This window comes from Haemaphysalis longicornis, unplaced genomic scaffold, assembly GCF_048455015.1.
Source record: "Haemaphysalis longicornis isolate Haplotype H1 unplaced genomic scaffold, Haemaphysalis longicornis Haplotype H1 scaffold_2, whole genome shotgun sequence".
Classification (NCBI taxonomy): Eukaryota; Metazoa; Arthropoda; class Arachnida; order Ixodida; family Ixodidae; genus Haemaphysalis; species Haemaphysalis longicornis.
Genome location: NW_027526295.1, coordinates 188,366,263 through 188,434,501, shown reverse-complemented (window position 1 = coordinate 188,434,501; position 68,239 = coordinate 188,366,263). Strand labels below are relative to the sequence as shown.

The 68,239-nt window shown below is 46.4% G+C and overlaps 1 protein-coding gene across 4 annotated transcripts; it reads left to right on the top strand.

Moving 5' to 3' along the window:
- Positions 1-8,396: 8,396 nt before the first annotated feature.
- On the top strand, positions 8,397-50,268 carry LOC144169656 (luciferin 4-monooxygenase-like). Of its 4 annotated transcripts, none has more exons than XM_077698920.1 (10): positions 8,405-8,750; positions 19,796-19,947; positions 24,437-24,638; positions 38,157-38,260; positions 39,077-39,273; positions 41,398-41,566; positions 44,063-44,335; positions 46,042-46,186; positions 47,188-47,448; positions 49,875-50,268. In XM_077698920.1, exons 1-10 carry the CDS (start codon positions 8,687-8,689, stop codon positions 50,000-50,002), a joined length of 1,695 nt encoding a protein of 564 aa, XP_077555046.1. In that variant the 5' UTR covers positions 8,405-8,686; the 3' UTR covers positions 50,003-50,268. The 4 variants fall into 4 exon arrangements, with proteins under 4 accessions (XP_077555048.1, XP_077555046.1, XP_077555049.1 ...); XM_077698921.1 differs by lacking the exon at positions 8,405-8,750 and adding an exon at positions 19,520-19,667; XM_077698922.1 differs by lacking the exon at positions 44,063-44,335 and having other exon boundaries at positions 8,397-8,750.
- The last annotated feature ends 17,971 nt before the right edge of the window (positions 50,269-68,239 follow it).

The window sequence follows — 68,239 nt, the reverse complement described above, 5'->3', positions numbered from 1 at the left end:
AAAATGTCTAGTCTTTTCAAATCTTTTTTCAACCATCCTATCGCGTGTCCCCGTTTTATGAAGTGCGCATTCTGGCCGGCCAACATGTTTTTGCAAGAGAAGTGTCTTTAAGGCAAGCTTTATTCCGTCGCCGGCAAATATTCGTCGCTCTCCCATTTGTCGACACCGCGTTTCCCGAGAAAAGGTGACATTTTTGGAATTTCGGACGAATGAAGTCCCACCAAATACCGGCTGCTTGAACTGTAACTAATCAACTTGCGGCTTCAAACTGTGCAACGCGGTATACATGCTGTGTGTGAGATGTTGTCAGACAAAGCTAACCGGTGGTTACTGTCTTTTTGTTGAATATTATCTTTTTTAACAATGTTGTCGAATATGGAGCATCTTTTCAGATTTGTTATATTGAAAATGTGTTGCCTATATCTCATTCAAGAATTTTTTTAACTTCTGGCTGCTTCAGTCACGGCCGGGTGGCTGAATCGAGCGACAGACTGAGATATACATACATACGGACAGACAGTTTCGGCGGTTGAGTAGCCCAGGAAGGACAACATCTTTAAAACCCGTGCGCTGGCTGTGTCTCTTAGTCGGCGCAAGCGCTCGCCTACGGGGACAGCCCCGCTCCGTTCCGAAACCAGTCCCGAACGCTAGCACCGCGAGGGAGTCAAGCGGCGACAAACGTAAACACCGCCACTCACGCCCTCGCCCGTTGAATTCCGGGCGACGCGGCAGGCCGCACCTTGCGTGCGCTCTCATCCAGCGGCCGTGATCAAGGATTATTTCAACTTTTGGCCGAGCGGCTGAATCGCGGGGCAGTTGGCCAGTTCTAGAGAGGGCACATTATGTACATAAAGCTACTTAACGGCGACCGCAGTATCTCCCATGTATACAGCGGGGCGTGATATTAAGTTGAAATAATAAATTATCTTTATGACGGACACAGACAGACAGACTGACAGGCCAACATTGTCGCGCTCAAGTGGCCAAAGAAAGGCTATCGTCTTTAAAACCAGCTGGAAAGAGACGCTGCCGCATTGCGCAGCCGTACCACTCGCAACCGCCGCCAGCCCGCAAAGTAAGAGATAAACAGAAAGACGAAAACCGGCTACCGCGCGAAAAGCCAAAGAGGGATGGCCTGCCGCGAGAAAGGGACAGGACAGGGGCGCTACGCGTCGTTGTGTCTATTTTCGTTCACAGCACGGTCAAAACCCACACGGGTATGACCTTAATCACTAATTTTTGTATGCGTGCGTGCGCGGTTAACCGGAGCGCCCGACACAAATTTGCTGCACCTGGCGACGCGCGGACGGTGGGCCCGATTCGCGCCTCGGTCAAACAGCCCGCGGAAGACGTGCCGCAACTTGGCGGCACGCGGCGCCGCGGAGTCTACTCTTTTTTTCCCATCGAGACGGCCGCACCAAATCATGCCTGGGACGACCGGCCCAAAAAAAGACACGCAGCGAGTAGATCCTGGAGACGGCGCCGCTGAGTCGCCTTCCCTTTCCTGTCGTGGCTCGGCTGACGCAATCACTTCGCCTTCAAACTGCGGCCAGTGATAGTCCTGATAGACAGTCTGTCTCTCGCGTCTCCGCGTGGGCTCTCTCCGCGTGATACCTAGCCCTTCGGTGAGCAACATTAGGTTGGGGTTTGTTACCGACATCTGCATCATGACTGCAGATAACAAAAGTTCCGCTCTTAGATGTACTACTTATATCTAGCAAAGTCAAAAATCCTCGACTACCAAGCAAATTGCGTCAGTGCTCACAAGAAGTCAAACAAGCCGTGCTCTCACCAAATCCGACGCCAAGACCAACGCGATCGTTGCCACCGCTGCCACCACCAGTTGCCCACGTCGTTCCAGCAGCACAATGCCCGTCGTTCCTTCAGCGACGCCTATTTTGTGCGCTACCTAGCCAATCAGAGGGTGGCAAAATAAAAAAAATTGGCCGCGTATCTGCTCCTTTCGTTGCAAATGACGTCAAAGACGATAGTCTTTATCGGCTTTTGCGAAGTAAATGCCTCCCTTCGCTTTACCATCTTTCTTCGCATAGTGCTAAGTGTAGCCAATGCAAACCTAACTTTCCTGCCACTAACATTTTATTTTGGCACCGTAATCAAACAACCCGCGAAATCATGGAAGCATTCCACATAGCAGAACGAGGTCATAAGTTTGTAAGCCAAACAAGCGTGTGTCTCCATCCTAAAAAGATTGCATATCTGCGTGTGCCTTGACTGTAACGTGTATATCTACTTGTGGTATCACCGTGACCTTTGCAAACTTGTTTCGACCATGCGCACTGTCCTTTTATTATTTTATTGTTTGTGTTCAGTATTTATGTTCACCCTTTCTGATATTAAAATTTAGTTAAACCTGCGGCTGTCCTTGTGTTGCACTTCCTTCTTCTTCGTTTGAGTTCGCGCTGGTTTTATCCAAGATTGCCTGTGTACCCTGATAATAAAATGTGTTGCCATGTTTCATTGCTTTGTTCGAACTTGCCACTGGTTCTGATAGAACTAGTACACACTGGCAGACCTATCACAATACAATCTGATAGACCTACCAACCTTTTCTTTCCTCCATGCCTACCAGACTAATACACACTGATAGACCTAATAGACTAATGCAGACTGATAGATCTAATAGACTAATACATACTGATGGGCCTAATAGACTAATACAGACTGATAGGTCTATTAGTGGCCATAAGCATATACGTGTATTAGAATTTGCATCAGAATTTCGGCAATAAAAGAAAAACAGTGAAGAAAAAAAAATTTTCAAAATTAGCCAAATCCACTTTGGGTGGAATCGAGAAAAACGTCGTTTTTTGCCACCAAAATACCGGTGGCAAGTGCTGAAATAATTTTTTGCCATGGTGTAGAAGGGAGGAAAGGATCTTATTTGAGCACTGAAATAGAAATGTAGCTGCATTACTTCCCTCAATGGTAAGTACTTGTAAAGTCCGGATCTGGCACACATTGATGTGAGACGCAGAATTTGACCCATTTTGGATAAAAAGTGGTTTATTGCACAGGTCCTTGCTAGTGAAAAACGGCTGGAAAAGTATCACTTAAGGACTTTTTAAAATAACCTGCATAAAAGTAGTAATATGACTGTCATTTTTCAGCTGCAATCCCTTGCTGCGCTGGGACGTCACTGGGTGCAGAGAGCACGACTAGATGCGGACAGAAGTGTCTTCTTCGCAACATCCGTACTCTTCCTGTTCGACAGCTGCCATTTCTATATCTTTGAATCTACTCAAAAAGTCAGAAAAGCACTTCAACTCTTCATGCAGCTGCCATAATTCTCCAAAGCTTTTAGAGAGAAGTCCCGTGACGCCTTTCACCTTCAGGAGGTTTACGTTGTGCTCGTACAAGCCACGCATCTCGGGAGCACCTGAAAGATTCTTCCCTTTGCGTGAAACTGAAACAAAATTTGACACCGAGAACTGGTAATGTGGTCCTGCTCGAACTTCCACGATTCGTCGGTTGGGGTTCAGCTAGCATATATACTCCGCTTTAGTTTTCTTAGGTTACCCGTGCCGTCTTCTCAGATGCAGTGTTTTCGCCACCCTTCCTCGCACGGCTTCCCCAGTTTCTACTGTAATCATTTAGGACGTGCCTGATTTCTGTAGTGAGGCCTGTTGAATTAGCTTGTAGGTAACTTCAGCCTTAGAAAAACGAACATTAGTTTTTGTCCTGGAAGTGTACGAAAATTTCCAGCGGCATCATTTTGACGACGTCCTGAGGATGTACGCTGGACGGACAAACGGACCCTGATTGGACTGGCTGAGGATAAGATCTGGACAACCTGAGGATGCTGAAATGTCCAGAGCCGGACATCCTGAGGATTTACCCAGGTTTGTTTGGCGTTGACTGGGGCGTATCCTTCGTAGTTTCAAAGAAATCAAATTGTTGCGCGGGTAAAGCTAACCCAAAATCCTTGAGATTTAGATTGTATGTTTTCTAGTTATATTGTGTTAGCATTAAGAATTTTTATTTTTGTTCATTTGTCTGTTTTGTTTCAATATTTTTTTAGCATGAGGCTACATTCCGTCCTCCTCTTGTACATTTTGTAAAGGGCATAAGCATGTGCCTCATGCACGACGCATGTGCCCAGCCTCCTCACAAGCATCACTGCTAAAGTGGGCTGGAAAATCCCGTACAGCCGACTGCGAGTTAAGCCAGTCGGCAGCGCACCAAGCCCAGCACAAGAAAGAAAACACAGCACGTTGACGGAGTCACGAAATGCTTTCACCCGCGGCCGCACTGTTCAATAGCATCTCAAACCGACTACACTGAAAACGGCAAGTTTCTCGTGCAAGGGCAAAGACAAACGCAAGCGAAAAGAAGAAACTTGAAGGGCAGACACGCAACTACACCGCGGCCGCAACTTTGCGCCCGCGGACCGGCCGCGCACGCCGTCAACGCTGCCGCCGGAGCCGCCGCCGCAGCCGCCGACACAGCGCAACTCGCGACGGGAGCGCCCTCTCAGCGCCTAGGGTAAAGTCGCGCCCGCTTTGGAAGGCGCAGTTCCGAAACTGAAAAAGAATGGAAGAATCAAATATTCTGGCCTCGACAGCTGTCTTCCGATGCGGAATTTCCCACATTTGTCACTCAACAAGCACTCAATTCCCGTGTTTTGCCAGTCCTCTCAACAACTGATGGACGCAAAAGCACATAACAGCAATAACAGTCACGAAACCAGTGCTCCGCGCACATAGAAACGGTGGGCCGTTGCAGCGGTTTCAATTTGAATTGCCGGCTTTGTGGTTGCGAATTCAGAAACGAGGTGGTGCACCAGTCGGCTGTTCGTAAAAAGTTGCGTACATTTTTGCTCAACGGATGTTTGATGCGGAACTTGTTAATAATATTTTTAAACAACACATTGTAAGCGAACTGTGTTGGCTCTTTGAGTCACAGAATGAATGTTTTGTATTCTATACCAAAAGTAACATTTCGCTTGCGCCGTCTGGTGGACTTGATGGTCGAAAAGTGCCCTGTAGGTTGGTCACGTGGGGCGTCGATTTTTACGCCGCCTATAGGGAAACCAGGGAACGTCCAAGCTTGCGAGCCCTGGCTCGACTAATACCCTCCCGCGCCACGCGGCCGCTACACGAGCGCCCTCACGCGTCGGAATGCGGAGCGCCCGCTACGCGACCGAGAGCTCTCCCGCCCGAAGTGGAGAGGAGGCGCCCAACACCCGCAGTCACTGAGCGGAGAGAGGAGGAGGAGAGTAGCGCGCGCCCATCTCCCCCCGTTGCTAGGGAAGACGAGGAGCGCGCGCACCCGCAGCTGTTGCTATGCGGACGACGGCGGTGGACGATTCAGGCTCGCTTAAGAAGTGCATTCGCACTTAAAACGCCCATCTGTACGAGATTTTGGCGTACGTTAAAGATACCCCGGTGGTTAAAATTAATCCGGAGCCCTCCACTACGGCGCGCCTCATCGCGTGCGTTGCGTCGGCGAGTTAAACCGTACAATCAATCAATCAATCAATCAATCAATCAATCGAACAAACAAACAATCAATCAATCAATCAAAGAATCAATCAACCAAAGAAGCAATCAATCAATCAATCAATGTTTCCTCGAAGGATTGAGCCACCGAAGTCAACGCGATGGCTAGCGCAACACATCCATTCCCGTACTAGGGTACCGCTCGAACTTTCGATTTCATTAAAGTATTATCTCTCTCTCTCTCTCTCTTTCTCTCTCTCTCTCTCTCTGTCTCTCTCACTCTCTCTCGCTGTCTCTCTCGCTCTCTTTCTCACCTGAGGGAAAAAGGTTCTCTCTGAGGACGAGTTTCATTCGTAAAATTTATTCGCTCTCTGCCTATCTCTCTCTGTGTGAGAACTCGGTCAGGAAGTTCCCCATTGGTTTACTCCAGGCCACAGCAAGGGAGGTGAAAAAGGGGATGGAACCGAACGATTTTATTTATCCCCGTGCACCCAGCAACGTAAGTCGCGTTCACAAGGACTCAAACCATGTAAAACACAATATAATTCCCTTCGTTTTATTGATTGCTTGATTTTCTTTGTTATTTTTCTCTTGAATTCGATCATGCGACCCACCACCAGCTTAAAAGGAGCAGTGTGGACAAATTCCATGCGTTGGGTTCCTTGTAACGAAGGGGCTTGTAGTTCCCTCTTATGTTACCGTTACGCTAAACAAATACGAGGTGTTATTTCATGCGCCGTCATCGTTGAGTTGGACACAGTTAAAACTATTATTTGTTTCCCTAGAAAATAGTCTTAAACCGCACGTCATTTGAAACTGCGGCTGGGGCACTATTCTCGACTGCACGATCTGACAGTGAACTGTGGATTTGGTGGATGTTGCTTTCCCATTGGCTATTAATTTAGGTCACGTACGTTCGGTTGACAAAGCGGTTGTGTGTTCTGTCGTCATTTTGACGTTTCATGACGTTTACTGGAACCAGTTTTAAAGTTTACCTTAGTTGTCTTGGCTGAAAGCTCATAATTCGTGGCCGGCAATGAAAAACTAGACTAAATGCAGTGGACATGACAACGCAGTCCTGTCGTTGCTATTCAACAAAAATACAGCTCGTATGCCACACCCTCTGTGTGATTGGCTGAGAACGTGTGACGTAATTTAAGCATTTGAGGGAATGAACACGTCCCACATCGGCAACTTCAGGCTGCGCAGAAGTGACGTAATGCCACGTAACAGCTTCAAAATGGCGGTTGCTATCACCATAAAACATGAAACTCTATGCCATGAAATAGGGAAAAAAATTCATGTACCTTCGGCGCTGTAAAATCTCCGTAAATTTGTAGCAGGCGCAGTTTCGCATGACACGCAGTTTAAAGCTGTTTTCTACTGAAAGAAACAATAGTTTCGATTGTTTCCAAGTCAGCGATTACGCAGCATACAAATAACGCGCCGAATTTTGTTTCTATGTTTGGCAATAAAATAAAAATTATTGGTTTGGCGTAACAGCAACATAAGAGCGCAGTACAAGCCTCTCCATGACAAAGAGAACCCAAGGCAGGGCACTTGTCCACACTCCTCCTAGTAAGCTGCTGGGTGACATTATCTAACTCAAGAGAAAAATAACAGAGAAAACTGTTTTATTCATTACTGCGTGATTGAAGTCGAGCTTGACGAATAAGTGAATCGGCGATATCGGTACGCGCAGCGATTATCAGGCGTAGCGCTTCGCTGCCCTTAAGCGTCATACAACTGATGGTCACGGTCGTCTTTTCCTGTGATCACACCATAAATTTGTAACATAACAGCAGATGATAGTGTAGGGGTGGTGGCGGTCGGGTAGGTGATAACGCAACAAAGCTTGCATTGAGGCAGAGCTCAACGATGTTAGTAAAAGCCAGTGAAAGAAATAAATAGATACAGTAGAAAAGATTGTGATATGTTCTTTGACGCAATACCCGCCCTTCGCTCGCTTTTGCAACAAGGTTACTTGATCGCCTTAGGGTGTGGGCGTCAATTTGAACCCGAATTCATTTGTTTTCTTTGTCTACTAAGCTGCCGTCCTAATTTTTATAATACATGCCAAGTGTCTTTATATCTTTCATGAGCAATATTTATAGCTGGGTTGTGAGCTTTATAAGCAAAGCGCCAAATTACACTGCAAGTCGTCATAGCTATGCATGCATCACGTCACTAATTGCTTACGCAAAAAACATGGCGAATTCACTGTGAATTTGGGCAGTCGGGAATAAGGCTCCTTGTGCAAATCCACGGGGATTCACGGCGCCGAAGGTTTGTGAAATTCTTTGCCCCATGTGACGGTGAGAGCCGCCGCCATTTTCAAGCTGTTATGGTCCATGACGTCAATTTTAGGCAGCATGAAGTTGGAAATGTGTGACGTAGGCGTTCCCGCCAACTGTTTAAATTACGTCACGTCTTCTTAGCCAATCACGGGGAGGGCGTTACATACAAGCTGTATTGTTGTTGAATAGCACAGACAGGCCTGCGTTGTCATGCCCGCGGCTTTTCGTCTAGTATTTCAGTGCAGACCAAGAATTCTGCGCTTTCAGTAGAGATAATAAAGGCAAGCTTTAGAACTGGCGCGAGTAAACGTCACGAAACGTCAAAATGACGAAAGCACACACAACCGCTTTGTCAACCGGGACCCCGTAGATGGTCACGTCCACTAAGTATGCCTGTTATCAAATAAATAGTACTCATAGCTATTTTTCTTTCACAAGCTGCGCACTAAGCTTAAACGCAGCTTTCATGTTGAATTTCACAACGGCGATTAGCCGCTTGGCAATGCCCCTAACAAAAAAAGTTGGCAAAGCAATAAAAAAGTTACCCTCGAAAATGATCACAGAATTTACCATTTTGTTTATTTCCACGTGTTTTCGTTTGATTGGTTCTTCAATTTTTGTAGTTTCTTACGTTTTTCTTCGTTACTGCTCTCCCTCTCTTTTTTGGATCCGCCCCAAGCCATCCCTGCAATGAAGTCCTGTTTCCTTCACTGCTTTCTGGCTATATTCGTCTGAGGAAAGAATACATCACTCATCAGCTCGGAACTCTGGGCATGACGTTACGCGAAGGTCGCTTTTTGTAAGGAGCAGGATTCCCAGCCACGTCGGGTCGTCGCCAATGCAGTAACAGCAAGCAACTTTCATTGAATTGCTGGAAAACGTCGTCGGCTATTCAGGGGAGTAACTGTTTCAGCAGCGCACATACGCCACATGGGTTCCGCCATGGCTTCCTCCAAATCTACCCAGGAGGGACACTCTCGGGATCATCCTGCGGGTAAGCTTGACGGATTGATTTTGATGGAACATGGTGATCTTTTGCGAAATCCCCTGTTTTAAAAGCTTTGTATGTAGTTTTAGAGATAGGCGAGGTTGAGACTGTTGCCGTAGCTGTCGTAATAACTTAAAAAAAAAATGACGCCATTTTACGTCTCAGCCAACCGAACTGCGTGACACGCCGTTGTTTAACGTCCATAGCTCACGATAACGCTGTTACGTCGGTAGTGTGAACATAGCCTTAAAAACAGCAACTTAGAGCCATAGTGGTTCCTTGATGATGCGTGGTAGCCACACTTCAATGCTTATATCTGAACTTTACGCGCCAAAGTTGTGCCCTACCAGGCCTGCCGCAGTGGACGGCTATGAATTTTTTCGCACGACAACTCTTCACATTCTCGAACCTGCTCGAAATATACTGCTGATGGGTGTTCCTACCTCGTTCGCCTCTGTTGTGGGTTACAGTGCATTTTATTCTTAATCTCCCGCAAACCAAGCAACGTCCATAATTATCATAGCGCATAGGCAAACCACCCAAAGTACGATGCACTGAATTCCACATTCTAATGAGCTTTGCTAATGTGCCAGAAAACTATAGTCGACCTTGCAAGATACGTGTAGGGGTCGAAGATAAGATACGTCCCGAAGTGGTTTTATCTGCCCAGAGGGGGTGGAAAGCTCTTCGAAGGCCTATCATGAATTGCTGTTTTCGCATCCACATCCCACAAAAAGTGCTTAGTTGCCCTTGGACGTTTTGTTCCGTGAATGTGAAACTAAATGAAACCACATAGCTCTGCTGGGTAGTACGGGACCAGATGAATGGTCCGGCCCTAGAATTCTACAGCCAAACTGTATACCTCTAGTCCCCAACGGTTTCATCACCGTGGATAAAAAGGATCTCCGCTGGCAAAACGCCAAGACCTAAGACGCCGAGCACATGAGTCAGCCTTATCAGGCATACAGCATAGACCTCAGAATTCGTTTAAGAACCCCGCAAACCAAGCATCCAAATCGCTTTATGGGTGACAAGGCACCCGTGAACAATAGTACTCCTCATGTGTTCCTGGTTAAGATTATATTTGCAGATTCTCTTTGAAGACTAGGCAGGACTGGTGTCTCTAAAAAGTGCAGTTCTTGCCCAAGACGCAGAGCGCATGCGTCAGGCTAGGCAGGACACAGAACTTGCCGTTTGAGAAGCCGAGCGTATTGTCAGTAGATAAGCTGTTATATTACCCCCACTGAGGCACGCAAGTGAGCAACTCGGCCATTTTGTCGTCCATCAGTGTGGCGAGATTGCCGCATTATGGCCTCGCCGTTCACTTCGACCGGGTCGCTCGTAAACAAGCGAAGATGCAGCAAAACGGCATCTTTAGGCGCACTTCTGCTGTTGAAACGCGTTATCTTTGGTTCGCATCCGAAACGACGTCTATCGCGCGCAGCCGAAGAGCGGTAATGATAAGCTAAGCCTACCAGAGTTGACCGACTAAAATTACAAACAACAAAATTGCGGTGACCATGAACAATTGCAGTGTAAACAAATCTCACGCAATTCGAACTGAACAATGGTCATGGCGGTGGCACGGAACAATAGGAGGAGCAGGAGGAGGAATAAACTTTTACTGAGCCCAAAAAGAAATCGGTGGTGCACGCTTGGGAAATGAGGGCCGATATTGTGTACCCCCATGTAGTGACCCTGGGCGAGCGCAAGCGAAAAGTCCGCCGAGACGACGAGAAACCTTTCATACCCTCCTCAATCACCAGTTGCGGTGGTTTACAACAGCTTCGCTGGTCATCCACTTTCGCAGGGCAGGATGGCGACCAATTTCTTTTTTTTTTTTTTGCTACAGCCCGACAGCTTTACAAAAAGGGGCGAGTTCCCTTGAGGGTGTCAGACGGAATCACTGATAGCGTGCTGGCATTCGGACAAACGCTTCATTTTCTTGCTGCTGCCAAAAAACTGCCAGAATTTGGAATAACGTACTACAACGTTGCATAGTAAAACTACGAAAAAAGATGTCTTGTCATTGATTAAAACTTCATTTTGTCGGCGCTAAACGTGTTAATTTTAGATATTTTTTATTAAAACGCTGTTATGCTGTATGAACTTGTAGTGTTGAAAAAATATTTAATTGGACATTGCAGATATATTGAAGGGGTGCTGGGTTAAGAGGGTGGGATTTTTCTGGGCTAATTGTAATGTGTGAGCAAGTTCCTAGCGTAGTTCACCCAAAATCTGTGTCCGCATACGCCTGGTACAACTCGTTCCATGGGCATACAGAGGTTATTCGGGGCGCACAAGTAGCCGTTTCTTTAGCACCGTTCTGGGTTTATAAAGAAAGCTGCAGAGTAAGAGAAACGGTGGGCCTCTGCTTCCTCGTATTGGTGGAGGCATTGAAGACTATTGATGCAGTTACAATGGGACTCCGGCCTCAGGATATGATTTTAAAACAGACTATGCGTTTATGTTCCCCTTTTGATGTCCACGCTCTGTCTTAAAACAGGCTCCTCCTACTAAGCATGAACCCAAATCACGGGCGTGCTGTTACGCAGGTCGTACGCTGTAACAACATCTATCCTGTTATAGCTCAAAATAATATTGTTTGACCCAACGTGATAATGCATGGCGTGGTACCTGACCACACAAAAAAGCCTTTCACCGTCACCACCAGCACATTTTATTTCACACGGCACAACCTATTGTGGTGAGTTGACAACCTTGTGAGTCGTTGTGACTACCCGAGTTTGAGAACAGCCCTGTCTTTACCCCCATGTTGTGGTGCTGTACGCTGGTAATGTGCAGTTTGCCCTTGTAATCGAAATACTTTTGAGAGGGGGCATATGTTCCCGTCGAGAAAGAACGTAGCGATTGCGAAATAGACAACAATTAAAATAGATCTAATTATTTATCGCGCACTGAAGAACACGAAAAACAAACGCGAAGCAGACAGGGGTCACAGGACAGGCACCAATCTTCATCTTTCTTTCACATTATATACGCGCTTATTTTTCAGGCTATCCTGTAAAAATAAGCAAAAAAAAGTAAGGTGTAGCAAATACGCAGTGTTAACACAAATTATTTTTAGAGCCCTTCTTAGGGGAAGCCTCGGCTAGTGTGTAGTGAAATTTCGGTGTCGGTTACACACTAGATTACATTCTAACAGCGGACCTATTGCACGCCGAGCCTTTTGCCCATCTGCTGAATGTCGTGTGCCACGCAAAGGCAGGATCAGGTTCCCAGAATCGCCGGTGGCCTCGCAGAAACCGGTTCCCTGGTCCACCGGTAGAGGGCGCAGTGGCTTGGCAGTAACGGGTTCCTTTCCTTCCCGCTATGTGAAGAAAGGAGGAAGCTTCCCGCCGCTTTCGTTTGGCTTACGATTCCTTAGCGTAGGATTTGCAATGGGGCGAGGGGGGGGGGGGGGGGGGGATCTAGCCGTTCTCGCGCGAGCGCCTGTTGACGTTCGAGCCCACATAAGAGACTCGCAACTCGCTGTTTCACATTTAACACTGGAACTGGGTTTAATTTTGTCATATGGCACTAATTCCTTTGCAGCAGTGTTCTTGCTTCTGCTCAGTATTTTGATTTGTTTGAACCCTGGGATACAAGCCCAGGCATGAGAATGAGCAAGGAACTGTGCGCCCGACTATTTTTTAAGGAGCCATGAAGACAAAACACAACTTTGGTTCATTCAAAAGATTGCCTCGTTAGAATCGTACTGACACCACTTTTAACGTAAACTTTTCTCAAATGAGCTGTATAATTAGGAAAACAGGTAATAGCCATGCGACGCACTCGCTCATTTCCTGCAACAAAACGATGATGCCATACCAGCCTGCTCTGCGATTGGCAAAGGCGGGCAAAAGCAAATGCCAATTAGTCAGGGCTTGTAAGCTTGCAGAACGAGCTATTTGTGCTTACATTTAGGGCATATTCTTTTTAGCGCAATAATAATGGTGGGACAAACAGTCGAAGTTACGAAAGCACATGCAAATATAGAAGTACTGATGCGTACTGATATTGGTACTGTTCGCCCTAAGCTTGGTATAGCAGCACAGCACTGAGGGGCATTGGGGTTGTCTTAGACGGCACTGCCTGATTGACGCAGACAACTGTGTTTTACATATTTGTCGAGCGCGCACTGTTTCACGAAACGAATATTTTCTCCCAGAACAATAACAAGCCAGGATAAAAAATACGGTCAAAAACAAACCAAAGGCAGAAAACGGCTTGCCACGGTATGGTGGCGCCATCTAGGTTCAGTAACGTAAGCAAACACGCGAACGCCGCCGCTTTAGCCCGGCCCTGCGCTATCGGCTGCAGAGCGGTCGGTTCCTGTGATGCCATTGCAGACCACGAAAACACAAACTTTTGATTTTCCCGCTAAATTAACTTAAATTGATTAATTTCTCAGTGAATAAAGCATCGTTTGCATCCGGACAAGCACTGGGGCCACTATAAAACGCGAAATCTTTCGAATAAAGCAAACTTGTAATTTGTCTTCATGGCGCCTTTAACTATAACTCATGCTCCCACCCTGCTCCATTCAGATGAAGCAAAGCTGTTAGCGACAGAGCACTCCACCAGCCCGGGCTGACCCGAAAGCCCGGACCCGGTCTGGCCCGCGGGCTGGGCCGTGCTCGGGCTTGAATTTATGGGCCTGACCATGATTATTTCCGACGTGTAGTGTAGAAAAGAGCACTAAAAGGAGCATTTTGGTTTTATTTTCAGGGGGTTATTGACGTCTTATTGGTATTACTTCTGTGCATTGTTTCAAAAACGTGTTTTGCTAGGTCTGATAGTAAATGTACCGTAATTTTAATGGCAGTTTATTTACTGCATCAAGATTTTAAATTTTGGGTGTAATATACCAAAGATACCATTACAATGAATGTCGTAGCGGAGAAGTGATTAATTCAGACAACCTGAAGCTATGTACCTATGTCTATGTACACGTGTTTTACATATGGCATCTAACTGCGGATGCCGTGGCGAGGAATCGAACTCGCGTGCTAGAGAAGCAGCACCGGTGAGCAACCAATGCAGGTAAAACGTTTCAATGCACGTACTACCGCGCTCACTATGACCCACACCGCCCATTAGTATTTACCGCTTTGTAGAACCTTTCTCTGCTACCCGGAGTGAAAGACCAACTGCGCATTAGGAACACAACGTCCTAATGAATCAAGACTTATACTAACGTATATGCCCACAGCCATTGTTTTAACGATATAATCGTCTGAATACTATTGACCAGTGTAAGTCATAGTGAACGCGATAGTACAGGTCCGCGCAGAAGTAAACGCAGCACGGGAGCGGTGGCCGAACTGCATCGCTGCGCCGCGTGTGGGCGCCGACGGGAACCAAGGAGCGACGGCAGCGACGGTCTAAGAGTGTCTTCGCACTGCCCCCGCCGCCCCATCTGATATGTTTAATCGCCGCTCTGCTGGCGTGTAATGCTGGGCGTGACGCTTTTCAAAAGGCAGCGCTGGGCTATAGGCCTCCTGCGCTGCCCAGGGGGCGCTGCGCAAGCGGCTTCCGGGCAGTACTTCCGGGTAGTACAAAGCTGCGCGGGTCCCATAGGATCCCGTGTTGACAGAAGCAAAACGATCTCGATGTTCTCGATTGTTTTGCGACATGGTAACCAGCCCATCCCCGACGAGTCCGGTCTCTTCCGGCGATCAACTGGGCACTAGGGGGAAAAGCTTTGCAGCGCTAAATACGTTTACAGCGCCGACGAAAGTGCCGGGACGGTGACGGCGCTCTCCCACTCGCTGGTTCACTGACCATTTGAAGTGAAACTTCTAGTTTAAACTAATACTCTAGGTGACAAGGACTTTTCAACAACACCTGCGGTCAAAAAATAAGAGGGATGCAATCGGCGATGATCGCGCTTTAAAAAGCCAGCGAGTCCGGCGGGCCGCAGGCTCGCCTGCTGCGGTGCGCCGCTCTTTTGCGTACCTGCACACTATGCGTGCACTTTCATTAAACAGGGCTCGTTTGCGTCGCCGTTACGAATACATGGTGCAGCGTTAGCTTGCCGTTTTGTTGCGTGTCTCAGCGACAAAATGCCGCGACCGTCAGAAGCGTGAAATCTGTCTTGCGATTCCGAAATTAGTGACCGTAAAACAAAGTGGTCGGGCGAACTCGCTCGCTTTCCTTGTTTGCTCTCACTTTACTTTACATTCACTTTACATTACTTTACTTTACTTTACTTTACTTTACATTACACTTTACATTCCCAATTCCCAGGTCGCACTTAGAAGCCTAGAATGAGGGTCAGCAACGGCCGAGTTGCATGCAGCCGACACGGCGGAGGGCTGGATGGCAAATCGAGTGGGAGGAGGAGGGGGGCTTTGAATGCAAAGAGAAAAAAAAATTCAGCGAATTTCTAATAATATTTGACAATAATCTGGCGAAGTGTGAAGAGGGGGAGGGGGGGCAATTCAACTGGAGGACGCCAATTCTGTGTTCTTGTCTCGCTGTCTAATTCCATTTGAAGTCAAAACTGCCGTGTCGGCGTTCAGATTCGACGACCCCTGCACCAACGTTGCCCTGCACTAGAAAACAAAGTCAGTGATGATCGTATGTAAATATTCGGGGCCCCGCGCCGTGTATGCGACTGTGTTATGTGATGTTATAGAAGTACACATCTCTGCAGGCAGCGGGCGTGTGATTTGGTGCATGTTTTGCGTCCTTTAATAGCGCTTAATTTGTTTATTTGGAGCTATTGCCCCACCTACTGGCTAGTATATGTACCCTGCCGTTCGTAAATCGTGCGGCGTAAAACGTTACGCAAGAATCATTTAGTTTGGGAAAATACGTAACAAAATTTCCACTCGTTTCAAAGGCGGTGCCAGGCCAGCAGTGTCAGCTGAGTCGGCTGCACAATTCTTGCGTTCGCTTGCATGCTCCCGCTGAAGCAACCTTTTGCAGTTACCTCAGGATATAGGATGAGCAGCGTTCCGTGTTTATGCTACTCGTGAACTTTCCTTTGTCGACCGCATGCAAGAAGAAAAAACTGTAACTGTCGTCACAGTTAAACCACCCGTCCTGGCGATACTGTCCCACGCCGCGACCACCGCGACAACTCGCTCAAAAGAAAGCCGACGAATCGGTTCTTATAGCGGATATTATTTTGTTTAGCCTCTGCAACTACTTTAAGGGCTATTTCATACAGTATGCAGTCATTTAAACACGCCACAAAGCGCTACAACCAACTTTCACTCTGGTTTTGATTGAAAACACATGGAGGGCGGCGAGGGTCGTCTGCTTTTGTACTACCCAGAGGCGTCGGCCGCTAGGGGCGCTGCATGTCGCCAAAACTCCAGCGCAGGAGGCCTATACAGGCATAGAGATAATATACTGTATAGAGGGGCGCTGGTTGCATTGCCGCTCGCAGGCATCAGCGGCGACGGAATCCGCCGCTATTCAGCTGGACAAAGCTGCGCGCGCTCGGAAACGTGCCTTGTTGCGCGCTGTAAAGGGCGGCGTAAAATTGTAGGCCGCTGCGGTTTTCCATAGCACATCTTTGCGATATAATTTGCCTTGGACAATATAGAAAGCACATTCACAAAAATGTTTGTTATTCGGAAAAAAAAATCTCGCTTTCCAATTCTTTTAAATGTTGGGTTTCTCCCAAATTCCTGCTTCCACTCAGTTCAGGTCTCTTCTGAAGAAAGGAAAATACAAATTGCCCATGCGATGGAAATTTCCTGTGTTAAAGAACACTGTATAAAGAATAGACACAATCGTTGTCTTCTATTACAGCGGGCCTCATAGGGCGCATATTTTGTTGTCGCACTAACTATTTTGCTCCCGTTGACAAGTATAGTCGTCATAAGATTTTGTACCAAAATGACCGATAACGAGTATGGTCGACATCGGTCATTTTGGAGGCCTGACGGCGTTTTCTTGCAAGACAGTGCGGCCATGCGGTGAAGTCATGTGGTGAAGCCATCGAAATATTGGCGCCGTGTGAAGCCATCTGGGCAATCTTTTTTACACGGAGAAATAAAGGAATATTATTTCATCGAAATAATATTGCCATTTTATTCAGAACAAAGTGCTCTACATATTGAGAGAAAAGCATTTTTTGGTAAATTTGGTACATCTTTCTTTCTCACGGTACGGACACGACGTTATTTTTAACGAGCAGCTTGTATTCGTTAAGAAAATGTTACACCTTTTAAACCCTAGGGGGCCGTTATGTTGATGGTAATTAGAAAAAATTGGCTGATACTTCGATACGCGCCTTTAGCAAAATTCTGTGCCCTTCCACTTTGTGAAAAAGGATGGCCAGCGGAGCTGCGGTGCGTAATTATAGTCGTCTTAGCGGATAATTGTAATATAATTTATTTACCCATAGTTCCCGTAAAACAAGTTACCGTCGTTTTCTGTAAACGCACTCGCTGCGTAGATGGCCATTTGACAGCAGACAGTAACTCTGTATCGTTTACAACTTCATTGTTAACTCAATAACACCAAATCTGGAGCCGTTTTCAGTAATTATACTCCCCCGAGGCGTCCTACCACTGTGATCGGTCGGCCCGCGGTAGACTGCTCTCGTTCCATGAAGTCACGGTGCATCACCGTCTCGACCGCCGCCGCTATCCCGCTTGACCACACATGCCTTAGCAACGCTCAGGAGCACCTAAGGGGACCCCTCCAGACCAACTCCCGCGTCAGTCGTTTCCTCCTCCACAAATCCACCCCTCTCAGTTCCCTTCCAATAACTGTCCCCTCTGTTACTCCCTTGACAATCACTCACACCATGTGGTCAGTCCCCTCAACCCATGCCCACAAGCTGCAGCATCGAGCCGTGGGAGGACACGCTGGGCAGCTCGCAACCAGGGGTGCAGCTACAAATGGTTGACCGAGCTGCCAGTATCGCCGCCAGCCTTCTGCCGGCGGCCACTCTGCGTTTCTAAGCCAATTTGCTTGGAAAATAAAGTTATTTCTCTCTGGCCATGCTCCACGGCGCAAAAAATAATGTGAAAAAGCCTTCTTACAAAAAACCAAACTTACACATATCCTTTGAAAGTCGGTTCCCCTCAAAGCACAAATGCATTGTTAGAAGACATTTTCTTTTATGGGAACTATCAGTCGTCTTCTATTATATATGAAGGCTGTAGGACCGCTTTTCTGTTTTTAAGAAGTTTTTCCACACAGGAATCCGTTTTTTTTTTCGCGCGGAAAAACGTGCTCCGGAAGCAGCGTGACACGATACCACAACCTACAGTCGTAAAGCCCAGCACTACAGCAGCTTTGCTGTGAAAAACACCTTTCCTTGCTCAGTAGCAGCGCTAAAGTTATTGCAATTAGACCCATATTTCTGAGGGGCCTGAACAGAAGTAGACAACGTCACAAGTCTCGACGGTTCTGCATAACATTAGTTTGGATATTTAATTAAGGCTACATGATGAAGGTTTCCATGGCGTTCTCGTAACTAATTTTTAGGGCTTTCATTTCCTTTTTATTATATTTTTGGGAGTTCTTTATATATTTTTGTTCTGAACATTTTTGATCAATATTTTTCAGCCCCGTAACAGTAGTTTTACTGAAACTTTCGGGAAATAGATTATACGACAATTAGCCGCGAAGCACCGCAGCTCCGCTGTTCACCCTTCTTCACTGAGCGGAAGGCCATTGAATTCTTTTAACGGCGCGTGCCGAAGCATCAGCTAATTACTATTTTCTTCACCTTACCATAGACATAACAGCTTACGCATGTTCGATTTCCGGCCGCGGCAGCCGCTTTTCTGATGAAGGGGAAATGCGAAAACGCCTGTGTGCTCGAGATTTCTGTACCGGTTAAAGATCCCCAGGTGGTCAAAATGAATCCGGAGCCCTCCACTACGGCACACCTAATCGCCTGTGTAGCGTCGGTGTGTTAAACCCACAATCAATCAATCAATCAATCAATCAATCAATCAATCAATCAATCAATCAATCAATCAATCAATCAATCAATCAATCAATCAATCAATCAATCAATCAATCAATCAATCAATCAATCAATCAATCAATCAATCAATCAATCAATCAATCAATCAATCAATCAATCAATCAATCAATCAATCAATCAATCAACATAACCGCGCCAAAGGGTTAATTCAAAGCTGCAACATTTTCGTAACTAATAGAACATGCTCGTTAAAAACAGCAACGTCTGTTTTAATGCGACAACAAAATATCCGCCCTATGAGGCCCGCTGTAATAGAAGACAACAATTGTGTCTATTTATACAGTGTTCTCTAACACAGAATATTTCCATCGCATGAGCAATTTGTATTTTCCTTTCTTCAGAAGAGACCTGAACTAAGTGGCAGCAGTAATTTGGGAGGAACCCAAAATTTAAAAGAAAATTTGAAAGCTAGATTTTTTTTTTTCCGAATAACAAACATTTCTGGGAATGTGCTTTCTATATTGTCCAAGGCAATTTTTTTGTCGGCTTACAATAAATTATATCGCAAAGACGTGCTATGGAAAACCGCAGCGGCCTACAATTTTACGCCGCCCTTTACAGCGCGCAACAAGGCACGTTTCCGGGCGCGCGCAGCTTTGTCCAGCTGAATAGCGGCGGATTCCGTCGCCGCTGATGCGTGCGAGCGGCAGCGCAACCAGCGCCCCTTTATGGCCTAGCGCTGCCTTTTGAAAAGCGTCACGCCCAGCATGACACGCCAGCAGAGCGGCGATTAAACATATCAGATAGGGCGGCGGGGGCAGTGCGAACACACTTAGACCAGCGCTCCTTGGTTCCCGTCGGCGCCCACTCGCGACGCAGCGATGCAGTTCGGCCACCGCTCCCGTGCTCCGTTTACTTCTGCGTGGACCTGTACTACTGCACCTGCGGGCCTCTTGTATGAACCTCATTTGCTGACGGCGGCACCAGCGGATCTACCTTGAGGAAGAAGGGCAAAAGTAAACTTTAGTGTCGACCTTTTCTTAATCCACAAAAGACGCTCATTATTTGCAGCAGTTTTTTGTTACTAAATATCGTAAAACTAGTCATACCAAAGACGAAAATGTTTTTGCATATGATCTGTCAGATTCGTCAACGAGTGTGGGTGGCCCCACCATGACGGCTCGCATCGTGGACGGCGTTGTGCAGTCGCCTTTCACCGACTGCGACTTCGACGATGTTTCAGCTCCGGAGATCATTCGAAGCCGCCTGAAGCAGCATGGTGACAAGGTTGTCGCAGTGAGTACCGACAGTTGTCAAGACAAAAGCCCCAAGTGCCCCATTCCGCGATAATTTGGGTTGTAGTTGTTTTCGGCGCAAAGAAAGGCCACCGCTGTGAAGACTAAATAAAATCCCGGCCCATCTCCACTAACATGAAACCTGGGGGTGGGGAAGCATACAGTGTATAAGTGTATTCTAGGCGTCTTGGCGTTCTTATCTACGGAGAGAAAACCCTTGTGGGGTAGAGGTATACAGCTTTGCTGGGTGTCTCGTCTTTGAAGCACGAAGCGATCTAGCCCGAGGCGTTGGAAGTCGAGTGTCCCGGTGTTGTTTTAGTACGCCTTACATTCTAGCACGAGGCATTCCAAAATGAGTGCCCCGGTGTTTTAGTAACGTACGTTACTACACGAGATGACGACGACGTGAGACGCCGACCGCCCGAGCCCCTATGTAGCTTCGCCCCTAAAACATCTGAGTTCGCAAAGAATTTCAGCCCCATTCTCCACAGCATGAGCAGAGTTCTTTACCACCACGCTATCGGTTTTCTTTACTCCATGTAAAACTTGCAACAAGTACTACAAAAAGATATTACGACTTTTAACAGCGAAGCTGTTTAGAAAGTCGTAATTTTTCGCGGCCGCCGTTAAAAATAACAGGAAAATGCCAAGCGCTCATGTGTGCGTGCCTCGCGACGCCCGCCCAGCGTCAACGGGGCACGTTTGTCAAGCCAAGCATACCCGCTTAGGGAGGTTGGCCAAAGTTGGGAAAAAAAAAAAAAAAAAAAACAGCGTTTGCCGTAATAGTGGCCACACTTGCTCGGAACGAGAAAGAAACGTCATAGACTACGTTTTTCCCAGGCGATGTTCAATGATCACTTCCAAGCAAAAATGAAAGGAGCTCGCACTGATAGCAGCAATGAAGCAGTAAAGGTCGTTTCAGCAGCGAATAAGCAAATCGGCTGCAATCGAGGACTTCAACCTTCGTGATGGTCGTAAAAGTTGCGTACTGCTTTCCTACCTTCATGTCTTAGTGTTATTATTTGTCAGGGGGTCCCAACGGGGACCTATGCGCAATGATAATATTCTTCTACTAGTGCCCGAGGGTGCTGCGCTAACGCACTTGTTTGCCCAGAAAATTGCGTCTGGTTTTTAAGTTGGCCAATCATCCAATTCTACTTAACGTTATTCAACAGCGAATACGTTTTCCGTTACCTTTTCTAGTAAAAAAACAGTAGAAGAAAGGAGAAAAAAGACAGTAATATGTAAAGGCATTGGATAAAGCGTGGACCACCTGCATTAAGGGGTACTGTAATGTCTCAGCGACGCCAATATCTCCAAGGTAACCAAATAATGCGCCCAGGACTTTCCATTGGCAGGAGGGACGATGTCATGGTCCAAGTATCAGGCTTAGCGGAACTGGCCTAGGGTGTAGACATTCCATCTTCTGCTGTAAGCGGCTATTTGTGTCTTCGTAGGCAAAACGCTCTATGGGGACAGGTTAGATGGTTTCCGGGGAGCCGCAGTTGTAGCAGGATGGGCTTGGACTCTGGCCGATTGCAATGTAAGTAGGCCCTAATGAACGGCATTGAGTCGCAGTCTATGAAACGTTTGCGGTCGGCACGTTAGTCGTTCTGGCTGCCTCAGTGTTGTATGGATCAATGGAGAGTAGAATAGAAAATCGTGATGATGCTCCGGAAGGGTCCACTAGCGGTTCCTTTCTGCTATTCGCTCTTTCCAGCGACGCTAGTGACGCCGCGCGGAATTAGTCCGAACCCGGGAGACGGTGATTGGCTGACCGGTCACCGGTCGCTATGTCGGAGGCGGCCGGCGGCGTCCGTGCGGCCTTGCAGAAGCGAAAGGAAAATAGTAATCGCAAGTACAGTAATCGACAATGCCGCAAAATAATCGGAAAATATATGCTGAACGAGTGTTCATATTCCCTCAACTTTCTTGAAGCTATAGAAGCTGAAAGTAAATAATTTTTGGGCCTCATCGGTGTCTGCTGCAAAGAAAAACGGAAGTCCTTGAGACCCACCCGTGCCTACGTGGTGCCTGAATGATTCCTTACTGAATTACGGCTGCCACATTTAATAGGGCTTTGCTGTGAGGGCACCGATTTTGTAAGCTTTTTGTATAACCCCTTGATCGTCTTTTCCGGATACTATTTATTCACTGCCGCATAATATGTCAACCGATCTTCGCTTATCTGTTGTTAAATCTTCTCAATTACACAGCTTTCAAACATATAAGCAGCAGAGGCTGTCCAATCCGCTCACTTTTATTTTCAATAAAGAAACGAATGAAAAATTTTTGCCCGCGAAGGCGAGAAGCAATTGTGGGGATGCGCGTATTGGTTAATGACTGAATGCATAAATAATTATGTCGAAGCAAGATGTTTTAGCAATGACAATATTGTAACTGGGTCTGGTTGTTCAAATTCGAGCTCTTAAAGCATTTGGTAGCCCCCAGTTTGTTTTGGTAATAAATTAATAATCATCGATGCGCTTAATTAAAACCTTACTTACAGTCCGATCAACACAACGTAGTTTGATTTCTCTTAAATTATTTATCACAAGCCAAGAGCATACTTTTAAAGTACTGCCTGTATTTTTATGTACGCTTCAATATCACACGCCAGTGTATGCTACATGCAGGGGTATAAATATGTAGGCTTATAATTTTTTTTATATAATGCGCTAACACGTTCGTTTGTATACCACTTGATACGACGTAATGGGAACCTCGTCTTCGCGGTTGTACTGGCCATAGTCAATAACTATGTTTTACTATACACCCAAGTAAAACACTGCAATACGTGCATATCGCACGTGCATGGTGCGCGTGGGCTTCTGCTTGGTATGTACGAAGGGCAATGAACACGCCAAAAGTAAAACGCACACTGCGCCAACGTACACTGCAATAATGTCCCAAAACTTAGCGTTGCACATTCTGTGGCAAGTTGTTTGTTCAATGAGGCGGGATTGTTTTCAAACCGTTTCCGTGCGGCCTGAGCCATGCACAGCGGATTGCCTCGCAGGCACCGCCTTTTACGTCGCAGCAGACACCCTGAAACGAATCGAATGTTGTCTCGCATTCAGCAACGTGTGCATGTGCTTATTTTAGAAGACAGTAGTTGTTTCAAGTCGAACTATGGGCTTTCAGGCCGCTACGTCCGCCATTGCAGTTTTACGCAGCGCCACCTGTAGGGGCTGGAAAGAGCGGATAGTTGGCGCCGTGGTCATAGTTGACGCATCCTGTTTTGTGAAGAAAGTCTACATTTTGTTTTCAATTTCTAGGTTCCTGCGCGCAGCCTCATATGCTCTCTGATTTCCCAGTAGACCAGTGTCAAGATAGCGTTTTAAAGTGTGTCATGCGCACGAATCTTCCGCCAAATTCACTACGCCATCTGCACACGTTGGCAGCAGTGGAACGAGTTGTTGTTTCTGTCTTCGTGAAACATAACCGCTTGAGGGATTGGCCAGTAATCGGGAACTTTGAGGGGCTAATGAGCCCGGATCACCAACCATGAATCGGAAACGTAAAAGTTATAAAATAGTGCCCGCCGTGCGACACGTGAACGTTGCGGCCCGTGAGTAACACACGTGCACACCAGCCGCGTCTAATTGGTTCTAGGAAAGCTGTGGTATGTGCTATTATGCCTGTTGGAGTAGTTCACGGCAAACCGCGCAGAAACAAACAGGAAAAATGAAACGCCAACGGCATGTTGCAGTAGTGAAGCATGATGAAGTAACTAGCGCCAAAAGACGAGAAAACGACAGCCAAGAAAGACACGCAAATACAGTGTGGCAGTTAGTGTCTGGAACGTATCACCAGGCATTCGTGTTCAAGGCACTTAAGCACAGTCCGTAGTGCGACATTTATGCGCAATGTGGCTTTGCGTCGACAGGAATTTTTTTTTTCCATCAGTATCGCAAAGGCGACATAGACCAAAGTACGGAGTACCAGATACGGGACACTGAAGCACTACGAAATTTAGATTATGTAGACTGGCTACGGCCCCAACCAGAAAGATAACAGAGGTGTCAGTGGGAGTAGGCAATTGTTTCCGTATTACAACATATGGGGCAGGGTACTTTTTTGCACATTTCCGACGTAATTGTGTGTCCAATATGGGCCATCCCGACGCGGTGCAGTATTGCTAACGGGAGGCGTTTGCATCATTGCCACCGTAGCATTTAATCCCTCTACTGGGGTTTTAATTACACGCGCCAACGTACACTATTGCTCGTTGGCGCGCAGATCTTAAACGATGAGGCGCTTTCAAGGTATTTACAGTGTTACACATCTCGTGGCATTACTAACGGGTCTGTCTCAAAGTGGTCAACATGACAACAGTGTCGCTAGTGTTTTAACTTAAACCCCGGAGTACGTTTCTAAACATAAAAGCGCGATCCATTGCGTGACCTGCAACGATAAGCAGCATAATTCAATGGCTTCTTACATGAAGGATACTTGCGTCCATTTCATCACTCGCCGTCTCTTTGCAGGTTGACGTGGAAGCGCACTTGACGGGCTCCGAGCTCTTACGGCGCATCGAGCGCTGCGCCGCGGGATTTCGCCGCGAGGGCATCGAGAAGGGAATGCGTGTCTGCTGCCAAACCGGAAATGCGCTCGAGAATACGGTGGCCGCCATGGGCGTTGTTTTCGCCGGCGGTACCCTCGTCATGGCCAGGGCGTCCTTCGTCGAGAGTAAGTTTTCAATCCTGTTTTTGCGGATCATGCTGTCGTCATGATAGGGTAATTGTGCTGCTGAGCCCAAGGACGCGGGTTCACTTCCCGGCTCCGACGACTGCTTTTTTGATGGAGGCGAAAAGCGAAAACGCCCGTGTGCGAGATTTCGGCTCCTGTTAAAGATTCCCAAGTGGACACAATTAATACAGAGTCCTCCACTACTGCGCGCCTCATCGGCTGTGTAGCGTCGGCGCGTTAAACCTTAAAACCAATCAATCCTAGTAGGGTACATGCAAGCTGTGCCCTCACTTGACGTCTGAGGTGCCATGACCTATTCAACGCTTGGTGCCGGGCTCGTTGGTGGTACATTGCAGGATTGCGCTTGGGGCAGCGCGCAAAGATGAACTCGAAAGAACACGAAAGATCTAGTCAAGGCTCTTTCCTTACTTACTATGGCACGGTTGAAGCATGTTGTCATTTGCGGAACGTTTCGCAATACTCGCAGTTGATTGAAGGCCTTCATGGATGCTGCTGTAGTACTCTTAGGTACGACAGGAAGCATTTGCTTCGAGAATTCAAACATTGAGGATAACCTAATTGCCATACTTTCTTAAGTACGGAAACGCGACGGTCTTGCAGCCTGTATTGCAAGCAGTCGTGATGGGCTGAACGCCTTCGAAAATCTGTTTTAGTCAATCCCGCACCTATCTGTTTGCATACGCATGTCGAGAGATAAAGCTCTTAAATTGCAATTCATCTGCCTGTGCCAGCAAGACAAAAAAATTGAACGCGCTTGGTAATAATCATGGGTTAGCGGGTAGCTAGGGGACCTCAAACCCACCCGCTTCTTGAGAATACTACTGCCACTAGGATGCCCAAAATTGCCCGCAGACGTATCTAAACAAACTTTTGCACTTTTTCTGCCTTCAATGTGGAAATGTTGCGCAAAGAACCTTTTCAAGTTACGGCTAATTGCAATCCTTGTATAGATCACCTGACCCTAGCTTGCTGCTTTTCTATTGAAAGCAGCACGTTTTCAATAGAACCTTATTAAAATGAAATGTGGAAAATGTATGCCTAGTTCTGTGTCATGACCCCATCGCATGGGCAAGGGAAGTGGTATCGAAAGTGCCGTTTTCCCCAATAATTTTCCTCTGCGATTTTCTGGCGTCGGGAATGACACGATTATTAGTTTTAGAGGGACGCGGTGTCAAAATAGAAGTTGCTCTGGATTCATAGATTAGCTCACTGAAAACACGAACATACCACTCTTACGCTTTGCTTTAAAAAATACGTAGAAAATAGAGAAAACACGAAGACAGACACCACCCCACTAGCTATTGGCCGCGAGGCCCAACCACTGGAGAGGCTGGCGCTGCGATCGTTTTGACGTCACTTGTAGGATCACCGTTCCTACCGTGCTGCACAGTTGGCTTGCAGCGCGTGACACTTAGCTTAGGACGCGAGTTCTAAAAGTATTTTCGTGTTAATTTCCGTCGTTTGAAGTTAATTCTCAGTGCGTCAAGCGCAGTTTGCCGTCATGAGGATTTTATAACCGTATCAACTGTGGTACATTCCCCGCAACCCGCAAACAACTTGAGCGTGGTGGCGTACGTGTGCGACCGAAGCGTAAGCTGCGGCTCGTTTCCCCGATCAACAATGTAGACTACGGTGATTGCCAAGCTAAGTTTCTAGATTTCCCTTGTTTGCAACAAATGTGTAAAGCAAGAAATCATGAAGCGTTTACTGCTCGCAGAAACGCTCCGCGCACACACCGCCGTACCTGCCCGCACGGCCGACGGAGCAGCTCGAACCGACGCAGGTGGCGGCAGCAACAACTTGTCGCCGCTTTTTAAAATCACGCTAGTTGTGGAAAAGTAATTCGACAGCGGTGAATGTGGATGTCAGATAGGTGAAAAATTGTGCTAGGTGGTGTAATCAGCTGTGGTTTTCAAAGCGATGCTCAAATATCTGCGGCGATCTACGCCGACCGTCCCCAAAGGTCGGTCCCGGCACCGCCAGCCCGTTCACGCGCGGTGCGGCGAGCGGCCGAAGGATATATGCCTGCGCGCAAGCATCGGCCGAGGCCGTGGGAGGTTCTTGATCATCGATCGCTTCAACGGACGCGGATACAAAGTTACGCATACAAGAAAGAGGGTGACAGTGAAGTGAAAAGTCGTATTAGGGACTCTTATTCGCAACTGTAACGATAGCGGCGAAGAAATATCCGCCGCGACGTTAAGCCTAAAGTTCCCAACATTCGATCACATGCCTCCTAAGCCGGCGGCAGGCGGTTCGAGAGGACCCTTTCGTCGCGCGCGTGTTGCGTTTGGGTTCCCCCATCCCTTTGGGGGGCCCCCAACGCTCGGTTCTCCTATTTTAAAACTCCCAATTACCCTAATTCATTAACGACGTGTTTCGCCTCGCCTTCTGTGAGCAATCGTTAGTTTCATTGACGCTAGAGGAAGGCAGGCTCACTGTAAACATAAGAGTTCACGTTACAATTATACAATCCCACGCCGAAGTCCTAATGAAAACTAAATATAGCCATGTCCAAACCCTCTCGCAGGCGTTGAAAACTCGCGTTCGTATACCATTTATACATTGCGGACAAGTTGTCGCGAAAAGTAAACATATCAGCCGTGCAGAGTACAGGCTACGGCCGTGATCGTTAATCAAATCCGGGAATAACTATGAAAAACATTCTAGGGGTAATAGGCACTGCTTAAGCCAAACTGCGCATCATAGCAGTACTTTTAAGCATGCGAGGCGAAGCAATCCGATCACCGTTCTCGCGTAGTCAATCATTAACCAGGCAAGGCGAGCAGTAGGCGCGGTGAGATCACAAGTGAGCGGCGCGCTTCCGTCGCTGTTACAAGGTGTTTCCTTGCACACACAGTCTCGTACATGTCACGCCGCAAGTATTTCATAATGAATTTACAGTGTACTTTTCTCGGCATCAGTTGCATCGTCCTTGGCGTGAGCTAGCTGCGTACGAGCTGTGGGGCGCGGAGGTGTCGCCGGGAAAAAGCGAGTCGCAGATTGCTCGCCCGGATTATTCGGGTTGCAGACAACTTTTTTTGGGTAATTTGCATCAAATCCACAAGGAGCGGGGGGGGGGGGGGGAGGGGATACGGTGGCCACAGACACACAAAAAAAAAACACGCGGCCGCATGCGCACAGGAAATGGGTTGTAGCAGACGACAACCCGACCCGGCGTCCAACAAGTGACGTCATTAGTAGGTGGCGCCACGGTATGTCCTCGGGGCCAATACTGCGCAACTTGCACCGGAAACGGTTGAAACGTCTGGCGTGCGCAACGCCTTTCCTGGCTGCCGCTAGATGGCGGTAATCGTCCATACTTGGGGCGGCAGTACCGCTTTTCGAGGAAGCGTGCGCGCTACACTCGAGCGTTTGGTGCGATGCCAATATTCGCGGAGCCTCAAAGGGGCAATATTTCAACAGCGGAGCTCTTTATAAGCTTGAGCTCTGTGCGCCCAGATCTTTAACAGAAAACTCCGCTCGGCGAAGTGGGGAGGGGAAAATGTAGGCAACGAAGTGTGAGGGAAGTATTGATGAGGTAAGGAATCCACAAGCAGGTGTTGGATGATCGAGCCTCAAAAAAGAAAAAAAAAACGCTCTTCCCGGTGTTCTCGACAGCGCTGGAGCAGCTTATCAATGAGCAGCTTATCAATGTCGAGAGCAAGAAGCTGCTAAACGCCCTCCACAACAAGTACTACTCACAGAGGAGCGAGTCATTCAGCTAACTGAAGACAGAATAGCCGCACTTGAACAGAGGATCATGGCAAACATACAGCCGGTCGTCGCGGCAGAAATCCAGAAAGCCATAGCGCCTTTTGCGGAGCAAGCATCCCACAACACGGTAATCTTTGACAACTTCGTCGCATACGCCAGGAAGAACTACATCACCAAAACGACGCTCGACTCAATCCTCAGCCCTATAGTTGCGGCGCGGAAAAAGGCACGAAAAGATAGCCATGACGCTTCCCGTTCTTGCTCATTAAGTCGAGAAGAGCTCTCTGACATTGAATCTATCGAAGATGACAGTCCAAACTAACGGCACCACAGACGTCTTTCAAACCAAAATCTGGCAACGGAACTGTAGATCTATCAGGCGCAAAATCCCTAACCTCCTAGAACTCACTAAACAAGATGAACCAGATGCGATAGCCCTCCAGGAAACGTACAGCACTAACATTCGCCTTCAAGGATATAACGCCTTCAGCAGAACAGAGCGCACCGCAGTCCTGACTAAAAAGACCCTTACCGCCCAATTGCACGAAATCATGGACACCAACGTGGACCATACACTTGTCGAAATCTTACCTGGCAGAAAGACTCAGCAAAGCCTCTTCATTTTAAGCGTCTACAGCCCCCCTCGAGACCAACTGGCGAACTTCGAGCAATTTATAAGGAAAATCAGGAACATCACGAAAGGGCACAAAGTCGTGATCGCGGGTGATTTTAATGCTCCTCACACGGTGTGGGGGTACCCGTCAACAACTAAGAAAGGGACCCGCATACATGACGCCGCCCAATCTCACAATTTAAGTCTCTGGAACGATCCGCTGCAACCAACCCGAGTAGGCAACAGCGTCTCCAGAGACACTAATCCCGACCTCACCTTTACCCACGGCATCCACCAGGCAGAGTGGACCCGACTGGAGGAGACGTTAGGAAGTGATCATCACATCCTACAACTCGAGATAAGCCACCGAAAAAGAACCATTCGGTCCGGGACAGCAAAGATCACAGATTGGAAAGCCTTCCGTACCGACGTCAATCCTGGAAACATCGAAGAAATTGACAAATGGCTTTCTAAGATACTTGAAAAAGCGAAAAAATTTTTCGCATGCAGCCTACTCCCGCAAGTGCGAAAAATTCCAAACTGAAAAAAAGATAATCAACATCAAGGTAACTGAGAACATCACCTTCCCAGAGGCGCGGAAGAGGTTCGCCTCTTTCCCTCTGGGGAGGTACGCCGACGCAGCTCGCCGAGGGGCGGAGCGGCGTCTGGTTTCCACAGGGACCCAGTTCAGCGAGTCTGACCGGTGGCAAGGAGCGGCCACCGACTTCCAAGCCTACAGACAGGCCCAAAAAGCCTAATCCCAGAGTAACAGCCCCGAAAGACGACACATGAACGCACACACACACACTCCAGTCATTCTTAAATGTAAATAATGGGAACAGACAACATCATTCAATGGAACTGTAGAGGCCTTATCAACAATCTAGATGTGTACGAGATACTTCATTCACATCAGCCAAGTCTCATGTGTCTTCAGGAAACACACCTAAATAGTAAACATACTAACTTCTTGAATAGCTACTTGATTTTTCGAAAAGACAGGCACACTTGCACTTATTCTTCAGGTGGTGTGGCCATAGTAGCCCGAAAATCCTTAGCCTGTCACACCATCCACCTAAACACCATGCTTGAAGCTGTCGCGATTCGAACAATTATTTGATAGGTTAATAACGGTATGCTCCCTCTACATCCCTCCGGATTACCAACTATCGATCACTGATTTTGAGGCCCTGATAGATCAACTACCTGAACCGTACTTAGTCTTAGGCGACCTCAATGCACATAATTCAATCTGGGGCTCTTCCCGCTCTTCCCGCAAGCATGGTGTTTAGGTGGATGGTGTGACAGGCTAAGAGCCCATTCAATGGAACTGTAGAGGCCTTATCAACAATCTAGATGATGTGTACGAGATACTGGGGCTCTTCTTCCCTGCCCGAGGTCGCCTAATCGAAAAATTTCTAACATCATCGGGAGCATGCCTTTTTAACAAAAACCAAGCTACATATTATAACATAGGACAAAACAGTTATTCACATCTTGACTTGGCTCTTGGCTCTGCAGTTCTTTTCCCATTTCTTGCGTGGCATGTGGACACAAACCTATATAGTAGTGACCACTTCCCCACCAAATTGACATGCATAGGCATAGGCACAAACACTTCCCCCTCTCATAAAAGGTTCAATGAGGGAAGAGCAAACTGGAGTACATTCACAGAAACATCTAAACTGCACTACACATCCATAAAACACCTACACGTAGAAGAGGCGACCCAACTGCTCACGGCGCACTTCCTCGACGCCGCCGCAAAGTCCATTCCCCAGGCCTCCGGTGCCCCACGCAACCCAAGGAGGCCCTGGTGGAACGAGGACTGCAGGCGAGCGCGAATGGCCCAGAACAAGGCGTGGGGTGTCCTTCGCCGGTACCCCACGTCGGCTAGCTTAATTTCTTTTAAAAGAGCAAAGGCCTTGGGAACGCGCCTGCGCCGTGAGGCAAAACGGGATAGTTGGCGCTCCTTCATAACATCCGTAAATTCATACACAGACACACGCAAGGTATGGACACGAATACGTAAACTTAAAGGACAACATACACATAGCCTGCCCTTGGTCAGCACGACTGGAGACACACTAGAAGATCAGGCTAACACACTTGCACAACGCTTTCAACACGTGTAAAGCTCTGCACACTACACACACTTTCCTGAAACATAAAGCGTTTTGTGAAAAGAAGTCCCTACGTGACAACAACAAATCACAGACTTCTTACAACTCCCTGTTTTCACTACATGAGCTGAGGGCTGCTCTAAGCACGTGTAAACCCTCAGCTCCAGGCCCAGACAACATTACATATACAATGATACAGCACTTACACACAGACACTCTTGTTACACTCCTTCACCTTTACAACAAGATATTTCTGTCGGGGCACATTCCAAAGTCTTGGAGGGAGGCCATAGTTGTAGCATTCTTGAAAGAAGGGAAGGACCCTTCCTCTCCTGCTAGCTATCGACCCATTGCCCTGACCAGCTGCCTGTGCAAGCTTCTCGAGAAGATGATAAATCGCAGGCTCGTGTACTTCCTTGAGTACAACGGTCTTCTCGAGAGCTGCCAGGCAGGCTTCAGGGCGGGGCGATCAACGAACGATCAACTCGTAGCTCTTGAAAGATATATAAAGGATTCCTTTGTGCATAAGCAATTTTGTCTTACGGTGTTTTTCGACATAGAAAAAGCCTATGACACCGCTTGGCGGTACGGTATCCTCAGTGACCTAAAGTCAATCGGTGTTGCGGGCAACATGTTGAACATCCTTTGTAGTTATATGTCGGAGAGAACCTTTCGCGTCAGAGTTGGTTGTGCACTGTCAAATGTTCACGTGCAAGAAAATGGCGTGCCGCAAGGTGGAGTGTTGAGCTGCACCCTCTTCATAGTAAAAATGAACTCTCTTGGAAAGGCACTGCCACCTACAATCTCTTATTCTATGTATGTAGATGACGTGCAGATATCCTTTAAATCGTGTAACCTGTCCATCTGCGAACGTCAAGTCCAGCTCGGCGTCAAGAAACTTGCCGGCTCGGCTGACAAGAATGGCTTTAATCTTAATCCCGCGAAGAGCTCTTGTGTTCTGTTCTCCAGGAGGCGTGGCGTCCACTCGGACCCAGACATCACTCTTGCGAATGTGCCAATTCCTGTGAACAAGGAGCACAAGTTTTTAGGTATTTTATTCGACGAAAAACTTACATTCATCCCACATATCAGACAGCTCAAATGCAAATGCTTAAAAACAATGAATACTCTTAAGGGGGGACGCGGGTCTTAGAATGGTCAAAAATGGCCAAAATATCGATTTTGAGAAAATCCAATTTTTGGAATTATTGTACCTTCAAGCACCTGCCTTCAAAATATCAACGCGAAATTCCATCGGGAAATACTCTAAAATCATGTTTTGAAACGCCTCGAGGGCCACGAAATGCCCAGAATTGGGCAAAAGTTGCTTCAAATTCCCGCGCGCCCCGCGGGCGAAGCAGCCGACCGATCGCCGCCATCTTGGTCTTGTTTTGAAGCTTGTTTCTTTGTGCGCATTTTGCGATATCTCAAAATGGCGTCGCTTGAGTAGAACGACCGGCCTTGCCAGTTTTCCGAAGGCACCTTCTCGGCCGCTGATTGGCTAGAGCGGGCGCGCGCGGTTTGAGTTCGCCATACGACCCCTCCCATTGGTCGGCGCGACTGCTGTCATGGCGGTCGCCATCATGGCGTCTGCTACGCGCGTCTGACGGAGTCCGCTCTTCTGGCGCAGCGCTCGCTTAGAGCAGTTTTTTTTTACAGTTTCTTCTAATTCTTCCATCGCGTACTTTCGTGAATGATGCCAGGAGACGTACGTTTGAAGAAGACGACCCTTCATGCGCACGGGAAGCGAAAGCGTCGTCCGCCTATCCCAAGGTCGCGTGGTGCGACTTCGGGCCGCTCGACTCCGCCGGATGAGAATCGTTCGCCGCCTCGTATTGCGTCGCCTGCCCCATCGCCTGACCAACCATCTCCGGAATCCAGACCTGGTCCATGCACGTCTTGCCGGCTCGACACGAGGTATTACACGGCGGAGGAGATCGCCGCGCGTACGGAACACGCGGACGAAGTCAAGCGCGGCATGGAGACCAAGTCAGCAACGCAGCGGAAATTCGACCTCCTTGAAGTGGATTTGGCGCACTCAGAGGAAGATTCCGGCACAGATTTTGTCCTGGTGGATTTTGCAATGCTGAAGGACCTTTTTGCGCACGTCAAGTGCGGCAAGTGTGGGCTGGCGGCGCCGGATTTGAGGAAGGCAGATCGGCAGTACGGCCTCGCCGTGAAGCTCGAGGTGACGTGCTCGATTTGTGAACACCGTGTGGAACGTTTTTCCTCGCCAAGGACCGAAGGATCTGGCAATATCACTCTTTTTGAAGTGAATATGAGGGCTTTGAAAAGTATTCAAAGCATGGGGAAGGGGGTGACTGCTCTTTCAGATTTTTGTGCATGAACTTGTCCCACAGAGGCCTGCACCACAAGACATTCCAAGCGCACTTGAGGAAAGTGGTTCATGTTTGCGAGGACACTGCAGCAGCCTCTGAAGCTGATAGTGTGCGTGCCATCAAGGACTTGTACACCTTGGCCAGCCGCCAAACAACATAGATGATATGTTTGATGGCACGTGGATGACAAAGGGACGGTTGTCACACATTGGAGTGGGCTGCATCATTGGAGTGTACACCGGCTTGGTGATTGATCATGTAGTCCTCTCTAACTTTTGCTTAGGTTGCACCATCAGACCCAAAGCTTCAGATGAGGGCTACGAAGATTGGCTGGCAGACCATGAGTGTCAGCGAAACATTGACTGTGGTGCAGGACGCATGGAGGTAGAGGCAGCCCTGATAATGTTCAAGCGCTCGCTCTCCAAGAATGGGCTGCAGTACACAACCGTGATGTCCGATGGAGATAGCCGCACCATGCACGGCTTGAAGGAAAAAGGCGTCTATGGGTTTATCCCCTGAGGCCAAGAAAGTTTGCCTTCCAGCTACATTTATTTTCCCCAAAAGACTCTTTTGAGGGCCAACAACATGATGCATTTGCGGAAAACGCACTGCGCAGTGTCCCACCCCTGTATCCTCTCAAACTTCCAGCATAAAAACCGCGAATGAAATAGCCTCACCAAAGAACAAAAAAGGGGGGCACCTAAAGCAAGTTTCACCCTCACACTTTTGCCGTACACAATATTCTGGGTACCACAGTGCACTGTAATAGATGATGGCACTTCACGAAGGACTGTTGCAGTTTTCACGACGCCAGCAAGACACCACCAGATTTCACAACGCTAACAAAATGCCAACAGATTCGAAGTCGATAAATTTTGCTAAATTCCTGTTGGGGTCCGTTACTTGGCCTTTTGTATCTCCAGTTCTAGTTGACATTTTTGGAATCCAAAGACAGATTTGAAAATGGGAAGAACATGTCTTTGTTACTGGGAAATTTTGAAGCTACACTACTGATGGTTCATCTCATAACACATGGCCAAACTTCAAATGCAGTTTTCTCAGTTTCATGTTTTTGGTCACTTCCCTCAGCCTTACGCAGCTTTTTGGAAACTTATTTTTGCTTCATAAGGTCAATCTTGGTACCATTTTTTTCAGTACAGCCTGAGGCAGCCGATGACATTCTTAGTTTTTCTGTTTAGGCTACGCATAAATGATGACTTGCAGTTATTTTGATGAGCCAAAATATCCAATACTGCCATTTTTTGTACTTGACATATTTTTTTAGGATGCCGTGACTTTAGAGAAAAACGAAGAATGTCATCGGGTATGGGAACTCTCTGGCTATCCATTCATGTAATTAAAAGCGACAAAATGCAATGCGAAAGTTCATTAAAGCTGCGTAAGAAATTACCTAATTGCGGTTTAGACTTTGTATGATAACTTTTGAACTAACAGCACCAGCTCAAATATAATTGCATATTTGAAATCTACAGAGAAAAGCACATCAGTGTGCAAATTTTCATAAGTTTCTACCCATAAATAAAAAAGTTAGTTTTAAGACCCTCGTCCCCCCTTAAGGTCCTCTCACATCAACCTTATGGGGCCGACAAACAACTCCTGCTGCGCCTGTACACAGCGTTGGTGGGGTCTCGGCTCGACTACGGCAGTGTCGTGTATGGGTCGGCTACAAAAACAGCACTGAAAATGCTCGACCCAGTGCTGCATCTTGGCCTTCGCCTCTCATGTGGCGCATTCCGCACTAGCCCTGTTGAAAGTCTTTATGTCGAGTGCGACAAATGGACCCTAGGGCATCAGCGGCAGTATGTTGACCTGTTGTATGCATCCAATATCGTGTCTCTGACCAACCATCCTTTTAATCCCATCATGAACGATACATCAATTTTACTACTCTTTTTAAACAGGCCATCCTTTCTCTCTGAGTTAGGGAGGAGGCTTCTGCACTCAATGTCCCCCTTTCAGACACGCACAAGACACCCATTCATAATTTCATCGCACCATGGCATCTTCGTCCTGTAACATGCGACCTGTCATTCACTCTTGTAGAAAAAAATAGGGTACCCAGGAATGCAATTCTGCAGCACTTCCTGTACCTGCAGGACAAGTACAGGTGCGCAGAATTCTATAGCAACGCGTCCAAAACTGGTTCTACTGTCTCTTGTGCAACGCACGGACCAAATTTTAAAGTTATCAAAGCAATGAATTTTCACAGCAGTATTTACACGGCAGAAGCGTATGGCATTTTACTGGTCACATCCTCGAACATAAGATTCCAAAGTCCATCGTCTACACAGATGCTCTACGCGTTGTGCAGGCATTGTCATCAGGAAGGTCGTCAAAAACTATGTAATCAATGTTCTTTTAAAGGTCATAATGACTGCATATGCTTCAGATTTAGAAATAACCATATGCTGGGTACCAGGTCACTGTGGGATCCCTGGCAATGAGACCGCTGATCAAATGGCTGGTGCTGCTGCTCTCATGACCACAGTTGACATAACAGTACCTTACACCGACCTAAAGACACACATCAGACGACAGCTTCGTAACACATGGCAACTACACTGGAGTCAACAAACAGACGACAAACTACACGTAATAAAACCACAACTGGGACGCTACATAACTGACTCACACAACAGATACATTGAAGTCACCCTGGCTAGGCTGCGGATAGGCCACACACATGCGACGCACTCCCACCTGCTCACTGGAACTTCGGGACCCACGTATAGCAGGTGTGGAAAGGGCCTATCCGTGGTCCACATACTAATCACATGCAGACCACTTGACACAACACGACACAAAGATATCCCTGAATTATAGAATTATACAGACGACACATTCCTTTGCACCTATCATATTTTTAGCCGACGAACCAATGTTTTTTAGTCAGCGTGTTTTTAAGTTTTTAGCTGAGGTGAACTTTCTGCAGCTCTTGTCATATCACGTGTAATCATCCTGGCCCTATACACCAGCCATCTCCATTTTCTTTTGTTTTGCATAACTTTTACTTTTAGTCACATGTTCTAGTATTTACGGTCTCATCACAATTCAGTAACTTCTTTTTGGAGCTCTTTGCCCATAGTCGGCCTTGCCAATAAAACCCAACTATCATCATCATTGAATTTTGGCCTTTAGGAGGGTAGATTGTCGTCTTTGATTTAACTCTGGTTGCATGGTGCAAGTTTTGTTTTTAACGTCGGAGCTGTTGGACAAGCCGTAAAGTCGCCGTTGCCGGAATAAGTACCAACAAAATGAAAAGCGAGCGCTCCCGGCGCGCACAATAGCTTCGCAAAAAAACACAATTTCCAGCGTTGTCGTCAAGCACTACAGCGCATGTAATACTTGGCATGAGTAACACGATGATATCGATGCATACGACGATGACTACTACTAGGAAAGTGCAAAGCGGAACGTGTAAAGAAACAATTTGAAACTTGTGCAAATTCGTGGTGATGCGTCCTTCGGTGCTCGCGTAAAAAGAAATCCTGCAGCTTTGCTGTGGTTCAAACTTTGCGCTACTTATGGCAAGCTTCGCCAATTGAGCTGTTGGAAGTCTGCAATGCTCGCCGCGAAGGAGACAACTACCTCTTAGAAGCATATGTATGCGATTGCTAGCACCGCAACAGTGCAAATAAACAATGATACCGAAACTTAACTTCTCCTGCAATACGTACCTCCAGCAGCTTCGCCATTCAAGTCTCGGGCGTAAGTGCAAGCTTCCCTAAATTTTTCAACCATCATTATTTAAAAAAGGGGCAGGCCAAAGAAAAACCAAGTTGAAGCCAGTGAAAACCACCAGCTCCGCGGTTTCCTCAGTCCTCGCATCTCAGCTGCGAAGGTGGAAATTTGTTTCTTCAACAAAGAGTCAATACTGACGACGGGTCCTATGAAGGAACATTTTGCTTAGTGGTCCAGAGCTGCAACGGAAGGGGAGTTAGGGAAAGCACGACTAATTTGTCCGAAACTGAACAAATCGTTCGGCAAGTTGCAGCGTTGTATTCGACTGCTGGGATAAAGCTATGCATCAATGACGCCTCGCTTGCTTCCGGTTTATAACGACGCAAACAGCGGCGGCAGTAGCTGTTTGTGTCAAGTTTGATCAGCCTTTCATTGGCGATTTCTCAGCAATTCGGGCACCTTTCCCACAAGATCGAGGCTAAAATGGCTATAGGAAAGTCACTTTCGTTTGAAACCAGCTGGCTGGTGTCCATCAGTGTCCCTTTAACGCACTCATAGAGGCTTTGCTATCAAGAAATCTCTAAAAGTAACAACAAAAAAGTGCGGATTCAACTTTCATCACCGAGAAAAAGACTAGAAAATGTAATCGGGAGCTCACCCGTTTTACTCGGTATGATACCTGCACCTCTTACAAGCTTTTTTTTTATATTAAAGGGACACATTAATTAGAGGAAACGTTGTCGTGAAGCTCTCCTCTTATTTTTCGTTATAGCCGTTGGTTCGGCGTTGAAAAATTGTTTGGTAGTGAATAATTAACGTCGAAGCTGAAGTCTCCTCAACTGCGTTCCAAATAGCGTACTTTTTGTGCTATGAAAAGCGTCGGCGATGTTTGAAAGGGAATCAGTTCGCCAAGCTGGTTCCTGTACAACTAAGATCATAGCTGTACTACTTTTATGCGCTCGGTGTATATAGTGTGCTCCTCACTTCCTTTTTGTCCTTGCAGGGGAACTGAGGTACCAAATCGAGGACAGCAAATGCGAAGTCATTCTAACGGATAAGAGGAATTCCTCTAAGGCACTGAAAGTTATGGAGGAGATTCCTTTAAAGGTTGGAAAACGTTATTACCCCTTTTTTTTCTTGACAAGCTATGAATTCAGGGCTCAGACTGGAAGCTAGCCTTTAATATTCATACACTTTCCTTTGCTAAAAGTAATAGAACAGGCGAATAGGTTGAGCTATGACTACAAGTATCCAATAGTAGCGGTTAAATGAAATGGCGACAATTTTGGAGCATGTGACAGCCTGTAACGCAGGGAGGGGAAAATATACCTGTGTTCTCCATATCCACTATCTAACACAGTTTTTTCTTCTCTGTGGCAAACTTTTGGTCTGGAGTGTCTAACAGAAGACGGGTACGTGAAGCTATAATCCTAATTGCAAAAAGTCAGGCGTTAAACGATTGTTGTTTTTAGAAGCAGTTTTAAAAATGCGCCGTATCTCGCTAGAACTGACAAAGTTAAATTCTTTCTTTCCTCGTACAATAGCTGATTGGAATTCTCTTATAGAGCCCGCATCTCGTTCAAAATGATGTTTGTTGCTTTGTGTCACTGGCAGTTCTCTTACAGCCCTTACATCTCGTTCGACGTGACGTTCGTTGCTACATTTGTTTCACTGTATTCATGTTCCATTGCATTTCTTTGTTTGAATACTATGTAGTTACCTACCCTGCATGGACTTTCAATGGTTCGCAGTATTACCTAAATAAAAAATAAATAAATATTGCGTCGTATTGGTACCCAATGCATTTTTGTTGAAAATTAGGGTTAATTTCCCAGGAAAGCTTGCGGTGTTTCGGTGTTTTCGCTTCTATTCGCTCCCTCATTGAAATAATATATTTTAAGCATTATCTATTGTCTTTATCAGGCCTTCGCCGTTGGAGATGTACCTGGTTTCGTGAATGTCCGGGACTTCCAAAGTATTTGTGATGATGCAGCTGAAGAAGTGTGTGTTGACACAGCGGAAGACGTGGTTGTGATTTTGTACACGTCCGGTTCAACAGGTCTGCCTAAGGGTGTGGAAATAACGCACAAATCTTACGTAGCCACATTTCTGTCATTCAGGTAAGTTTAGCAATTCTTTCCGCAGAAAAAGCGAAATACATAGACGCAAGTTATGCGAGGAACAATGTACGTTAGAGATTTGTACCGAATGTGCTGTGATTGGGGTTTCGATAACTTTCATTCAGCAGAGAGAAATTTTTTATTTGAGGAGAAGAGACCGATGGTATGGGAAAGGCACCACGAGAAAGCGCCCCTAGTCCGGCATTAGTTGGCTTCAAGCCTTCGGCAGTCCGTCTTCGCTCGCGTCACCTGGTTGCAAGCTTGTATTCATGTCTGGGCTCGCCAGGAAATCCCTCCGCTGCTCCAAGGTGCGGTCGGGAAGGGGCGGGGGCAAATCTGTGGGGCTTTGGCATGTCCATACCGTGTGGTTAAGCGAGCCAGGCTGGGGATAGTAAGCTCAGAGGGAAAGTTGTTGGGAGGGGAAGATAAGGTGGCGGCGAATCCAGACGAACAACTACTCCCATCACACCCGCCTCCTAGTTGTAACTTCCTTCCGGGAGAGGCAAAGGGTTGTGACCTTGTGTGACCTTACAGTGTGACCTTGTAGGTCCCACTATTAGTGCATTGGCCTTTACGCAGTAAGGAGGTTGCTGGGAATTGTACTTGTTTACACACTCGAAAGCCCATTCTCGCATGCCGACAATGCAACAAATATGGTGCAGTGGGAAAATTGCTGTGTAGTAGAGTATGTCTCACCTCTTTGTCACTGGCCAATGTAACAGATCAAATGCAACTGCAAAGGTTCTGAACTAAATTATTACTACGAGATAACGAAAGACACTAAGGAGGCTGCATAAATCTTTTGTCTCGCTAACAGCTTGGGGACTCTAACAAAAACAAAAAAAAAATTACCATTTAAAAAAGATACTAGAATAATGTGCTACCTGGCTGACCAGCCGTTTGTCCACCCCCGATTCTTTAGGGAACAAGCCTAATTCGCTCCCGTCGTTGTGTATGAAGGAAGTAATTGAATATGTGAAGCCCTTAAACTTCCATAACGAACTAACACTGTATTGAAGTTTTAATAACTCCATTCCGCTGTGATAAGGCGTTTGCCATAATGGTACCACGCAAAGACGTTGGTACAATGAACGTAAACACCCACGTCACCCACATTTATCCTGTTCCGAGGGCAGCTCATCCTCCATTTCATAGGAGCCGCTCCTATACGGTTTTTGCATGACGGATACAGATACCGCAGAAAAAACTATCACAGAAAAAACTGAAACTATAAACGAACAAAATCGTTACAAAACGTCTTCGATACTATACCATTAAAGCACTGGTCTTGGCGGTGGCCAGTCACGAAGACAGCGCTCAAGTGGATACGAAAATTATTGGGCGTGATGGCCGGGACACACATTACGGTGTAACATCCACTGACCCTTTTGGATGAGAAGAAATAACTGAATGAGAACTGGAGCTGGACACTTCTGTAAGCTACCGCGAACAAATTTTCACTCCTTTGTCGACCTAGACTTGTGGGAAGCTACATAACCGAGTATGCCGAAAGTAACCTGTTTGCATTGAAACAGATGACGCTGTATATTATCTAGGTGTATAACTGCTGCTTCGTTAACAATCTCTTCTGTTCCGGATTATTGTAGTCGGCACACATAGATGTAATTAAACCCTAAACTCTTCCCATTGATCTCCTTAGCTTTGTGTTTTTGAAATAGATATTGATCTTTCCGAATTTCGTATTTGCCTTTCAGTCAATTTTACGATTTACCGTATAGAGCTGCCAGACATCTTTCGTCCTCTTTCTTTGAACCCATAGAATGCCTACACGCTTTCATTTTTGGAAGTTTTTTTCTAAGCTTTCTACTTTATGCTGTTATTCCAAAACAGGTTGCAAGGAACATGTTCCTCGATAGGTACCTTGTTTGAAAGGTTTCAAAACCTGACATCACGACACATGGAGTGCGCTTCATCAAGTATTGCATTTATCCTCTATCTACGGGGCGTTAACATTCTACCAAGCACTTTAAGGCTGTCTTAGGGGAATACAACGCCACTAATAACCATATCAGCCGATTCAAGTGATATGTCGTTCTCAGTGTTCAGGAACGCTTACGCTACGATAGTATATTACACCGTGCTTTACAAATGTGTTTTCCGCAGCAAACTTGGATTTATCACTGAAGACGATGTCTTTCTTGCTTGGAACCCGCTTACACACGTATCAGGCTTTACTCTGAATATGTTTGGCCCCCTTCTCGGAGCCACAACGATTGTGCGAGAGCCTAGTTTGCCTCTGGACCGGTTCATAGACGTCGTGGAAACATACAAGGTAAGACCTTACGCGTGTCCGCTTGAAATATCTTCTAGAAGAACATAACATGAAGCGAACATGTGACTACAGATTGTTCTAAAACAATATAACACCGGAGACCCAACGTGCTGACACTCGCCCTAATTATTTTTATGTGGCATAGAAGAATCTGGTAAATATTGCTTGTAAATGTTCGAAGTCCGCAGAATTACTTTTAACGCAAAATAGCCTATCTTATGGTGTGGCGCAGCCGACAGTAATCTAAATGATGGCCGCCCAAATCGGGACAAAATGGACAGGGTAGCGTTGCCGCGGTCAAGTCATTAAGAAATCTAACTACTGTGGCACTTCCGTCGGCTCATGTGATAGGAATGCGAAAACATGATGACAATGAAAATCGGTACCAATCTTGCTGCGTACGTATGTTTCAGTATTTTGTAGCAGCCAAATGGAATTGGTGAACCGGCCGTGTTCTTCGAAGTGTAGGTGTCAACATCGTGGCCAATCACCTTGTGCGGTTACATGACCTGTTCGAAGACTGTTCAGAACTACGTAGTGAGGCGCCACCAATCGGTTCTCTGGTATTTTCATATAACCAGCCACGCACATCCTGCGATATAGGAGCGACGAATCACCGGGGGAAGCCATTATGCTTCGGCAATCAAAGCAGTAAAACAGTTAAGTGTAAAGTCACGGCCACTGATACAGGGAACACGGAGCGGCTGGCCGCACTCCGCCAAGCGCCACGACGGGCGCCACAGGAAATATTGCGGCGCACCCGGAATCAGTGCCAGCGGCGGAGTTAGCTGAGCGTCGTCTCGTCTGCTACGGCTAGGTTGCGAAACCTAGATTGCGCGCGCACTTCTGACTACACAAACCATGCGTGCGGCGAAGTGAGAGGAGGCGTAGCAGACGACGCGAAGCAGGGCTCCGCCTCTGGCTCTGAATGCGCTTGCGACGCAATACTTCCCGTGGCGCACGCTCGGTGGTCCGAAGAGCGCGGCCACGCGCGCCGTGTTCCCTGTATCAGTGGCCGCGACTATACGTCGAAAGCCGTGTTGAGTCTTCCTTGACATAGAACAGCGGTAGGAAACCCGCGGTCTGTGAGGCAGTATTATGCGGCCCCCAGCATGACGTCAGACCCCCCCCCCCCTGTTCCAGAGCGCCCGGCCCAAATTCGTTGCACTGGGCGACGCGCCGACAGCGGGGCCGATTCACGCCTCGTTCAATTCAGAGCAAACCGCCCCCGGCGGACAGGATGAAGCATGCACCGCCGCAGAGTCGCCTCTCCTTTTGCGTCGCGGCGGCTCGGCTGAATCATCCATCGGGTGAACGACCGGAAACCGTCAGGCCACTACTTGCCTGGAGGCGGCGTCGCGGAGACGGCGTGGGCGTCCCCCTCCCTTTCCCCATCAGGGCGACTCGGCTGACGCAACCACTTCGGTTCCATTTGTCGGATTTCAAACTTCCGCCAGCGAGAGTCCTGATTGGAGCGATGCAAACTTCTCGGGGCTCCAACGAACTTACGCGGAAAAAAAAAAAAAAAAAAAACCCGCGCGGAGGCATTCTCCGGCGGCATTCTCCGGCAGCACTTCTCAGAGGCAACGAATGGAGAGGTGCTGTTGCCTTTGTGTGGGTCATGTAACGTTTGCTTACCCTTGTACACACTCTATATAAATGTTACATCAACTTTTCGTCGGCTCGAGAGCTTCATCGCTCTGCTCTGCGCTGCGTCGACAGCGGACGGAGCAAGGCAACCCCGCTACAACGGTGGCTGCGCTCGGATGGCCAGTCGCAACAGTGGTGGCTGCGGTGAGAGGGCCCGGTCCCAACAGTTGTGACAGCGCCGGGATGGCTGATTCCCAACACCGGTGACAAGCTGGGATGCGAGTCACAACATCGAACATCGAAGACTGCGGTTGGATGCCCAGTCGCAACAGCCCTCCCCCCCCTTCCCCGCCCCCCCCCCGGTCTCCTCGTCACTTCCAATCTAAAGGCCGAAAAGGCAGTTTCGACGTGAAATGGTGTTAGACAGGTACAAGAAAACAATTTCTATTTCAGATTCGCAGAGAACTGTTAATTCACCAAAATTTTCTTCGTTATCTGCAAAGCCATCCACCCCCCTCTGTTAGCCGTCCGGCCCCTGCAATGTCGGCTTCATGCAATTCGACCCTCAACCTGAAAAGGTTTCCGACCCCTGGCGTAGACTATGGGTACGCCCGCTCATGGATTCGATTCCACACGCCGGGAGCGACACGTAGCTACTGCAGGTGCTGAAGCCGGCACACGGGGCCACTGAGATGGTTACAACTGAAACTATGTTTGGCATAGGGGGCGGAGGACGTGTGGCAAAAGTTGGTTTGCATGTTTCTGAACCCGGAGCAAGACGTACGCAACGCGCTGTACAAGAATGGCCTCCCAGGCATTATTATAGGTCGGTCAATAGATCTCCCATGAACTTTTTTGCGTATTAAAACTGCGGCTGTTAGTAATTTTTTCCAATCTTTTCTCCAGGTCTCTAGCGTGGTGTTCGTGCCAATGAAGCTGCAAATGATGATCAACGAGGCAAAAAGCACACCAACACAACTGCCCCACATTGCAAAGATCGTGTGCGGCGGCAGCGCCCTCACAAGCAGTTTGGCCCGTGACATTTGCGAGATGCTGGCGCCTTCCACGTTGGCTAATTTGTATGGGCTGAGTGAGACTTTCGGTCTGGTGAGCGCGACTAAGGTTGGCGAGGTCACAATCGATCATATGGGACCCCCTGCGCCTGGCTCCGAAGTCAAGGTAACTAGACTTCCATGGTGCGCTTTGGCACGCTAACCCCTCCAGCTCAGAAAAAAATAAATCTGGAACGTATTAGAAAGTGCGTTACAAACAGGTTAAAGTCTTAGCAAGTTTCTGCACAAAAGCACCAATAATGTGGTGTCATTCGGCTGCGAAAGCGTCCCTTGATTTTAGTCCTTTGCAAGCTTGGGAGATTCAAGCCATTCGAACTATGCGCCTTCTACGATCAACATGGCAACTAAACCCCCGCAGTGAGTTGGGCGCACCTTATAGGACAAACTATCTCTACACGCCCATTTAGGTGTATTTTTACACAGTTAATTAGCTCAACTAAATTTGAGCAAATTCTCCTGAATGTTTTGAAGACGCGAGAATTCCTTTGCCTATCTTCTTGACGGCCACAGCTTCAGCATTTCGCCCCCCCCCCCCCCCCCATGCAGGTGTAGGCAGTGTTTGGGCGAGGGTGATTCAGAAGTAAAAGACGTGGTGCCATCTGGCCACCTGCGAGTGTACCCTGTAGCATTCTTCGTTGTTACCTCCGCACATCCATTGAGGTATCGATTGCGCACATGAACAAGCAGTAGTGAAGTGCGCACTTATGTGCGTTGTGCAGCCGAAGAAAAGCTCTACGTTTAGAGAGTCTAGGACCACGTTGTTTCTTCAAACCAAGTTTCGATGATAACATGGGCACAAAAAATGGGGAGTAAGGTGAACAGGGCAGGGGGGAGGGTCGAGAAGTGGAAGAAAGGAAGGCAGAACAGCAGCATGAATTCCTGCCCAGGAAGACGTCTCGCACACCTACGAGCCTACACTCTCGTAACTCCAAGGTCTTCGATTGTGCATATCACTGGCGCCAGCAGGCTAGGATTGGATTTGAAAAGACTTTATTACCCGCCGCGATGGCTCAGTGGCTAAGGCGTTGCGCTGCTGAGCACGAGGTCCCGGGTTCGATTCCCGGCCGCGGCGGCGCTTTTCTGATGGAAGCGAAAAGCAAAGACGCCCGTGTGTACGAGATTTCGGCGCACGTTAAAGATCCACAGGTGGTCAAAATAAATCCGGAGCCCTCCACTACGGCGCGCCTCATCGCCTGAGTTGCGTCGGCCCGTTAAACCCCACAATCAATCAATCAATCAATCAAGACTTTATTGACTCAACGCGGCCAACCAGATTGAATTTTTACTCACTAAAGCTAAACCTGTGCTAGAATACCCCATATTGGACGACGGATTCATTTAGGACACCCGAGATATAAACGCGCTCCGAGGCGTAGGCAAAAACACTTTTGTTATGCGCCTTCATCAGAAACTCGGCAGCCATGGCCGATATCTAAGCAGCGGCTCGTGATCAGGAGCGTTTTACTCTTGAGCTACCGAGACGGGCAGAGCAATCACAAGCCTGGCCCAGTGGAAATAATGTAAAGCAGTCACCTCCTCATAAACCTTGTCGATCACTTTCGTTCCTTTTTTTCACTGCTTTTAGCCTTACCGATATGTTATACCTGGTTATCGAATCCACATCATTTAAGGTGTCTGCTCACGAAGCAAGCAGACACGCTGCGGACATTTCTGCTAGGTGTACCTCGCACAGTTCGCGCGTACGCATGCCGGAAGGGAGGTCCAATTCTTTATCTGCTGTTACGCATTCATTCCAGCTTTCCATTCGGAACGGTAAATACATTCACCGTATCCATTTTTCACGGTTTTCAGGTGGTGGACGTCAACACTGGAAAGACTTTGGAGCCGTTCGAGCACGGAGAAATATGTGTCAGGAGTCGGAGTGTCATGAAGGGCTATCATGACCGACCCGAAGACACCGCCGATGTCCTTTCCGCTGACGGCTGGCTCAAGACAGGTATCGGAAGGGTCCAGTGATGTATTGCGAGAATTGAAAAACAGACATTTTTTCTCCTAACAGACACATGTGCAATCGCTGCGGTGGCGCTTCCTTCATGTTACCCGTCGGCTTAAGCCAGTGTCTCGTGCTCCAGCAGCAGCCAAGTGTTAACACCTGCCACAATTTGCCTTTTCTTGCTTCCATAAGATGGCTCATGCAGTTGTGATGGGTCGTGCGAATGAACGCAATGAATGGCGCAAACAGTAAGGCATCGGTAATATCATTTAATGAATAAGGTAATTCATTTTGCATCGCAATAGGTAAGCAAAAAGTCTTACTGATGGCAATACGTAAATCAAGATTTTGGTCAAGTGCGCGGAGACGGGCCATTTCGAAAACGCAGTTGCAAATTTTTCAGCTTTACACTCACTTTGGGAGCAATATCCCTTTTTAAGGTATTGATCCTTAACAGAACTTTAAGCTACAATAACCGCCGGACGTTTCATTCATTAAAAAAAGGTTTGTCATAGAATGTGTGCATCGTTCCAGGTGATGATTTCTTAGTTTGTACGTACATGTGCGACATCCCAAAGGAAATTATTATCATGGTAATTATCAAGCTCCTCCCTGCGATATCAAAAGGTCACAGCTGTGATTCGGACCACGATACGGGTAAGTTCCCGGGAGTGTCGTCATCCTGCTGTTCGGAGTACGAAGAGCTGGAGCACTGTCCTTCTCACGTTAGAGAGGCTCTGGTCCGAGAATAGATGGTTGAAATGCTCGAGGCTCGATGTTGTCATTTCCGAGCAATGGTATCACTATCCCTGCTCCCGTGAGATAAAGTGATTATTCGAAGCATACGAGCGTCCGCACGTCTGTGCACATAGACGCACTTCTTCACATCTAGTGTTCTTTTCGCTGTCTCCAAGAGTTCAGTTAACTCTGAGGTGGCACGAACGATCGCTTTCAAATGAGTGATATGAGGCTGCCTCGTGAGACGCCCGGTATGCGTTGTGCAGGCGATCTCGGCTACTACGATCGGGAAGGCCATCTGTACATGGTGGAGCGGCTGAAGCAGCTCATCAAGTGCATGGACAACCAGCTGGCCCCCCGCGAGCTAGAGGACATCCTCCTGACACACGACGCAGTAGCCGAAGTGGCCGTAGTCGGAGTTCCCAGCCCCAAGTACGGCGAGGCCCCAGCCGCGTGCGTCGTGCTCAACAAGGCCTACACCGAGCCCCACGGTGTAATTGAAGAGGAGCTCAAGAAACTTGTGGCAGGTCGACCACTTTTGCGGAATCTCCAGCTTTCTCGGGCGGCTTGCCATGTAGATGAGATAAACATTGCCACTATTTAACATTACGTTCAATGATTGCGTACGGCCAGCAATAGCCTGACCATTGAAGCCTTCAGAACCACCAAGACGCTATAGTGCGGGGAGTTAGCTGTGAACGTCCAACCTTCTACGTCGATTCGTGTCTGTCCATCCGGTGTGTAAATTGGAATTTTATAGGATGAACTGTCACAGCAAAATACCGAGCTCTGCTTGCGATGTTCGCGTTGCACATTGCACAAATGGCTGACTGGAGCCAATATATCACTTGCGGATGCGCGCCAGCTGCACGACAGCCAACTCGGAGCGGCAGCTGTGATAATTAAGGGAAGGGGTGAGTGAGGCTCATTAGTTCATAGTAACTAAATCAGGGCTTATGACGGGACTAAATAGGATATGCACACACGTAGCTCACCAACAGAGAAATTTATTTGCCGGAAGACCATAGGTATGAAAGGCCCAATAATTCGGTGTATGATGCAATACGAACGACCACTTATTACTGCGTAGCATTGTTTGCCGAGCACGCCCCCCCCCCCCCCCCCCAAGCCAGGACCGTGTAACGCCCGCTATTCCTTCCTGTAGTCGTTATAAGATCGTAAATGGAGATAATTTGTCGAACAAAACTTAGGAAAACCAGAACAACACGAAATTGAGACTAAAATACGGAAAATGGCGAACCGTGTGATGTTTTGTGTTTCCACAAAACTGCGGAGTTTGCGCAAGTTACACCTGTAATCGTTACAATGGCGTAAATGGCGATACTAGGTCAGATAGGATTTAGCTATAGCAAAAAATTGGCAGTAAGGAACCCAAGACAAGCGGCATAACAATTATACGCGTTATTCGACAATTCCTTGAATTTCTGCTGCATTTTTTATGAGCTTTTGAAAGCTGTGCGTCGTAGGGACACGGCTTCCAGGTCAATCCGGAGCACCAGAATGATCTTGTTTTCAGTGGCCTTTACAAAACAGGAAATTATTACATGATTGAGGGCTGGAGCCTATAAAATACACAAAAAAGCTGTAATGAAATGAACGACACATGCCCTTTTAATTGCATTTAGACATTACATTCATTACAAGTACCTGTACCCAGCACCGACGAGCATTGCAAAAAGAGCCCTTCTCTTGCTAATTTGAGATTCCTCGGCCTTCTGAATTACTTAGCTATTTTGAACTACGAACAAGTTAAATTTTATAGTACACAAACGTGGGACGTCTGTTCCACGGTGGTTTTGTGATGCGTCTGGTATGTCTGTTATGACACCGGCTGAGGCGTTCTTACGTTTACGTAGCCATTTGAGCAGTCCAATTTAATGCAATTTTTTTGCGGGCGGGTTTCTATAAAACACATGTGGTTAGTTATAAAACTGCTGCCACCCTCCTCTTTAGTAGCCCATGTAATAACAGTACGCGCGAATTACCGATCGTTTACAGCTCCGCGCGAAGCGACTGCAGGCAAAGCGACTCTCTGCAATTAAAGTAGTCTTAGCAGCCACTTGCACTTGTTTTTCTTCAAATATCTGGATAACATTTAACTCCAGACTATTCGCGAAAAATTTGGCTTTGCCGCGAAGCAAAGCCAAACAGACAACCATACGAACAGACTTAATAGACTCTTAACAGACAACCATACGAAGATTCTCAAGCACTGAGGCACCTTCGCTGTAAAACGCAGAGTGCAATACCATTACGAAGTACGATCTCACAAATAGCTATCACAATGTTTGAATAGTTGAGCGCCTTGCGCACTTTAGAAAATCCACTGCTAATCTGCAGGGTAACTGCCACGCGTAATTTATAAAAGCCGCGTCCAATAGCTTCGGTTTTCAATGCATGTTTTTCATCCTTTCTTGACGTAAAATCAGGCTTCTGTTTCTTATTTTTACGTAAGTCGGACAACAAAAATGGCTTGAACTATAGGAGAAACTAGTAGGCGCGGAATACACGCCCAGAAAGACACTTTTGTGGGCCAGGTGCCTACAACGTTGGTCTTATTTATTTCGTGGTGTAACTCGCATATAAAAAAAAACCGACTTGCCAGTTGAAGTCCTGTTCAAGACTGACATTGGAAGTGAGTCACTCCTAAGATCATCATCAAATAAAAAAATAGGTCCATAAAGAGACTTATAAACGAGTGCATGTGCCCACAAAGTGGGGTTTACGTAGTTGTAAATGCATTTCGCGTAGGACACAAGCATCTTACTGCGTAAATATTTTCGCAGACCATTTCCTGTTCGTAACGAACTGAGACTGCAATATCTCCATGCATACTCACAATGTATACGTAAGCTATCCAGTGCCATGAATTCATATTTAGCAGAAACCGGGTCTTCTTTCGCACGTCATTAATTCTTCCTTTTTTTTACAGGACAGTTGGCTTCGTACAAGCAGCTTTACGGTGGAGTAATTTTTCTCGATTCCCTCCCGAGGGCGGAAAACGGAAAAGTACTCAAGAAGGACCTGGTGGCCAAGTTTGCAGCCAGACCCGTACAATAACGAATGAAAATTTTGCATTTCTATCCTGCTCTTCAATTTAGATGTCTAGTTAACATTGTTTGCTTCCGCTTCATCATTTTTTTTGCGTGGAGTAATATTTTATCTTTTACAATGTGCGCACATACTAGGGAGTTTTACCTGAAATTTCTGCAAACATTTAATAATGGTACCAAACTTTAGCTTAAATTTACATTTCAATATTACTTCTACTTTACTCAGAACTTAACAGAACGAAAAAAGCAGTACAATAACGTTTTATACCCTCAGATGAAGTTGTAGTGATTTTGTATTCATGCAGTGAGCTTTACTGGTGGTGTAAAGTTTCCGAAAAACCGGTTTATATGCCATGTAGCCCCAGAGAAGCTTCATAAGAATCCACAGCACTATACTGTTCGTCATTGTTATGTACGATCATCTTCAAATGAAGTGCGAACACTCTAAAATGATGGCGTACAGGTAATTGCCCGTCTAATAAAAATTGCTTATGCTAGCGATTTTAACTGAAATAACCTGTAAAGCAGCGATTGTTTAATGTACTCCTGTTTAGCCATCTTTCTCGCTGTGTTTCTGGTAAACCAGCTGTGGAGTGACCAGAATATGCCAGAGGCGTGAGTTGGGAGGTTTCATTTAAAGAGGCATCGATTGCCAAGATATCATTTTTAGTGCCAAAATGTGTTAAAGGTTGCAAAATAGCGTTTGACAAAGTATATTTGCACCTACGGTTAATTTTAGAGTAATAAAATTCAGCAAGGAAAGTGTTCATCTTAGTCGGCATAATCAAATTTTTCTTGTCACAGAATTCAAATCATTACTCTCCTTATGACCCTTATTTTCATAACTGGGTCGTTAAAAAATTACCATGCCAGAAAGGGCACGTCATCGTATACGCTATTAACGAAGCTTTCCTACTCGTGACAAAACTCACGTCAACATCAACCTACTTTACAAGGCGATTGGCCACATACATGCTTACTAAATTTCTACCATAACGCCACAAAAACCATGCACTCCATACGGGCCCAAGATATCTGTGACATCAATTTCGGCTTCTCCCAGCGCAACCCCGTCGACAGGGCTTGGGCCACGGCACTGCTTTACGGTGACTTAGCCCCTCCCTCCGCAATCCTGAGCAGGAATAAAACTCTCTCTCTCTCTCTCTCTCTCTCTCTCTCTCTCTCTCTCTCTCTCTCTCTCTCTCTCTGTGAGTGTGTGCGTGTGGGTGGGTGTGCACGTGTGTGTGTTCGCAAAAATAACACCATATCCATTTCCAAAATCCCAGGTGAGCGGACAAAGCGAGACTATACAAACGGCACTACACGATCGGTGTGGAAACATCACCGAACACCGAATCTTTCTTTCAAGGCCACCCACACCTCAAAAGGAACAACCACATGTCGTCTGAAAAATACGAAGGGAAACTCTACTCAAATAACTACTGCCCAAACTTCAACAGAAAATAGCTAACTGCAACACGTGGCACAAAGTGAAGCAAGCCCACTTATTCACGTGGCCTTAATTTCGCCTTTGAATAAAGCAGTCGCCCACATACTCCTCTTGCCCTTCATTTCTGTCCGCACTACACGCGAAACTTCTCATTTAGTTTATCCGAGAGAACAATGGAGATATATTTAAACTTTGCCATTACTTTATGGCGTTGAACTTTAGCGAATGTGTTCAACTTTCTGTCTTCAGGTATTCTTGCCAATGTGCACGTGTTTTCACTGCTCTGCTTGAGTACAGAGTACTTTTGAAATCCCGCCATCTCTCTGCGCTGCCTTATTGAACGATTTGATGACCTCGCTAGGAATGCCTACATAGAAGTTCGCCGGATGGCATTTGCAGAATGCCGAACCTGTTTGCAATAAACCCAACGAAGCGTTAGCATATAAAAAGCGGTGTGATGCTTAATGATTGAATAAAAAAAACCCTGAGGTCTGTTGAACAAACAAAACGCATTCCCAATTAGAGAGGCTTTATCTGAAAACTATTCTAAAGCCCGTCCAACATGGTGCGTTTTTCGCCTGCGAATTCGGTGGAACGAACATTTGCACTTGCGAAGTTCGCAATGCCTGGAAATGTCGTCTACATGGCCTGCGAACGTCGCGATTTCCGCACTTCAGAAACACATTGTTTGCAGACTGAGTTAGGTCTGCCAGGAGCAAAGCTTGCTCTGATGTTAAAAAGTACGTTTTATTGTTCTTTCTGGGGAAGTTGTTTCAGATTGTTCTGCAGTAAATATGAGTTTATTAGCGGTTTCATTTACCAATCGCCAATTATTTTTCAATATACGCACACATAGCAGAGAAGACAAACACCGCAAGCAACCCTGGGTTTGCTTGTTGTGCGTGTCTAGCATGGTGCCAAGCACATTTTGGTGTACCTCGGACGGGACTTTTTCGGTTCTTATGTACTTCTTCCGAACTGCTGTGATGTCTGCGACATGCGCGGACACCGATTAAGCATTCGTTGAAAACGGCACGCGACAACGCGTTGTGAATACGCGTACGTTTGTGTTGGTGCGCCCGCGCTTACGCCGCGCGTATGCAAGTAACGCCATCTGGTTGCTAAGCATGAAAATGGTGATGACGTGACGTGGTCTGACGTTCACCTAGCTGTGTTCCTATTGGCCGCAAGTTGTGGCCCCTCTACCGCCTCCAGGCCGCACGAGCGGCGTTCGCCGGGGATGCTCGATCGTTCGAAACATTTGGCACTTTGCCGCAGCAACGAAAAAAAGTCGTTTTGCCGCACGAGCGGCGCCGCATCCGCGAATTCGCAGGGAAAATCCCACCATGTAGAACGGGCTTAATGTTTTTTTTTTCTCTTGGAGCTTTGTGACGAAAATAAAGCTTTGCACTTGCGATAAGAAGGAACACCAAAGATTGAAGGGCTCCGTTACAGAAAAGCATCGCGTATGGCCGTTTCCCTAATGCCCTACTGTATTGATTGATTGTAGGGTTTAACGCGCCGACGCAACGCAGGGGATGAGGCGCGCCGTAGTGGAGGTATCCGGATTAATTTTGACCCCCGGGGCTCTTTAACGTGCGCCGAAATCTCGTACACACGGGCGTTTTTGCTTTTCGCCTCCATCAGAAAGGCGGCCTCCGCGGGCAGGAATCGAACCCGCGTCCTCGTGCTCAGCAGCACATCGCCTTAGTCACGGATCCACTGTCACGGGTAATATTCACGAAGATGTCTGCACGTAAATGCATAGCAAAAACAGCTTATCATTGATCGCATCCCGTGCTAAGTTCCTTCCAGTCAACAACAACAGAAAAAAAGAATGGGCTGTAGTTAAAGCGCCGGCTAACCAAAGCTGATCTTGGATATCTTACAAGCAAACAACCTGCTTTTTCACTCGCAATGCCAAGGATTGCTACTCCGGCGGGTATTCTAAGGTAAGAAATATCTGCCGACAGTCTATTTTACCTCAGCTGATAGCACCGGAAAATCGGAATTGCGTCTAACTTCATTAGCCTCGGCAAAATGTTAGTCGAAGTTCTTCTGTGGAAATAATAGTTCCAAACCCAACGCTACCACGCCCATTTGGAGGCTGGTGCGAGCGGCAGCCGGCACGGGCACGCACGATTCCGTTCCATCCCCTACGTCACGTTCGGCCAACAGTAGTGGCCGCCTTTTCTTCCAGTTTCGGATCCAAAAACGCCAATCTTCACCAGCCGTTTGTGTCGCCCGCGTTCCTGTTTGAAACACAGTGCTTTGCAGTTATCACTCTATTTACGCGTACTATTACATGGCATTAGTTTTACGTCGGCGAAAATTTGAGTGCAGTTGGCCGTTAACAGTGCGGGGCGTACGCCTGAAAAGTCCTGTTTCCGTCCATCGTGCCCTCAAACGAAACGCAAAAGACCTGTCTGGACAGCATTTCAATATAATGCTGCATGCACGGCAGTCAATAAAATTAATGTAATTTTAGTGATTGCCAGGCAATACAAGCAAGCCTATCACTCAAACTATTGCACATAACTCTTTAGAGCCATGCAGGTAGCCACCGCCACTGCAGGATAGCCACTCTAAACCTAGCCGCCGAGCAAAGACTACATGTAGAATAGCGCTGCCACCATTCGCGTGATCGTGCTTCTTACCTTCGAAAACATTCGGCTAGCAAAAAAATCTGACCAGGGTACCAACGCTTCACAAAACAAAGGCATTGAAATGGTGCAAGAATTGATGCTGTTTGCACACGGGTACAAAAGCCGCATTTGATATCTACACAACGGTCGAAATGAGTAACGAAAACGTTAGGGTTAACCGCTTACGCGGACCAAAGTTAGCAACTTTGCTTCGTCAATACATCAGATAAGAATACGAGGTTAATTACTTACTTACCTCTACTTCTCAGAAGCATTTCTTCACCCGGTATATAAATCCAACCAAGGTCGTCGACGCAGCGAAAGATCCCAAGTTTATGTCGCAAATGTCGCGAATGCGCTCCTGCCAATCGCGGGCGCATCGCTACACACTGGACGTGCCGGTTGCGGCGTCCGCACCGCCGCGGCTCTCATGCTCGTCCGAAAGAAAAACTACTTCCACGCACGCACGCCCGCCCGAATATACCGCTTGCTCACGTGTTCATGATCTAGCGCTGACGCTCAGGCACGCCAGCAGTTAGCGAGCACGCGTTGTTCTGTGTCCAAGCAAGTACAGCCAAACTCGATCTAACAAAACCCGATCTTATGAATTTCCCGAACTAACGAACGAACTAACGAACGAACTAACGAACGAACTAACGAACAACTAACGAACTAACGAACGAACAAATACGGCTCAATGCTTTTATGAACTCAAAATAATGCAATAGATTCAGTGCCATTCCCCAATAGCTAAGTATTTCGAGAAACACACATTACAAAAAGGAGCAATGTTGAATGTGTTTCGTCAGAACGCTACGAAGATTTTTGGACCACACCCTTAAAAAAAGGCGTCTAGTTCCCTTTTTACGGTGCTCCATGAGGTAAACTCAGCAGTCTTATGGCCGCTGACCACGCCATCCCGGCCAACGTGCTTTCCACAATCTTGTACGGAAAGGAGGCCATCCTCCGTGCCACTTTGTCTTGAATTGCGTCGAAGAAAAAAACGTCAAGACCACCACGCACGAGCTGGAGGAGGCCCTGTTTATGGGATTCAAGGATATGAGGTGCATATCCTTGAACCAAGGGCATATCTTTCAGGGGCAGCCCCGGCTGGCTTATTATTTTCACCGCGGAATTTTAGCGCAGTGTTTAATTATCGGCAGGTGAGCGCCTCGGACGCTGCAATTACGATGATATTGTAGCTGCTGAGATGCGCCTCCCTTTAGACATCAAACTTATGGAATCAACTACATGGGATATTACAGTCCCGATTTACGAAGTTGTCGATTTAACGAACGAAGTAATTCGCGGTTACCGGTGACTTCGTTAGATCGGGTTTTATCTGTATACCGATAAGGGCAGGTCCAACTTCCCATTTTGCATGAAGCGACTGTTTCACTCCACCTCGTGCGTAGCACATTGTTTTCAAAGCGCAGCATTGTATTCCACGTTGGCGTGACATGACGGTCTCGCGCGATCAGTCAGTCGCCCGCCCGGTCTTGGTGCGTACACCACCTGTGTCGGTTTTCTCCATAGACGCGAGAGATCGTCCCAATGTCCGCCGACGTCTTGCGCACGCATGCATGTTTGGCATCCACGGTCGGTGCAGCGTGCAACATGAGTCGAATTTGCAGGCAGCTCCTCTGAAATCGGTGCGCACCTTCTACGATACATGGTCTGTCAACTTTTTAAATGTCGATAATGAATCCACGGCAGAGGAAAAACAAAAACAAAAAAACACCAAACAAGACATGCGTTTCTTTAGTTTTGTCAAACTTGCTCCATTCATGTAACTAAAAGTTGCGTGCAATCGTTCGAGGAATGTATATGCTTGCATGTTTAGAATGTGCAGAGGAAGTAATACGGCACTTTTTTATACAACTGCATTATATAATATATACGCATGCAAATAAAACATCGCTGATGAATTGGTGTGCGTGAATGGCAGGCGTGCATCTCCATGAACAAGAATGAAAGTGCAATTTTACTCTACCTAGTGGAGAGAGGGATACTCTTCACTGGTGCAGGTGTGGAGCTGTGACTGCACTCCGCCCCGTACGAGAAGAATACGCAGTTAGTTTTACTCCTCCCCCTCATGGGGAGCGAACACTGCATCCAACTCCCCGCAGCTTTTGAGAGGAGTGCGCCAACGCCCACACGAGAAAATGATCGTTCAACACTTCAAATACTCCCCCGATTTCTTAGAATGTAGCCCTTGAAGGCGATAGCCACCACTTCTAAAGCGAAGCTTTTGTGTCCTCCCTGATGCCGTTGTACGCCAATACGCCCTGAAGGAAAGCCAGATTTCTCTGACGATGATGATGAATGATCGGGGGTGAAGTGAAAAAAAAAACGCTTCCCGTGGCTGGATTAGAACCTGGCCTCTCGCGTTATGAAGTGTTTGTGTATCCGATTGTTCCATTTCGACATGGTCGAAGCGAATGCCAGGCAGCAGGTACCGATTCGTGCCGTACGCCGTAAACCCAAGCGTTAGGCCTACGGAGCGCCCACCCGAGAGTTGCTGTGGGTATTCTAAGAAATTGTGCGCACCTCCAGAGTAGCACAAATTATCACTGTGGGATTGGCCAACCAAACCAAATAATTCATCACGAGACAGCTCAGCATTCAACCATCCTCGTCGTTAGACGGAGGGGTGCATGATTTTTTGCACTAACCACTCTTACAAAAGGTTGTGCTACTTACTAAAAGAACACTAACCAGTTACTTGTCACAATATTCCCTGATACTTAGTGCTTTTACTCACTGGCCATGCATAGCCTAGTAAAAAGCAACGCGTGACGATATGTGGTATCGGCTGAGCGCGCAGCTCGACGTAGACCCGACATAGTGGCATCACCAGCTTTGAACACTGCACAGGTGTCATCAAGGCTCCGCTGTAGAAATCGGGGCTTGATGATCAACTCTGGCAAGGCGCCCCCATAAGAAGATGGCGTCAAAAAGCAAGCACTTGGTGATTCTTTGTTATTCTTTGCGACGGAAGTGGATGCCAAAGAGAACAGTCACACAAAAAGATGGGGACGATTGAGTAAAATTAAAAATAGGATCCCGGTTCGTTCTAGGCACAGTTTGACGTGCTCTTCAAGATTGCGAAAAAATGGAAGCAGAAAGGAAAAGAGAAATGACAACTTCAATCATTTATTTCTCAGTAAAACGAAGCACCGTTGGTCGTTAAACAAAGACCGAGCGAGGCACCAAACATATTATCTTTCAGGTATAGCAAAACATGCTTCGGGCTACAGGGATCCCCTAAAAATTGCATTCTGGTTAATGGCTGATAATCTTCGATGTTTTCGCGTTTATAGAACACCATTATTACTTATTTTTGTATTATCAGGCCTTCGTCCATGATGTTCCCAAAGGAACCAATAGTGTTACCAATCGCAATAAAGAGCCTTCCGATTGAATGTTTATCGCTGGTGTCCTTCAGTTGAAACAGGCCGGAGACATGGAGATCTTCCAAATTACTTCGCAGCTCTTCCATGCTGGTCGATCCAGTTTCCCTTTGAATGAGCTTTCCAAGGTTCCCTATGGCCTGTCCCGCTTTCTTCAGGATGCAGCTTTTTTCCTCTGAAAGGTGCATGGAAACACGGGACACATACGTTTAGAGCTAGACATAGCACTCCTTGAGCGTATTTGATCATGGATAGCTGAAATATACCTGACATTTCAAGATTTCATTACTTTTTTCTCTTGTAGTGCTTTGTTAATGAAATTCGTCTTGCGGGCGGATTGTTTTGTGCTCCTCACGTAAAATCAAAGGTCAAAACGCAAACTTCGGGATCGATGTTCAGCATTTTCGGGTTTCACGGGCATATGTTACACCTTGGCTGTGGGTGCCCTGTAGTGACGGGCTACGGGCTAATTTTAGGCGACCTTGGGATCTCTTAACGGGCCCCGAACCTCAGCACACGGCTCTTCGTATTCTACAAAAGTATTTAACAAAACCCATTATTCCCGAAAATCGGTTTCCGTCAAAAACAAGGTGATAAATAGAAGCTCGTATGTCAACTATTCTATATATTGCGCAATATTGTTACGTCAGTGTGGTTTCGCTCTCGCCTAAATGGGGCCGCACTCTCTGTTCATTACGCATAGACGCCGGAGCTGACAATTGCGTGCACGCGATCTTGCACATAAATAACGCGTTTGTGCATTTTCTTTTCAGAGAAGCAAATGGATAACAAGAAATGAAAACTCGAGTGAGAAAATGAACTGTCAGGCGGGATTCGAATAAGCGATGACAGACTATTTGATTTGCAGTCTTCTACCCCACAGAAATCCAACAAATTAAATGAAGTGTTAACCCGTTGTGTACATTCTGCGGGAAGTGACCCCGCAACAAGTTTAGCGAAGCATATAACGGAAATGTCTTTACCCATTTTACACGCGTTTTACATTGTACCATATCTTAACAAACTACAGCGGTACGAGGCTATCCAAAAATTTTTGGTTTGGCCGGAGAAGTGCAACTCTATGTACCAGTTACATCAATGACTACAATGACACCGTTGATAGCAAATAAAGTTCACCTTTTGAGATGTCTGCATTTGAACACGTTGTTTGCAGACCCCTGTTGGAAAACCCAGAGAGCATATGCATCACACGGCATTGGCTTATTCAGGTCAAAACACTACTCTTCTGTGTATTAATGGAAGTTGTCAACTTAAGTACTCACAGTACGGCTCCATCTGTGCTCCACATGAAAACAGAAGATAGAAAAAACAAACTTCAATGCCCAAAAATTTTAATGTGGAAGTCAAGTGAGTGCCATGTTGTCTGCGTTATGTTTTTTCTGATGTTTTTGTCATTTTATTGTTTTTGTAATCCCCCTCCAAATATACACAGACGCCAAGGAGATTGGACAACGAGGAAGATGGATTTTAACGAAAACATTCTGCAGAAATGAAGAGAATTATCTACTAATGCGTAGCATTCTTATGCCGCTTCTCTTTATTGTGTTTTTTAAGCAACATTTCCTGCTTTTTCTAAACACTGTCCGACAAATTATCTCCAGTTACATTATTATCACCATTAGAAGCGGAACATTCGCGAAATATGCATTATTGTGGAAATGTAGGGCGTTATACGGTTTGCCATTTTTCGTAATTGCTTAATATTTGTCTTATTTTTAGTTTCAAAATTTTTTGTATCAATTCTTTGATTTCCGCTAAAATAACGATTATAAGTGGAACTTTCACAAAATTTGCAATATTCCGGAAATGCAGGTTGTTATGCGGTTAGCCATTTGCCTCATTTTTAATATTTCTGTTATTTATTATTTTTTAAACATTTCGTTGGACCAATTACTATCTCCATTTACGTTAATATGACGAACACATTTGGAACTTTCGCGAAATCTGCAATACTGTGGGAATGCAGGGCGTTACACAGTTCGTCATTTCCCGTTATTATTTCATATTTTTCTTGCATTTTTAGCTTTTCAACACGTCGTTCCACCAGCAAACTCCGTTTACGCTATTAAAATGATCACAGGTTGAACTTTCGCCAAATGTGCATTATTGTGGAAATGCTATGCGTTATACGTATAGTCATTTTCCGTAATTTTTTATATCTTTCTTATTTTTTTTCAAAATTTTCTCCATTTACGTTATCATAATGGTTACGTTCGGAACTTTTGCGAAATCTGCGTTATGGTAGAAATTCTTGGCATTACACCGCTCGCCAGTTTCGGGAATTATTTTATATTTTTCTTATTTTTTTAGTTTTTCAAAATTTTGTTCAACCAATTATTTCCATTCACGCTATTCTACAGATTACACGTGAAGCTTTTATGAAATATGCATTATTGCGCAAATGCCGTGCGTTGTACTTTTGGCCATTGTTGGGAAGCCAGGGGCTGACTCCCCTGTTGCGAACCATGGTAGCGTGGTTGCTGTGGACCGAGGTGGGTGTTGTGCCGGGGCAGTCATGATGGCGTGGCGAGGTTGACGGAGAAGAAGAAAACTTTATATACAATTATTTACATCTTCAAATCAGAACGGGCAGTGCGCTCCTGCGCGCGCGAGATTAAATAGGCACGTTGGGTCCCTTCCCCTTCACCCTTTTTCTCCGGCTGACGTCAGGATGCACCAATCAAAGAACATGGCACTGATGTGAGCTCCACCACGCAAAACACACGCGCACACGCACGAGAGACCCCTCCTCTCCTGGGCAGGTGAGCGCCAGGTTGCTCCCGCCGTGGCAATCCGCCGTGGTCAGAGCCCTCCTTTGTCCTGGCGATGTTGCACTACCACGAAGACGCTTTGCATCCCTCGGTGGAAATATTCTTCGAGTGGCTTATTGAAGACAACACGCCACAAGAGGGCATGACAATGAGGCGCGGGCACGCTGCCGAGGCTTGTTGTGCAGGGCTCCCAGCATTGCTTTTGTTAGCACTGCCGCTGGCCGGTTGGCGCTTTGAGAAGCCACGAGGTCGCTGAAAGGCGCACAGTTCAAGTAGGCGCAAAGTTCGCCACTGTGAATACGCCGGTTCGTGGCAAGTCGATGACGGAGGGTCAACGGCAGGTTTTCGGGGAATCAGCGTCGCAACACCATTTACCGCAATTTTTTATGCTTTGCGTATTTTTTAGTTCTTCAATATATCGTCCAGGCAATTACCTCAATTTCTGTCATGATAACGATTACATTTGGAACTTTCGCGAAATCTGCATTGTTGTGGAAATGCAGGGCGTTACACGGTTCACCATTGTTTGAAATTATTGTGTAATGTTCCTAATTTTTAAGTTTTTAAAATTTTTTTCTACCAATTATCTCCATCTGCGCTATTGTAAAGATTACAGGTGAAATTTTTGTGAAATTTGCATAATTGTGGAAATGCCATGCGTTATACATTTTGCCATTTTCCGTATTTTTATATTTTTCTGAGTTTCTAGTTTTTCAATATTTAGACCGACCAATTACATTCATTTACGTTATTATAGCGACTGCATGTGAAACTTTCCCGAAATCTGCATTATTGTGGAAATGCAGAGCGTTACACGGTTGTCCAGTTTCCGTAATTGTTTTAATTTTGGTTGAACGAATTATCTCCATTTACGCTATTATAACGAGTACATGCGGAACTTTCGCGAAATCTGCATGATTCTGGAAATGCAGGGCGTTACACGTTTCGCCATTTTCCGTATTGTTTATTGTATTTTTATTTTTTGAGTTTTCCAAAATATCGTGCGACCAATTAACTTCATTTACGCTATCATAGCTATTACAGGTAGAAATTTCGCAATATCTGCATTTTTTTTTGAAATTCAGGGCGTTACACGGTCCTGGCTGCGGGGGTACTCGGCAAAGAATGCTACGCATTAAAAGAAGTCGTATACAGCCGTTTCTCGATGTCGCAACTTCGACACCCAGATATGATGGTTAGTAGCTTTTGAAGAACAGCAGGCAACGGATCACGCACGGTTCTTTAGTATTAGATACATCTCTCTCCTTCCCCGTTTCGTAAATCTGCCATTGGTTCTTAAAGCGGGATTCACACGACGGAGAAACCCTCTCTTTTTGGCCCGCGGGACCCGCTCACGTGACCGGTTTTAGGCTCCGCCCCTCGAGGGAGATAGCACGCGGTGGCTCCGCGAAAGAAAACGCCTCCGCGTGTTTTCGCTCGACGGCGGTGGCCCTCTGCAGGGAATAAAACCTGTTCCTCGGCGCTGTCGTCTGCTACTCACTCCGCGTAGCTCCGCACGTGTGGATGCGCCGCCAGGCCGGATAATCCGGTCACGTGCTGTTGACGTCACATATCCGTCCGCCTCCGTGAGAGGGTTCCTCCGTCGTGTGAATCCCGCTTAAGGGGCGCGTGCCGCCGTGTGAGTTACCTATTGGTGTCGCGTACATAAAGCACGCATGTGTGCAGTGCTCTATTTCCCGTAAGGCTGTAGTTCTATTCGGAAAACCGTCGGAATTTTTTTATCTATCAGTGTGTTTCACGTGCCCACCGCACTACATGCCCAAGAGGGTGCGTGTAAAGACACTTCTCCTTATATAATGAAATGACCAGCCTTATCAGGGCGCGTTAACTCACGGGCGTAGGCGACGAGACACAGCAGGGTGAGGGATAGGCAGGCCTTCATGGCGAATCGGACTGCAAGAGGACGGAAACAAGACTGATTAGGAAAAAAGTTTTTGTCTGAAGAGTGGAAATGTAGTGCGGCGACTCTTCTGCTTATCCTCCCCAAAATGTGGGGAGGGAAAAAGTACGTACTTTGCCGTTCGCTTTATTTGTATATGTGTTCTGCTTGACGACATGGCTCCGTTTTTGAAAGAGGAAATTCTGTATCCGCCTAGTGTCTGGTGCAGTGAACGACAAGGGTAACGTCCTGGGCAGCCCTTCAAGATTTTAAAGAACATAGATATTTTTGAGCTACGGAAACCAGAAAATTTCGTCTGTCGGTCCCTCTCTAATCTGTCTGTCTGTCTGTCTGTCTGTCTTTCTGTCTGTCTGTCTGTCTGTCTGTCTGTCTGTCTGTCTGTCTGTCTGTCTGTCTGTCTGCTCCTCGATTCAGATACCCGGCCGAAAGTTAAAACGAATTCTTGAAAGAAAAGTTTACATAAGCCACTCCTTTACCGAGCACTAAATCTGGTACCATGCTTCATTCTTGTCAACATTGTTGAGCAATAAAGAAACAGTATGCATTTTGAGGTAGAACTTCAATGCATAATCTGTGCTAAGCAGTGTTCTTTTGATTTGAAATTTATGCGAGCTTGATATTTGCGATATCAAACAAAAAACGCAAGTTTAGAACAATATTTTGAACCAAAAATGCAACGAGAGCTTTCCCCGTGCCTTGAGCGTGCGGTGTCGTTCGTGCAGTAACGGAAGGCTCCAATGGATGGCGCGCGAGCAGTGGAACGCGGGAAAATTAATTGAAGAATGTGAGAGGTTGGAAGGGCAGCGAATAGAGGCATTTACAGGCAGGAGCAGTGACGGTATTGCAGCGAAGTGAGCAGTGACACGCCCAATTTTCTTAACCTGAGCTTATTACTCCACGTACAAATTTAAGAAATGCCTGGTAGCGTCCTTTTGAGATTCAAGCTCAGTCAAGGTCAAGCAAGCGCTTCGTGCGGTTTTTCGGGGCCGACAGCAGCGCCCCACACCACGTTTTGGCCATTGACCGAAGCAATTCGCGGTGCCGAAGGAAGGGCCACGGACCGCGCATCGGTTGCCGGCCGAAGCCGAAACCATGCACTCCTATAATGACGATGGTTGAACGCGAAGCATTCTTGTGATGGATTCGTTGGTTGTCCAATACCACCCTGCGAGTATGTGCTACTGTGGAGGTAAGTACCAGTTTTCTAGCATACCCACAGCAACTCTCGGGTCTGCCCTTCGTAAATGCCTAACGTTTTGGTTTGGGGTGTATGGTGAGAATCGGTACCTGCTGTGCCGGTTCGAGGTGTTAAACCCCAAGATGTTGACGTGAGGGCTCACCTCCCAAACCTCAAAATGGGAACTTAGGCCTAACGTTTTGAAGCTAACAGACTTACGGCACGCAGAGCGACGGAATTCTTCTCTTTGGTTGCCGTCTGGGTTTGCCACACCGCTTCGACCGTGTCGAAGTTGAGCCACCGGATAGACGCCAGCTCCATAACGCGAGGAACCTGAGTTTGACCCCAGCCAGGGGGATGAAACTCCGCCGTGTTTCTGTCCCGTGACTGCAGCGATCCTAACGTTTCGGGGCTGTACTACATACGAGCATAAATGAACGTTGTTGCTGCATTTTATATTTATTACCAGGTTACTTGTTAATTACGGAGTTTTTAATGTGCAAGCGAACTTAGAAGTTGCCGTTCTAGACTGCGAAAATACGAGCGCCACCCGGAGTGGAAAACCGAAACCGTGCCTTCATGCTTCTCACCGCAGAAAAGGGGCGTTTCTTGTCGCCCCCATAGGTATGCTACGCTCCACGGTGTTCCGAGGGCCGTTTTTACCACCGTGAAGTTTGTTTCATCGAAACAGACGCTTGAATGTATTCGCGCCGTCATCACAGGTCGTGCTGTTCTAAGGAAGGAAGGAAGAATGTAGAAAAAAGGCAGGAAAGACAGGAAGTGGTGTCAAAATTCTTCACGCCAGGCCGCATAAAATTCTTTTGGATCACGGCGGACGAAAGGTACGATCTGCATGCTGCTCGTTTTGCTTTTCTACGTTTGCACGACATAGCATGATGTGGTTGCAACAGTAGATTTATATTTTATGTGAGCGTACACGTGCACTATTTATTTATTACATTCTGATTGTCTTCTTTTCCTTTTGAATTACGCATGAAATGCGTGGCAGAGCATCTGGCAATTATTCCAATGACTACATTAGCTACACACGTTTGTTTATGCGTGCGTTATTGATTTAATGCATTTCGATGCTGTGTTTTGTATTTTAGCGCAAGTGAATGCACATAATGCAGCAAAATGTATACGAGGCAACATATACAATAACTAATCCAACAGTGTGAGCTTATCTGCACTCTTTTTATTATCTTTTGATGGCCTGCGTTTAGTATGTTTTCGAAACATGCGTTGTGGTTGTTATTATTATTAATACTTTTGTTATTATTATACTTATTATGAGTATTATTGTTGTCTTTATTATTATCAGCCTATTTATGTCCACAGCTGGAGGAAGGCATCTCCCATACACTTCCGGCTCAAAGGGTGGGTCCATAGGTTCATATGGGGTTGTTAGCACAATGTTAACTAAGTAGTGGCTATATTAATTATTGTATTGCGTTTAAATTGTGTGTTCTGCATTTTGTCTCCACGTGAATACACGGCATATAGCAGAATGAATTTGTAGCAATCAATATACAAACTAAGCAATTACTGTATATGTTTATAATACAATCATAACTATAATTCCACCACTTAAAATTTATAATTTACGCTTGAGTTCCGTGCTCCGAGTTTCAGCTTTCATTACAGGAACGATATATTCTCAAGAACGGAGTTACAGCTATAAGCCTATAAATAATTAGACAATGCAGGTTTAACATCTTCTAGTAATTTATTACAGGTTTTTAAATAAGGTGTTAATAACCGGTTTTTTGGAGGGCCAAGAAATACCTGAGGAATACATAGCGCGCGAAAGTATTATGCCTTAATAATAGTTTAGAAATCCTGGTGTGGGACGGCTTCTTTCGTCTGGAGAAATATATTTTGGATTAGGAGCAAGTGTGGGTCGTTTCCAACGAACACTATAATCGCACAGATAGAAAAGCGTATCCGCGTCTCTTAATAATAGAGGATGATTTTAATTAAAAATTTGCCTTTACGATTGGCTTCATGACAAGTCGTCTTTGTAGACAAAATCAATTTAAGAAAGAAAGATTCCTAATATATCAAATAACGTTTATTTCGTATACAGATGCCACAGAGATTTCACTCAAGACTATCGTATGTGCGCTTGAAAGCAGCAATAAAGCTAGTATTCATTCGAACCCAAATATGCACACGTTCTTGTTGATGTTCCAGATCTCGCATTTGGCTCCAGTGTGCGAAAAGGCCGGACCTGGCTTATTTACCACCTCGTCAGACCTACAGCAGCTACCGGCTGTGTCCTGCCCATTTCACCAGCAGAGACTACGCGGACCTTGGACAGATATGCACTGGCTGGACACCTAGTTATTAGCATGCGGCCATTGGCCATACACTTTTGTATGCGACTAAAAGCGTGAAAAATCCAAGTTGTGTTTCACTGTACGAATGGTATATTTAGGCAATAAACATAAAAAAACTGCGCCCTTTATTCTTGTCTGGATTGTGTGTACTAATAAACCAAAACAACGTCGTACTTAGAATAAGAGGTGCAAAAAGAAGGGGACGCACAAAACTCTATCAATCAGAACGAAACAATTGCCCTTTTGATAATGTGGTGGGTTGCGCAACAGGAACAAGGTCGTGGGCTGGCCATCTGAATGCCTTTTGAATTGGCGCTAAATCCCACCCGTCGGTTTTTCAGTCGTTACCAAGATGGCGTCTCCTAATGCATGTCTGCAACGCGCCGCCATGTTTTGAGTACCGCCCCCCAAACACCAGGAGTTTGTCCGTCGCTGCGAGCGAATATTGCGTCCCATGCAAGGTATAGGAAGTTTCACTCCCGTTCCCCAGCCGAGGGGAGTGTTTTTTTTTTTCTTTCACCCCACCCATGATCATTTACCATCATCGTCAGAAAAAGTTGCCTTTCCTGCGTGGCGTATTTGCGGACAACGGCAGCAGTGAGCACATTAAAGCTTCGCTTTAAAAATTTTGCGGGCCCTTAAACCAGCCATGAGACAAATTGCAAGTTTGGTTCATTCGAAAGATTGCCTCGTTCGAGCAACACTAACACCAATTTTACCGCAAGCGTCGCTACACTAAGCTACATAATGAGGAAAGCACACAATAGCCATAAGACTCAGAAGCGACTTTTCCGCACTAAACCTATGACGTATTATGGGCATTTAGTTGTGATTGGTTTGAATAAGGTTTCAGGATGACCTAGTCCTGCATAAACGTTTACGCGTCATTTTTAAAGCAATAATAATGGTGCGGCAAACAAGGAAATTTACGAACGAACACGTAAACATTCAAGCACCAGTGCGTACAGCGCGTACTATGCCGGCCGGAGCTGCACAGCAGCTGGACGCGTCGGGCTTGTCTGACATCTGGTATGCCATTACGCGGTCAATTACTTTTCATTCGCTTCCAATTGAAGTATTTTTACTGCTTGTGCTATAGATATGGATATCTACTTGCTACGTGCTATTATACTTGTATTGCAATATAAATATTTTGTAGCAGTAGTAGTGGTAATAACAACAACAACAGTAATAATAATCAATCAATCAATCAATCAATCAATCAACCTTTATTTTCGGTGCCCAGGAACAACCCTAGGGTCTTGGTACTGGTACACCATATACAAATCGTACATAAAAACAAACTAAAATCAAGACAACACAACACACAAAACTGTATGCATGAAAGAAACAATAAAGTAAAGATAGTTACAGTAATCTCAGAAAGCAAAACAGCAAAAAAAAAAGAAAAAAAGAAAAGAAAAGAAAAGAAAAGAAACAGGAGACCTAGCGTTGCAAGCCATGACACTCGGACAGCGAAATGTTCAAGGCACGTGAAAAACAGGAAATACTCACTGAACATGACAGCGATAAGTTATACGCATAACACGAAGGTTTTATAACAAAATGTTCGGAAGTTTCAACTTTGAAAGAAGTTCAGCATTACAAGCACTGGCACTCAAACCTACAGAAATTCAAGCAACGCAAAACCAGGAAATGTGAAAAACAAACAAACAAGAACATGATTTGCCTAAAATAAATACAGCACATAAATTTGCAATGACTAAAGGCACTTAAGCTACAACAGTTTTCAAGTCGTTTGAGAACAAAGAAAAAGAGCTCTGAAATATATCAAGACGATCAGAATATTCATTATATGCACATTGTATTCTGCAGATGGACGAGCGGCTTCTACTTAAAGCATCTGTTCTAAAAGTTCGAAATGTTCGGAAAAGTTTGTTCGGCAAGTTGACATTGATAAGTGTAACCAAGTCGTCACACAAAATATCCCCATGAAGAAGTTTATAAAGAAAGATAATATCAGCTCGCATTCGTCGACACCGAAGGGAAGGAAGACTTTTCAGAAAAGGCACACTGCCGTTAGCGTCTTCTAGCACATGACGGAAGCGGTGCTTAAAGATAAAGAGGAACTTATTTTGAACTCTTTCGATACGGTCACTATTGGACTTGCAAGTTCCATTCCAAACAACAGAGCCGTATTCGAGAAGAGGTAGGCAGAGAGCCGAATACAACTTTAAAAAAGGAAGAGGACCTTTAAACTCTCTAGAATACCTGCAAACAGCACCCAGACATCGAAGAGAGCGACGGGTAATTTGTGTAACGTGGGAAGAGAAAGTCAGAGAAGAATCAAATAGTACTCCCAAGTCTCCCAAAATAGTACTCCCAATAATAATAATAATAATAATAATAATAATAATAATAAATCAATCAATCCATCAATCAATTAATCATGTTTATTTACGTGCCCAGGAACAGCCAATAATAATAATAATAATCAATCAACCTTTATTTTTGGTGCCCATGAACAACCCTAGGGTCTTGGT

Coding starts and splice junctions, on each gene's coding strand:
- LOC144169656 (XM_077698920.1), top strand. CDS start 8,687: ATGGGTTCCGCCATGGCTTCCTCCAAATCTACCCAGGAGGGACACTCT. Junction 38,261..39,076: donor TGGAGGAGATTCCTTTAAAG/GTTGGAAAACGT, acceptor TGTCTTTATCAG/GCCTTCGCCGTTGGAGATGT. Junction 47,449..49,874: donor GCTCAAGAAACTTGTGGCAG/GTCGACCACTTT, acceptor TTTTTTTTACAG/GACAGTTGGCTTCGTACAAG.